Source organism: Gobius niger (genome assembly GCF_951799975.1).
Source record: "Gobius niger genome assembly, chromosome: 3".
NCBI lineage: Eukaryota > Metazoa > Chordata > Actinopteri > Gobiiformes > Gobiidae > Gobius > Gobius niger.
Genome location: NC_136854.1, coordinates 41,090,638 through 41,156,402, shown reverse-complemented (window position 1 = coordinate 41,156,402; position 65,765 = coordinate 41,090,638). Strand labels below are relative to the sequence as shown.

The 65,765-nt window shown below is 40.9% G+C and overlaps 2 protein-coding genes across 2 annotated transcripts; both read left to right on the top strand.

The window, feature by feature from the left end:
* Positions 1-15,670: 15,670 nt before the first annotated feature.
* On the top strand, positions 15,671-46,594 carry LOC306960798 (palmitoyltransferase ZDHHC5-A-like). Its single transcript, XM_079553354.1, has 11 exons — positions 15,671-16,006; positions 24,042-24,163; positions 24,240-24,397; positions 28,517-28,689; positions 31,011-31,113; positions 31,200-31,291; positions 32,730-32,856; positions 34,823-34,928; positions 36,781-36,890; positions 41,275-42,215; positions 46,364-46,594. Exons 1-11 carry the CDS (start codon positions 15,843-15,845, stop codon positions 46,590-46,592), a joined length of 2,325 nt encoding a protein of 774 aa, XP_079409480.1. The 5' UTR covers positions 15,671-15,842; the 3' UTR covers positions 46,593-46,594.
* Positions 46,595-52,997: 6,403 nt separating this feature from the next.
* LOC306960878 (thioredoxin-related transmembrane protein 2-B) lies at positions 52,998-61,589 on the top strand. The gene is made up of 8 exons (XM_079553479.1): positions 52,998-53,278; positions 57,019-57,079; positions 57,212-57,325; positions 58,600-58,676; positions 58,753-58,859; positions 58,931-58,996; positions 59,060-59,189; positions 61,009-61,589. The coding sequence occupies exons 1-8, from the start codon at positions 53,090-53,092 to the stop codon at positions 61,177-61,179; spliced, it is 915 nt and encodes a 304-aa protein (XP_079409605.1). The 5' UTR covers positions 52,998-53,089; the 3' UTR covers positions 61,180-61,589.
* The last annotated feature ends 4,176 nt before the right edge of the window (positions 61,590-65,765 follow it).

Below are 65,765 nucleotides of genomic sequence, written 5' to 3'. Positions count from 1 at the left end.
GGAAAGGCAACTTTTTTTTATAACGCGCATTTCGTACACAAGGCAACTCAATGTGCCTAGTCTGTGTACATAAATGTGTACATATAACCAAAGAAATTACAGAAATGCCTTGAGCTATTTGAGCCAGATCCTACAAATGTGCACTATTTGTTCACCAACGAATCCCGGATTCAATTTAAAATTGAATGTTCTATTCCCTCATTTTGTCCTTTTCATGGCATTTATATAATTTCTGTGGTTTCTTTATTATCAGCATCTTATAAGATGATGTTTAGTGGCCACTGGATGTACATCTGAATCCACAACAAGCAAAAATTTAACTGAATTTTTAGACGCTAATTTGTAGGGATGCACCAATAACGATACCAGTATCAGGTATCGAGCCGATACCACATGCTTGTTCTCATACTCGTACTCATTGATGATGTCCCGATACCAGAAACCGATTCCCACTTGACGTGTGGCCGACGCTCCTACAGGAGCAGCTCCACTGAGGAGATAAAATAGCAACAAACTGGAGGATTCTTTAGTGTAAATAAAATATTCCACATAGAGCTGACTTTATTACAGACGACACTCCCTAAATCAGAGTCTGTGCTGGATTTAACCAGAGCTAAATGTTGTTAGTGCTGCAGCGTGGAGTCTGCAGTGTTTACAACATACAGGCTAATGTCGCTAATGATGCTAACTCGCCGCTAACTCGCGCCGATTTTTATGCCGTTTTATGCGCAATGGTTTATTCATCTGAAAAACTAACCCAGTGAGAAAAAAGTCCTTAGAAAATCCAAAATAAAGAGATCCAGCATGTTTATATTGAGTGAAAATGAGCTGGATAAGTTGTTATAAACACACAGGAAAATCCACACGGAGCTGAAGTAAAGGCGAAAAGAGATCATTTAGCTGCAGTAATAAGTAACGTCTCAATACTATTGTTAAATAAAAATACATAAATGAAAAAAGCACAAGCATTGCAATAAAAATGTAAAATTATATTGAATCAAAAAATGGCATCTGTTAAATTCTGATATAACTTCTCTTAAAAGTGTCGCCTACTTTACTCAAGGAAATTTAAATGAGTAAATTAACTAATTACTAACCAATCTGCTGTGAAAAAGTAAGTCTGTTGAAGAAAAGTACTCGTATCAGTTTTAGAAAAAGTGGTATCGGTTCATCCCTACTAATTTGTATTCAAGTATAATCTAAAAGGTCTGTACATTCATTAATGATTTCTAACGAGGCTTTGACCTAAATGTGATGGTTGACAACAGCAGAAAACATCTGGATCGTTCATAATTTGCAATGTTTGGTGGCTAATGCTAACGGCTATAGGAAAAATACACTGAGCAGGCTAACAGACTCTAGCCGACTAGCTAACTGTCTGCATACGTTAGGGTCGAACACAGCTTCTCCTTTTTATTTCTATGCATATAAGGAGCAATGTTAACTGTAAAATCTAAACTTAGCTTCATGCTACATGCTACATGCTAAGGACTAGCTTTAAGTGTTGCTTTTTCAGTTCTAGTGGACAATCTGCTGTGTCAAAACCTTCATGAGGCCCCACTTTTGACAAGACTTTATTTGTATGCGCTATTTATGGTGATAGTCCTTAAAGGAATAGGCCACCGTTTTACATACTGAGATATGTTCTTACCTTAGCTTTGACGAGTTCTTTAGGACCTGTCTGATCTTCCCCCGTGCCTTCAGTCACGTAAACACAGCGCAGACGGCGTTAGCATTTAGCCTCTCCCTCTCTCCACTATAGCTCCAAAACAGGTCATGGTAGAAGCTACCAAGCTCTTCCACGTTTTCCCTATTTAAATATGGTTACGTGAAGTGTTCCACTACAAAGTATAATTACACAAAATTAAACAATGTGGATTTTCTAAGCGGATAAAAGGGGGAACTATAATGTAAGGCGTAATAATACCAGCTGTAGTTTGGCATCCGCACAGTAAAGTGAAGATTACTGCGCAGATTTCGAACTACTCCTGGTATTATTACGCCTTACAATATAGTTCCCCCTTTTATCCGCATAGAAAATCCACGTTGTTTAATTTTCTGTAATTATACTTTGTAGTGGAACACTTCACGTAACCATATTTAAATAGGGAAAACGTGGAAGAGCTTGGTAGCTTCTATCTTGACCTGTTTTGGAGCTATAGAGGAGAGAGGGAGAGGCTAAATGCTAACGCCGTCTGCGCTGTGTTTACGTGACTGAAGGCACGGGGGAAGATCAGACAGGTCCTAAAGAACTCGTCAAAGCTAACGTAAGAACATATCTCAGTATGGAAAAACAGTGGCCTATTCCTTTAAGAAAACATTAAAAAAAAAAATTAAAAAAAGTTACTTCCTTTTCCCTCCAGGCCTTTGTGATGCGTTGTCTGTATATAGATTCAAACAATGTTTTATGGTTTGTAAAATGGTCATTAGGTGATTCACCTGGAAGTCACTGGGTTAACATAGCAATGTCAAAATATATGTGCACAAAAGGGGGCAGCAGAGAGAGGGAAGGGGAGAGTTCAGCTCCCTGACAGCTGTCTTTGAGTCAGTTAACCCCTTGGCACAGTTCGAGACAGGAAAACTCTATTTCAGGTTTTAGTGAGTAGTAGCATAACTGCATGATGACCGTCACCTACGCCACCGAGCTAGAGTAAAGCGTGTTTTGTACTGTAAATATTTTGGTTTGTGGGAGAACTTTAAAGTTGCCGTCCGGGTCAGTGCTTTTCCTTGAGGATAGAAACGGGTTAAGTGAGACTGTGCAGGCGCAGACTAAGTTTATGAATGTAACACATCTTTACACACGGCAGACTCATGTTATGGGTTGTGTTCAGACAACTTCACAAACTTCGAACGACGGTCAAAATGTTGACGACTTTTAAAGGTGCATTATGCAACTTTTATGTGGAAAAAAACGTTGATATTTGTGTGTATTTGACCTGGTAGTGACCCAGCGGTGGCGTGAGTGGTCAGCATGGTGCCTTTACTTTCGATCACAGTGGTCTATACCATCAAACTCTGGCCCTCGAGGTGGTTTTGAGAAATATTATGACCCAAATCAGAGATCAAATGCCTGTCAAAGTACTCTAGGCAAGGCAAGGCAAGTTTATTTGTAGAGCACAATTCATACACAAGGCAATTCAAAGTGCTTCATAGTTGCATAAATATAAGAAAACAAATACAATCAATAAAAACATCAACATAGAATTAATCAATTACAGTAAGAGGCAAGAGTGTAGATAAAATACTTTCAGTTATATGCATTTTTAAGTCTTGTTTAGATTCGCTCTGTCTTGAGCACTATTTTTCTTGCTCGTTCACACAAAGTTACCTAACCTCTGTGTTGTCGCTCCTTCTCCTCTGGACATCAACATAAAATTAATCAATTACAATAAAAGGCAAGAGTGTAGATAAAATACATTCAGTCATGTGCACGGGCAAAAAGACTCTAGATATGTGAAAAATACTGTCAATTCCTTAAAATGTCTTAGCAGAGCACCTTTTAATCCATAATTCCAAAAGAATACTCATCTAAAGGAAGAAATGACTTAAATCTACTCGAATTAAGAGATTAAATCTAAAGTTTGAGTAGATATGGTCTGGCCTTAGAGGAGATATAATTCTTAATTCAGTTTATTTTGCATAATTAAAAAAAAAAAGGAAAAAAAAATAGTAAAAGTTAATTTGTTTGATTTCCAGTGGGATTTCTTTTTGTTCCACTGGCATTAGTGTATTTATCTGATCATTAGTTCAAACCGACTCAAATTTAACATGAAAAAAACCTTCATTCAAGCGATTTTAAGTAATTTATCTATTTTAAGATGGACATTTTTCCAGTGTATATGATGTACAACACTAGCATATGTAGAAAGTGATGCTTTACGTCAAGTGCTTCAGTTGGAGGGTCCGGCCCTTTGGTCTTTTGATGATGAAGAAAACCGGCCCTCCACCGAGCAAACTTGCCCATCCCTGGTCTATACGTTTGTTAATTGTGACGTCACGACTTCCGCTTCCGGGTACAAGCAGACCGGCAAATATGCGGGGGAAAAAAAACATTAAAAACTCTTAAAAACAACCATCAATATTTCTGAAACTCAACGGAGAGTTACTGAACCTACTTATTTCTCAGACTCATAAGCCAAAAATGCCGCACCTACTTCTTAAAAAGTAATATTTACTAAAGTCACTACTTCCGGGGTTAGCGTAGCTGCTGCGCCGTTAGCATTTATCTCCGCTAACCCGGATGTAGCGATTTTGGTAAATATTACTTTTATAGCAGTAGGTTCAGCATGTTTGGCTCATGGGCCTGATAAACAAGTATGTTCACTAACTCTCTGTTGAGTTTCAGAAATACTGATTGTGGTATTAAAGAGTTTTTTGTAGTTTCTCGCACATCTGCGGACCCGGAAGTAGAGCTGTGACGTCACCACTTAACAAAGGTGTAGGTTTTCTGGAGAGAGGCTCCGTCAGCAGTGAAAACCTTCCAAACAATTGATCCTGGAGCGTCATAGAGACCATTGTGATAGAAAGTAAAGGCGCCATGTTAACCACTCATGCAATGGGTCACTACAAGGTCAAATACACACAAATACAAACTTTTTTCCCACCTAAAAAGTTGCATGATGCACCTTTAAAAGCAACAGTCGTTGACCAAGGTGCTTCACAAAAGGTCTACAGTACAAAAATATTATAAACACAGACATGTCACGGGCATCTGTTTCGGATGCCTCCTGGTCGCCTCCCGCGGGAGGTGTTCCAGGCATGTCCTAGTGGGACAAGGCCTCGTGGAAGGCCCAGGACACGGTGGTGGGACTATGTCTCCGAGCTGGCCTGGTGTCGCCTCGGGGTCCCCCCAGAACAGCTGGAGGAGGTGTGTGTGGATCGGGAAGTTTGGGCATCTCTGCTGAGACTGCTGCCCCCGCGACCCGACCCCGGATAAAGCGGAAGAAAATGGATGGATGGATGGATGGAACACAGACAATACAGAATATACAAGCAGCAACGCACTAGCAGCTTAGATCTAGAAATACTGTTATTGTTTTATACGTAGAGAAGGGTCCAAACAGTCAGACTCAGGTAGAAGTTAAACTCAACCAAGTATAAACACAGTGTGCCTGCGGTGCTTTCACTGTTCACGCAAAAATAAAAAACATACATGATGATGATGTACGAGTGGAGACAGTCCTCACTCAGAGAACCGTGGTTACGACTGTAAATGTAATGTAACTGTAGTGTTTTACATGTTTAATTTAAGTTGCTGTAGATCAGGGGTAGGCCTTGTTTACTTGGCGGGACAATGTTTTTTACCTTTAAAGGGAGGGCCAAGCCTCCACAAGTCGGCCCAAAGTCAAGCACTCTAAACGGGGAAGCCTCACCAAGGAATATTTTGTGAAATTGACAATATTTTCTGTATTTTTTAAGTGTTTAGACCTCTGTTATGTGCATTCACATTTCACTAAATCATCGGGGGGGCCATAGGATTTATGTTTAGGTGCAGATTTGGACCGCGGGCCTGACGTTGCCTTCCCCTGTTGTAAATAAACGCTACAATTTAATGTAGCTTCGGACTTTTGCACTTTGAGCACAAAGCTTGAATTGTTTTATTCTTGTTATTTTACTGTAACACTGTGAACGATGCAAGTGCCTTGTAAATTAGTTTTGGAGGATTGCAAATAGAAATGGCTTATTGTGGCTGATAGTTGCACGAAAATTATGTTTTTGGAGTAATTTTACGTTCATGTACAACTTGGGCACTTGAACAGGAGTAGCGTTTATGTACAGTCTTTTGAAAACACAAAAATATATATTTTTGATGGCTGTGAAAATGTGTGTGATGGCTGAACTTTTAATTAAAACAAGAACTATGCTGTTATTAATGTGTTTATTTGGACGCAGCTGCTTCCCAAACCATTTTACGAACAAAGAGGCTGAACTGCTTTTGTCCATCCCCTTAATGTATTTGGGTCATCCATAAAATAATCTATTGTTGAGTCCAGATTGCCCCTCAGGTTTGGGATTTGTGCTCAGATGCCAACTGGCAGAGGGCACAGACTCTCCGATCCAATTGCTTTAGTTTACCCCACTGTACGTTATCCTGCTTTATTTGCAGGCCTGTTTTTCTTTGTGCCGCAGCGGATGAAGAGTTGATTGAGTGGCTTAACCCTATGACCGCTGAGCAGATTTGAATCTTTCCTTTGTGTGAGAGAGGCTGAAGAAAGTCTATCAAAGGGTAAACAGAGAGTCACCATCTAAAGTGACTTGCTAATGGTGTTTGTAGTAGCAGCAGCAATAGTATAGCAGACCAGTAATTAGTAAATCTAGTTATTGTTTTATTTTTGTATATTTGTTTATTTATTTGTTTGTAGGAACAGTGCATAATACTGTAATAAGCATCACCGTAACTCTGAGGAGGATGATCGTGTCTTGGATTTGGAGTAGACTGATTAATCAAGTCCTTGGCTCTTCCAACCCCTATACACTTTTTAAACAGGTTTTTAAATGATGTTAAGTAACCTTGTAGACAGACGTAGGAAGCAGCTGAATTCTGCTCACCTCTTCCTGTAGAAAATCTTGGCCACCGGCCCAACCTTTTGTAATACTCTCTAAAAAGGCACTCGTGTCCAAGTACAAACACAAAATGAATGTTGTGCTGATTATTTCCAACCTAAACATCCATCTATCCCTGATGTGAGCTGGTCCAGGGCCAGCATACGTTACTGTGTCAGTGTGTCGCATTAGGGATTAAAACCTCATGTCTGAAACGGCTTATGCTTAGCAACAATAAATTATATTACCATCAGGATTATCTTCTTAACACATCGGTCAACAAGTCACACACTATCTGCTGGTCCGAGCAACCATTTGGTGTGTAACTCACTTTATTAAGTAGATTAAAAGAAATACAGGCATAATAATTAAAATAATACTAAATTAAAATAATGAAAAAATATTTTTAAAAATAGTAATATTGCATTATATTTATGTAATAATATTTTTTATGTCAGTGTACCTACCATTTTTGGTCTTTTTATTTTTCTGAAATGATTATTACTATTTTATTACCGTAATATGTGTGCGGTATTAAACTGTTTTATACGAGTAAGTAAAAAATATTTTCGCGACAATAATAATGCACTTAATGTATTTTAGTGCGCGTTATAAGAAAGCGAAATGTACTTAAAATTACATTTAAAGAGTATTTTTTTACACTTCCTCATGAAAGGAGGGGCGTCGTTACTCCCAAACCAATCAGATCCACGCATATTTGGATTGACGTTCGCTTCGTCCAATCAGCGGCGCTGTCGTTGCCACAGCCGTGCCGTGCAACTTGAAGGCTTGTGCCACCGTGAGTTTTGTTAGTTTCGCCAGCAGCAAACATGACGGCCTCTGGAAACCTCCAAACCGCAGGACTCACGGACACGGAAAGCACCTAGATGTCACGGGATTTACACGCCTCTGCATCGGGAGATCACGGGAGTTTCAAACATTAAGGCACGGGGCATTTAAATGGCCGGGGTGAGCTAGCTAACCTGCCCCTTCATGTAAATTAGCTTTGACGCCGTGTAGCTTGAAGAGGATCCTCCTGGCACCGCTGCTGCTGCTGCTGCTGCTGCTTTGGGGGAGTGGATGGTTTCTGGATGCGAGGCGTTGTCCCTTCTTTCTTTCACCCGGAGGGAACCTACCTTTTTGCCCTTTTTTTTTAATTTATGGCCCGGGAGTCACGGAAATCAGGTGAGTTTGGTGTTAGCATTTAGCCGCTAACCAATGCTAAGACGCTGACCGTTGCAACTAACGGTAAAACACACACAGTAAATGAAACCTACAGACGCTCGCTTTTACCCGGCCACACATCCCCTCGGCATCTACACGTATTCCAACTTGCAAAAAAAACCTACTTATTTCACCCAACCGGTATCGTCTCGCGCTGTCGTTTCGTGCGTAATGACATCTATCCAAAAGAGACCTCTCATCTCCACCCTGTTCCCCCCCCCAACAAAACGTGAGCCGTTTGTCGCGATCTACAAAAGCTTGCAATTAAACCCCGATTAATTACAAAGCAATTGCAGACCTGGTTGGATTTCGCTTACACACCCACTTATTTGCCTTTCGCGTCCCCACCCCGCACATGCCCCGCGCATTGGCAGCGAGATACGCTCAATGCAGCGATAACATTTTTTTTGCTATATCTACTCTGGCACCCCTTTAGATGTTACTTTTCTGAGCCGAGAGCTTGTTTAGTTGAAGGGAGAATCACATGAGGCACATTACACGGTTCGTAATCATGCTTACAGAAAACTGGGAGGTTGCCACTGTTGCTCACCGAGCTGTCAACCCAGGGCGATTTAGCGTCATTCCGCTTTGCGCGTGTTCCACATCCATCTTCGTGTTTAGTTTATGGCCTTTTTTTTAAAGCTAACATTGCGCTCGAGCCGTGCGGATTAAGACGACAAATGTGCGTGTGTGTGTGTGGGGAAGGGAAAGCCCAGAAGGAGCCCCGGCTAATGCGCCTGCTTCACCCCGCGTTGGGAGGCACTGCAGCGGGCCATTACACACCCAGCGACAACCGGGGGAAGGTGCTATTGTGTCTGTCTAGGGGTTTTTGGGGAGCGTTTGGAGCGAGCCCTTCACTCCAGCAGGACAATGGGTGATGGGGGGGGATTTGGTATGGGATTGGTTACTTTAGGGGAGGTGCCTTGTGTACACGTTTTGCATGTTTGTGGTGTAAGTGTGTGATATCTCGTTGTAAAAGCAGGAAAGCTGAGGGAGGGGGGAAAAGGGGAACTAAGCTGTTTTGGACGGTGAGTTCTCAGGGCATTAAGTTCAAGCTCTGTTTCATCACTTGGCCGGGGTGGAAGAGAGTGATTCATCAGCGTTTTGCAATAGGCAAGAGTCAAAACTTGCCTAGGAAAAAATGCCTACAATGGTTTTGCCATGCCGTGTACTTGGGCGAGCAGTTTACTCACCATCAGCACTGGATATTTGGTTTACGATGCCGATACTTTCAGATTTTTCTCTTACTTAGGCCTGTACCGACTGTGTTTTCTCCAGTTCAGCTTTACCCAAATCTAAAAGCTTCTTGACTGGAGCTGGACAGACGATCTAAACTGATTCTTGCTTCGTTGGTGCCGTGTTGTCATCACTATTTTTCACGTTCTTTTTTATCTAATTTCTTGTTGTTCTTTTGTGGCTTTTTTATTGTGTTTTCATCACAAAGTTGTACCTGCTTTTGTTGCTCTTTTGTTGCTTGTTCTTTAGTGGGGTTTTTTTGTGCCAACTGGGGCTTTTTTATTGTGTTTTCATCCTCGGGTAACACTTTATTTTACTCTACCTGGATACGTTATACTGAATTTTGTTTAGTACAATGTAGTAACATAGATACAGACGGCATCTCGTCATAGAAGGGGGCGTGGCTTCGCCGAGGGGGAAAATAGAATCTTTAGAGAAACACAATTGTTCACTCTTTTTTGCCATTTTCTGGTGGAATATCAACTTATTTATCACACACATACAAATAAAGTCAAGTGTAAATTGGGTCCATATGGATATTTTCTCACAGCAGATTGTTCAGTAGAAGTGAAAAAAACGGCAGTTGTAGCAAGCGCTAGCTAACCGTTAGCATTAGCCCGATGCTAACATGTAGCATCAAGTTAGCATTCTCCGTTATTCATGTATTTATGTCTTTGTATCTTTATTTAGTAGAAACTATATTCATATTTCAGCATTTGTTAAAGTAGTTTTTGAGTAATTAGAGAAAATGTACATTTTTTCAAAATTGTTTTCCCCCTTAACTGTTTTCAAAAATGACCATATATGGGCGATTCCAGAGATGCTGTCTGTATCTATAGTAAGTGTGCTCTGTAACAATGTGTAATAACTTGTACCTACAGGTTAGATACACAATGGAATAATGTGTATTAGTACTTTGTATAATGTAATAAGACCTTTAGGGTTATTTCTTAAAGGAACAGGCCGCCGTTTTCCCATACTGAGATATGTTCTTACCTGAGCTTAGACAAGTTGATGTGTACCTGTCTGGGCTTTGTGTCCGTGGAAGAGTTTGGTCGCTTCTAGGGCTGATCGATATGGACAAAATTTCATATCTCGATATGATATAACTATGGGCAAGGTAAAAACCAAGCATTTTTCAGAAAAATGAAAACACAATAAGAGAAAGTGCAGTTTTATTGATGAAAATATAGCCTGTCTATAGCCTGTCCGTCCATGGGAGCGGATCTCTCCTTCTGTGGTTCTCCCCAAGGTTTCTCTTTTCTCCTGCCGGGTTTTTGAGTTTTTCCTTGCCGTCCTGGAGAGTCTAAGGACGGGGGACGCCCACGCCGCTCGTCGCTACCTCCTGTTGGACATTATATTTGCCATTATATTTACCTGAACTTTTAATTGTCATATTTATTGCTCTGTTTTATTGCCTTGATGTTTGGTGCAGCTGTGAGGCGACTTCTGTTGTGATATCGGGCTATACAAAACCATTAAACTTAAACTTAAATCTATATAGTTAATGTTTCTTTTTCGATATTAATACCTCAAATGTTCATATGTCGATATCAATACGATATATCTTTCAGCCCTCGTCGCTTCTAGCTTCACCCCCGTTTGGAGCTATAGGAATTTATTGGGAGAGGCCAAATGATGACAACATCTTTGGTCTTTTTGCATGACTTAGCGCACGCACAAAGACCAGACAGATACGCATCAACTCGTCTAAGCTCAGGTAAGAACATATCTCAGTATGAAAGAACGGTGGCCTGTTCCTTTACGGTTAGGGTTAGAGTTTTGTCTTATTCCATTATTCCATTGTGTATCTAACCTGTAGGTACATGTTACTACACATTGTTACAGAGCACAGTATGTTGTACTAAAAGTGGCAGGTACAATATATCAAGTGTAGTGTAAAATGAAGTGTTTCCCATCCCGTTTTCTTCTCGTTTTTGATGCTTTTTTCAAGAAGCTTTTAGATTTGGGTAAAGACGGACTGGAGAAGATGCAGTGGGTTAAGGCAGGAGGGGTAACGGGTTAATGGTACCCCGTCCCAGGCAGCACCCCCAACTTTTCCACTTTTTATCCACAATTTTTTTCCACTTTTTCACAATTTCTTTCACCTTTTGTTTTCACTTTATTTTCCCCATTTCACCCCCGATCCTCCACTCACTTTTTCATCAAGTTTTGATGACCAACAGCATCAACACTTGGATCTAAAGGTTTCATTTATTTATTATAGGGCTGAAACGACTAATCGATTAATCGACGACTAATCGATTATTGAAATAGTCGACAACTATTTTAGTAATCGATTAATCGTTTTCTGGTTCACACAGACTCAAATAGAGCCAAAAAGACATGAAAATGTAGTATTTTTGATGAAAACCTGTTTTTCATGTTTGGGTCTGTAGTGTTTTGTATATTGTAAATTTCATAAATATCCGTCTGTGTCTCATCCAATCAGAAGCAGAATTAGCGCCAAGAGCCTCCAACAAACATTCACTTTAAGTTTCTCCATCAACATGGAAACCATATGTTTATATATGCACGTACTGTCCATGTACAGGTGTATATAAATATAGCAATGATTGTTCTATATGGGGCAGCATCAGACGGCAGCAATAACCTGTCACCATTCCATTCCATATTTAAGAATGTACTATAAGACAGTATTCCAAACCTGATTCTGTACCAAAGACTATGTAAACTTATTTCCTATGTTTGATTATGGTTATGTATCTATAACCAAATCCATGTGTTGATTCTGGTTATGTATATCTTAATTGTACCATAATGAGCTGGTCTCAGAGAACAAACCGGAATGTAAAAGAACGGCAGTTGTAAAGTTTGTAAATACGTTTAAAGGGGTCGGCATAAATAAGCCTTGTTTGCTTCAGCCGACTCCCTTTTGGGCATTAATGTGTTTCTCTTCTTTTGTAACAACTTGGAACTTGAAATTGCTCAAATAAACTAAACTAAACAAAACATGTCCTCAAGTGGCGCCACTTTAGCTTTATGTGATCATTTTTTTGAAAAAAATCAAATTTTCCTACACCATTCACAGCCAAGCAATGAATCGATTAATCGTAAAAAATATTCGATAGATTAATCGATGACAAAATAATCGTTAGTTGCAGCCCTAATTTATTATTTCAATACCTAAACACTTTTTTCATCGTCAAAACCACAACAATGTCAGAGATTTTAAAATGCAAATGAACTTGTATCTTTCTGTCTTTATATCTTTACTTATGTCGAGTTATTTTGTGTGTGTTTTCGACCTCCGAGGCCCACAACATAGTAACAGTACTTCACTGTTGTACACGGTCTATAAAGCGAGAGTCACATGATACGTTCAGTGCATTTTGCCTCTTGGCCTCGTGATGTGCGACTGTTTCTCAACATTGGGAGTTCAATGTGTCAAAATAATGTGTTGCAATAATCGCTTCAGTCTATTATTGGATACATTTAAAGCAGAACTTCATGTCACAATGATACGTTTGTAACCGGCGCTGTGCATAATATTACGTTTTAGTAGTTTAATTTTATACAAGAATCAGAACATACTTTTTTCCGATACCTGAACTAAACTACTTCTCATCTAGAACCAGAAATGGAACAGTGTGGAAGATTTAAATGTACAATATCGGCATCATCTCCAATGTCAAGAAATGTGCGAAAAATGGGGAATAATTTGTGGAAAATTTGGAGGAAATTGTGGCAAAAAAAAAGGCAAAAAATGAGAATAATGGGGGGAAATAGGTATAATATTATCAATGGGAAAATAAGAAAAAAATGTGTGGGTGGGTGGGGGGAATCATTTATTTGAGCTGAAACGACACAGTCACTTTTTTAACCTCTTACCCCCCACCTTAACCGAGCTGTTCACCTCAAACTGCCTCTAAAATCCTGCACTGTCACTCAAAAAGTAGTTACTTCGGGTCCGAATTGCCGTCATGCACGAGCTTAATATAGAACCTGCAGTTACCCGTATGACCTGAGGTGGCAGTAGTGAGCATACAATGGCCAACTTGCATCTAGTCCCTTTTAAAGTTAGGGTCTGTAGTGTTTTGTACATGGAGGCACTAAGAGCCTCCAACAAGCATTCACTTAAAGTTTACTCCATCAACACGTCCTCAAGCGATGCCACTTTAGCTTTATGTGATTAAAAAAAGAATAAATAAATAAAATGTTCATACACCATTCACAGCCATGCGATTAATTGTAAGAATAAGTGGTAGATTAATCGATTAACAAAATAATCGTTAGCTGCAGCCCCACGTTTTCGTCTCTTTTTGTCATGTTTTCGTCATTGTTTTTTTGCTTATTCGTTGCTTTTTTTGTTGCTTTTATATCGTGTTTTTGTTGCTTTTCTAGCACGTCTTTGTCACATTTTGTGTCACGTTTCTGCTTTTTCGTCTCCTTTTCGACAATTTTTGCAAGAAGGTTTTAGATTTGGGTCAAGCCAAATTGGAGACAATGTGCTCGGTTTAGGTGGGGGTCAAGAGGTCAGCACTGTCTCTGGACCAACAGCATCAAAGCTTAGATCTAAGGCTTTTATTTTTCCGGTACCTGCTAGGGCTGCTCGATTATTGAAAAAATAATAATCCCGATTATTTTTGTCATAATTGAAATCACGATTATTAAAAAAAAAAGTCTTTGTTTTATTTATATATTTATTATTAAAAAAACTGAATATTTTCTGTTTTCTGAACAGTCATAAAAGTACAAATGATTTCAAGTTGGCCTCGATTAACCTCTTAACTCCCGCCTGAACCGAGAGGATCTATTTTCTCACGTCATCAGATTTTTTTCTCCATCATTTTTTTGTTGGGTGTTCAACTCATTTTTGTAGCTTTTTGTCACATTTTTGTCATTTTTTCGTCCATTTTTATCACCTTTTTTTTCATTTTTTTTTTTCATTTTTTGTCACATATTTGTATTTTTGTTGTTATATTTGGTCATTTTTTGGTCACATTTTGTCACATTTTTGTCGTTTTTTCGTCAATTTTTTGTCAATTTCTTGTCAATTTCTTGTGACATTTTTGCCACTTTTTCATCAATATTTCGTCACTTTTTTGTCACATTTCCATCATTGTTTTCGTCTCAGTTTTGTTGCTATTTTCACAGCTTTTTCCCAGAAGTTTTTGGACTGGGGTTAAAGCCAAACTGTAAAGTAAATGTGCTCGGTTCAGGTGGGAGTTAAGGGGTTATGGGAGAGGTCTCTGTTTCACACCTGCCCCCTGCTGGCCAGCCCTCACACCAGCGCGGCCTGATGACATCATCACACAGCGCCGTTTGTTTTTATGTCAGGCAAAAGCACGAGCCATGGCAGGTGAAAAGCGAAGGGAAAAAAAATCCCAGCGCCGTGAAATAACGCAAGAAAAAAAAAAACTTTAAATAAAAAAACAGAAATAAAAAAAAGAATTGGAGAAAAAATTGAAAGAAAAAAAAAACTTTAAAAAGAACTTATCGTTAAAATCGTTTAGTGTAATAATCGAACTCGTAATCGAATTTCGATTAATTGCACAGCCCTAGTACCTGCTTTTCATACTCTTCGCTGCTCTTTACATATTTCTTTTCTCTTTCCAGGTCTCTCTGTTTCGTTTAAAGTCTCGGACGACCTGCTGACTCTACATCTCCAGCTCCAAACCCTCCCGAGTCTGAAACCTTCAAAGCACGAGACATTTCCCCCTCACGTCGGTTGCTGTTTTTCCAAAGCATTAACAGTTTACAAATAACCCCTCGGAGAGCGCGGCTCCTGAGGGACGGCCGTGGCGAGGGTGTTACCCAAGCCCGGGCGCTCCTGCCTGGGGAAGGGATCCGCGGACGCTCCCCGGAGGCGACGATGGAGAGAAATCTAACGTGAATGTGAAACAACAACAGCTTTGAAAGAAGGCGACGTCGATCGAATCACTTTGATGGATTTTCCTGCGGATCGCGTCGGATCGGGAATGTTCGGGAACGCGCCGTTTTCCTCCCCGCTCGAAGCGATCGCTGCCTCTGTGGAGCGGAGAGGATCGGCGGTGGCGGTGTGAGCGAGGCGCCCCCCCCCCCCCCCCCGCGCAAAAAGTCCAGGCAATGCCTCAACACCGGAAAACCAGGCTGCTCCACTGGCCCGTCCAAAGACTGCGGTTTCTAATACACGTTCGGGACTGAGATTTGTGCTCCTGTTCGGAACTAAAAACTTTCAGAAACATCATTAGTTTTGCTTCTTCTTCTTGTTTTTTTTCCTTTTGTACCTTTGCTGCTTTTTCACTTCCTTAAAGGCTCGCATCACGTTAGGACCTTAAAGAGCCAAACCAGTGCTTTTTATTTTTGAATTTGCTCATCTGAAAGCACCTTTTTGATCAACCGCAAGTGTTACGATAAGCGACTGTTGAAGCCTCGTTCATATCAGTTCACCAGCCACACCCGGGAGCAAAAGTCACTGGACTCGTCAAACCGCTCGTCGAAGAAAGCTCCCTCGAAATCTCCCACACACATGAATCTTTTGTGCCGCCATTTTTGCACCGTCACTTACATTTTGTGCACCTTTTTATCCACTTCTTGCACATTCCCACCACAAACGATATCATTCGGAAGCCACTAGTCTGTCATTGCTTCTTTTTCTGGATTTAATTTTCGCTCATCCACCAGCAAAAACAACATATCCCTATTTTTTTTCACTTTGTTTTTGATCATTTCTCTTAACGCTGTTTAAACTTTGCGTCCTTGGACTTTTTCGAGCACGCCTCGGCGGCCGCCATGCCCGCCCTGCGCCCGCCCTGCTGTTGCGAATGACACACGGCCCGTCGCCGCCGCCGCCGCAGCAGCAGTAGCAGTCGCCTCGCAGCCCCTCTCAGGACGCCATGCCCGGGGGGAGCAGCAGCAAAGGGGGGCGCGGCACGTCGTCCTCGCCCCTCCCTCACACCGGGGTCCCGGCGCCCAGGCCGCTCCGGCCCTCGCGATACGTCCCGGTGTCCGCGGCCACGTTCTTCCTGGTCGGATCCACCACGCTGTTCTTCTGCTTCACGTGAGTTTGGTTTGAGGGCGGAGGGAGGGAGAGAAGGAGGGAGGGAGGGAGGGAGGAAGGGAGGGAGGTAAGGAAGGAGTGAAGGAAGGAGTGAAGGAAGGAGTGAAGGAAGGAGTGAAGGAAGGAGTGAAGGAAGGAGTGAAGGAGGGAGTGAAGGAAGGAGTGAAGGAAGGAGTGAAGGAAGGAGTGAAGGAGGGAGTGAAGGAAGGAGTGACGGAAGGGGGTGAAGGAAGGAAGGAAGGAGTGAAGGAAGGAAGGGAGCGACAAGGAAGGGAGTGAAGGAGGGAAGGAAGGATGGTATGAAAGGGAAGAAGTGAATGAGGGAATGAAGGAACTAGTGAAGGAAGGAGGGAGTGATGGAGGGAGTGAAGGAGTGAAGGAAGGAGTGAAGGAAGGAGTGAAGGAGGGAGTGAAGGAAGGAGTGAAGGAAGGAGTGACTGAAGGAGGGAAGGAAGGAGTGAAGGAAGGAGTGAAGGAGGGAGTGAAGGAGGGAGTGAAGGAAGGAAGGAAGGAGTGAAGGAAGGAGTGAAGGAGGGAGTGAAGGAAGGAAGGAAGGAGTGAAGGAAGGAGTGAAGGAGGGAGTGAAGGAAGGAAGGAAGGAGTGAAGGAAGGAGTGAAGGAAGGAGTGAAGGAAGGAGTGAAAGAAGGAGTGAAGGAAGGAAGGAAGGAGTGAAGGAAGGAGTGAAGGAAGGAGTGAAGGAAGGAAGGAAGGAGTGAAGGAAGGAGTGAAGGAAGGAGTGAAGGAGTGAAGGAAGGAGTGAAGGAGTGAAGGAAGGAGTGAAGGAGGGAGTGAAGGAAGGAGTGAAGGAAGGAGTGAAGGAGGGAGTGAAGGAGGGAGTGAAGGAAGGAGTGAAGGAGTGAAGGAAGGAGTGAAGGAAGGAAGGAGTGAAGGAAGGAGTGAAGGAAGGAAGGAAGGAGTGAAGGAAGGAGTGAAGGAGGGAGTGAAGGAAGGAAGGAAGGAGTGAAGGAAGGAGTGAAGGAAGGAGTGAAGGAGGGAGTGAAGGAGGGAGTGAAGGAGGGAGTGAAGGAGGGAGTGAAGGAAGGAGTGAAGGAAGGAGTGACTGAAGGAGGGAAGGAAGGAGTGAAGGAATGAGTGAAGGAGGGAGTGAAGGAGGGAGTGAAGGAGTGAAGGAAGGAGTGAAGGAAGGAAGGAAGGAAGGAAGGAAGGAAGGAGTGAAGGAAGGAGTGAAGGAGGGAGTGAAGGAAGGAAGGGAGTGAAGGAAGGAAGGGAGTGACTGATGGATGGTATGAAAAAGAAGAAGTGAATGAGGGAATGAAGGAAGGAGTGAAGGAAGGAAGGAAGGATGGAGTGAAGGAAGGAGTGAAGGAAGGAGTGAAGGAAGGGAGTAGTGAAGGAAGTAGTGAAGGAAGGAGTGAAGGAAGGAGTGAAGGAAGGAGTGAAGGAAGGAGTGAAGGATGGAGGGAGTGAAGGAAGGAAGTAGTGAAGGAAGTAGTGAAGGAAGGAGTGAAGGAAGGAGTGAAAGAGGGAAGGGAGTGAAGGAGGGAGTGAAGGAAGGAGTGAAGGAAGGAGTGAAGGAAGGAGTGAAGGAAGGAGTGAAGGAAGGAGTGAAGGAAGGAGGGAAGGAAGGAGTGAAAGAAGGAGGGAGTGAAGGAAGGAGTGAAGGAAGGAGTGACTGAAGGAGGGAAGGAAGGATGGTATGAAAAAGAAGAAGTGAATGAGGGAATGAAGGAAGGAAGGAAGGAAGGAAGTAGTGATGGAAGGAGTGAAGGACGGAGAGAAGGACAGAAGAAAGGAGTGAAGGACGGAGAGAAGGAACTAGTGAAGGAAGGAGTGAATGAAGGAGTGAATGAGGGAATGAAGGAAGGAGTGAAGGAACTAGTGAAGGAAGGAGTCAATGAAGGAGTGAAGGACAGAGAGAAGGAGGGAATGAAGGAAGGAGTGAATGAAGGAGTAAAGGAAGAAGTGAATGAGGGAATGAAGGAAGGAAGGAAGGAAGTAGTGAAGGAACTAGTGAAGGAAGGAGTGAAGGAAGGAGTGAAGGAAGGAGTGAAGGAAGGAGGGAAGGAAGGAGTGAAAGAAGGAGGGAGTGAAGGAAGGAGTGAAGGAAGGAGTGAAGGAAGGAGTGAAGGAAGGAGTGAAGGAAGGAGTGAAGGACGGAGAGAAGGAAGGAGTGAAGGAAGGAGTGAAAGAAGGAGGGAGTGAAGGAAGGAGTGAAAGAGGGAGTGAAGGAAGGAAGGAAGGAGTGAAGGAAGGAGTGAAAGAAGGAGTGAAGGAAGGAGGGAGTGAAGGAAGGAGTGAAAGAGGGAGTGAAGGAAGGAAGGAAGTAGTGAAGGAAGTAGTGAAGGAAGGAGTGAAGGAAGGAGTGAAAGAGTGAGTGAAGGAAGGAAGGAAGTAGTGAAGGAAGTAGTGAAGGAAGGAATGAAGGAAGGAGTGAAAGAGGGAGTGAAGGAAGGAAGGAAGTAGTGAAGGAAGGAGTGAAAGAAGGAGTGAAGGAAGGAGGGAGTGAAGGAAGGAGTGAAAGAGGGAGTGAAGGAAGGAAGGAAGTAGTGAAGGAAGTAGTGAAGGAAGTAGTGAAGGAAGGAGTGAAAGAAGGAGTGAAAGTAGTGAGTGAAGGAAGGAAGGGAGTGACTGAAGGAGGGAAGGAAGGAAGGTATGAAAGGGAAGAAGTGAATGAGGGACTAAAACTATGACTAAAATGTCCAGATATTTTAGTCGACTAAAATAAGACTAAATAAAAATGAAAAGGAGAGACTAAAATAATCCAAACTTGTATTAACCGTCTGAAAGAGCTTCATATCATGTAAATTCACTGCCAAATGATCAGCTCTGAGCTTTGTTCATGTGGAGCAGCTCCATGAAGCAGAGGACCACAATTAAATATGATTATTATGAATATTATAAATATAAGTCGACTAAATTAGTTTTAATTTTAGTCGACTAAAACTAGACTAAAATAGAAACTTTTTTTTGTTATAGTACTGCATAACGCTACTTCGGAATTCAAAATTGCAGCCGGAACTATGTGTGATGTCATCGGAAACGCATGCCAGTCACGAGTAACAATCCGATCCCGTGTGTACGAAGACCTAAAGCTGTAACTTTATTGCCCTCCAAACATGGCAGATTATTGATAAGCGAAGCCCTCTCAGCCGCGGTCCATCCGGCAGCGCTCGTTTCTCTGCGCTGACTTCAAACTGTCCAAACATTCAGCGAGTTTGTGATGAAGCCGCTCCATTGAGGCTCTGGTTTTGTTGTGGCGCTGTCAGCGGTGAGTCACTGTTGTATCAGGCTGTCATCTCTAATCTCACGGACACGTCGCCGAGGGGAAGCGAGGGAAGACGCAGAGAGGAGGAAGGAGACTGTGTTTACATGTGGAAACGCTCTTCGTTTTAGGTCTCATGAGGTTTCGGAGCCGCGAGTTGTGTTTTTGATGAGGATTTGCTTTAATCCACTACATTTCTAGAAAGGCTCCAACGTTAAACAGTGTGTTTGTCCATGTTTTTCATTTTAAAAGGCTAACAATGCACTCTACGTGAACAGTACGTGGTGTTTTACAAGATTTTTCCCACATGCCGCTCGAGGATGCACTGATGGAGTCAACTTAAAGTGATAGTCTGTAGGTTTGATAGAGATGGAGTGAAATTTAAAAGTATAACAATCAAATCCCTCCCCTCTTTAACCAGAAAGCCCTTCTTAGTTCGCAAAATGAGGAGAGCAGGAGCAGGATTTTCAAAAGTAAACGATCAAGCTCCTCCCCCTCCCTCCTGATTGGACCTCACAGGCTGGTTCACAGGAAGAGCTCGTTTCATAGATACAGACGGCATCTCTGGAATCGCCCATATATGGTCATTTTTGAAAACAGTTAAGGGGGAAAACAATTTTGAAAAAATCTAAACTTTCTCTAATTATTCAAAAACTACTTTAACAAATGCTGAATTATGAATATAGCTTCTACTAAATAAAGATACAAAGACATGGGGAGGAGCAAAGTGGTTCAACAGCCCATAAATACATGAATAACGGAGAATGCTAACTTGATCCTACATGTTAGCATCGGGCTCATGCTAACGGTTAGCTAGCGCTTGCTACAACTGCCGTTTTTTCACTTCTACTGAACAATCTGTTGCGACAAAATATCCATATGGGCCCGATTTACACTTGACTTTTTTTATGTGTGATAAATAAGTTCATATTCTACCAGAAAATGGATAAAAAGAACGAAAAATAGTGTTTCTCTAAAGATTCTATTTTCCCCCTCGGCGAAGCCACGCCCCCTTCTATGACGAGATGCCGTCTGTATCTATTGGTCAACGTGGGAGGATACTAGACTCTGATTAGTTGCTTAGATCCAGGAAGGAGGGACTTTACAAAAAATAAGAAATATTTATTATTACTTACTTTACATCAAAGACCAGGTGGTTAATTTTGCACATTTTATAACATTTGTACATTTGTAAACTTCTTCTTAAACACTTTAAAGCAGTACTAAGTAACTTATTTGCCTTAATAAATCCTTTCCGTAGTCCCTGTGGGGGTAATACAAGTGTTTATGGGATGATTGGAGGGTCTTTCATCTCCCCCTGGTGTCTCTGGCCAGAAAACCATGTTTGCAACTTGACTGCCCCCGGTGCGGAGTAAGCAATACACACTAATGTAATCACGAAGAAGAAGCTAACATGCTAACGGGCAAAGCTAACTGTGGGCTAACGTCACTTTAAACAGTATTTACAGCCAAGTTTGAGTGAAAAAAAATATTTCCGTTGTATAATTGGATGCACAGTAACCCTCTCTCCCTTCGCCTTTCAGCGTAGTATTTACTCTCCAAGGCAATTAATAAATCAAAAAATCGTAACTTGCTACTACACCTGCAGTTGCGCTTATGGCCTCTAGGGGGAAGAGTTACTTAGTACTGCTTTAAAGGGACTATACGGTGTTTAAAAATGTTAAAATTATGTATTTTCCTCCCCCGACATGAGACCTCAGACCAGTTCACCACAGCTACGTCTAAAATCCTGCACTGTCACTCAAAAAGTTGTTGCTTCATATAGAAGGTGCAGTTACACATAAGACCTGAGGTGGCAGTAGTGAGCATAAAATGACTAACTTGCATCTAATCCTTTTAAAGTGTATGTTTGTTAGAGGCTCTTGCTTTAAAAACGTCTCTACAGCTGAGCTTGGTTTGCTCAAAGCTGCACATGAACACACGCACAAGTTTTGTTTGAACATTTGAAAGCTAAGAACACGGAGGCTGGCACTGACGGGGAGTTTATCGAGGACAGGAGCATTTATTTACATTTTTCATCACATTTTTCTAATATACTACTTTAATTCTGACCCTAAGTATATTGTATGTTTTTGTACTTCTTGTTCATTGTGGGATATTTAAGTACTTTTCAAACAAAGCTTCTGTCGTTTTTAAGCTTTTTTTGTTTCTGTGGCATCGAAAGGTCTTCAATGATATCGTTTATCGCGATATTTTCGGGGCTCAATATATCAAACCTCTGTTACTGTGACAGGCCTAATAAGTATTTTCCCTTGCAAATACTTCAATACTTAAGTTGTGATTTGACTGAGTGATTTTGAGTAATATTTGACCAGTAGCCTCTGTACTTTTAGGACTGAAATCAGCCGCTGTGGTTTTGGTTTTCGCTCAGATGTGAACGTGGCGACTCCTCATGTTCATCTTACTCTGTGATCCGCGACGCCTCGCTCGCCTCGCTCGCCTCGCTCGCCGCGGCCTCGTCCACGCTCGATAAACGTGGTGTTTGGTGCATATGTGCGTCGTGTAATCAGCTTGTGCGGTCGGTCCCAGTCGTGGGCAGGGCAGGATTAGAGCAGAGAAAATAGGCCACATCTGTCACTCTCCGACGCCCCCTCCTGTCACTGGCCCTGTGTGTATGTGTGTGTGTGTGTGTGTGTGTATACTGTATATATGTGTGTGTGTGTGTGTGTGTGCTGTTGGCTGTGGGGCGTGTAGATAGACGCACGATGTCATCACGTTGTGAAGGTTGAAGTTTAAATCTGAGGTTGGGAAACGGTCAAGTCCAGGGGTCGACCTCGGGCTGGATTTATTTGACTCCAAAAAAAATCGAATAACATTTTTTTTTTTTCTTTTTACTCAGTATGGACGATTATGATGTTGGTTGACTTTATCGGAAGAAACTTAAAAGGTTCTGCTGATCTTTCATATGAAGAAAACTCTGAGTTTGTAAAGCAGCACAGATGGTCAGAAAGTCTCTGGGTTCTCCACTGGTTCCTCTGGTTCCCCTGGTGTTACTAAATTGAACACACGTGAGGTGGACGTGGAGCTGGGCAAAAATCTGCTTGAATTCAAAATGGAGTTGATAAGTCAAAGCTATTAATATTTTCTGAAAATCTATCTATATCTATCTCTGTCTATATTGTGTGGAGTTTCATGTTCTCCCCGTGTCTGCGTAGATTAGTGGTAAAAACATGTGCAATAGGTGAATCCTCCAGCCAGATGTTTCTAACCACCAGCCTGGCTCCACATCTGGAGATGAGTCCCAGAGCGCCGGCCCACGCTGGCAGCTCACATGCGACATTGAGGATGGATCAACTGCAGAGATTCTCTACAGAGAAGCTTATTTTAGATGGAAAGAGTCTGTAGATTGTAAACATAAATATATTATTTTTGTGGGAAGTAGAATGATTTGTACATTGTAAATTTCCTAAAGATGATGTGTCTGTGTCTCAGGACAATTATCCAATCAGAAAGCAGAGGGAGCGCCACTGTTATAAAGTATAACTTGTATCTATTTTTTTATGTGAGCAATAAAAACATACATATAATTAAAATATATTTACACTATTTAACAGTTATTTTGTTTTTAAAAGGGCGGAAATAAATAAAAAATTGAATTTAAATTAAATCGAGTTTTTTATAAAATGTAAGAAAATGCAAGGTATTTTTTTTACTTTTTAAAAAAAAATTATTTATTTATTTATTTAAGTAGGGACAGTACATATTAATGAACATATAAAATATGTAAATATGTCAGATTTTAGCCATAGGCTAATTTCCATCTGTTGTCCCTAGACAGGCTGATGTGATTTCTGGATGCACTGTACGCCATTTTTTTTTAATTAATTGTATTCATCTCCCAGCCCTATGTGGAACATCTGGTTACCTGATGATTCAGTACAACACCAGTGGTCTCCAGCAGTGTTCATTTTGACATGTTTTAATTTAGTTTTAGTCGAGATTTAGTCCCCCAAAAAAAATCAATTTTAGTCGTTTAGATATCTGGACATTTTAGTCATAGTTTTAGTCTCATGAAAAACTTTTAATTTAGTTTTAGTCCAGATTTAGTCGTCAAAAATATCACTTTGACTAAAATTAGGACTAAATATTTTAGTCGACAAAATGAACACTGGACCGGTACCAGAGCTGAAGTGTGTGGGGGATTCTGTTTATGTTAAAGAGGGGGTATTATGCTTTTTTCAATCACATAGCACCAGTCTATATCACACTACAATGATGACCAAACCTTCTGTTGGTCTGTAAATGCAGTAAATTAGAATAACTGCCTTGTATAAAGTTGTTCTCTCAAAATGGCTGTAGTGAATGTCTTGAAATAGGCCTCTGTCTCTTTAAGAACCTCTGAGCCTTTCCGACACGCCCCCTCCACACGCTGTCTGTGGCATCAGTGGGGAGGGGGTTCTGCTGAGGAGCAGTGGTTGGTTACTCGGCTGGTGACGAAAGCTCGGAGGCGTCTCCAGGAGGTGGGGGCGTTCCTAGGAGGACTCAGGCAAACCTATCCCTAAAATGGCCGCCATCAGAGTTTTTACAGATTACTCAAAAATACGTGAATGTGCCAAGGCAACACTTCAGGCATGTTTTTAATGAGGGAATGACAGAATGACATGATGTAAAGCTTGAAAAAGTCCATTTTGCAAAATGCCCCCCTTTAAGGTTTCACAGCTTGTTATTCTGTACAATATTATTAGTAGAAAGCTCCTCGAAGACACACACTGACTTCCTGTTCTTTATATAAATGACCTTTAACTTCCTCATGTTGCTTTATTTGATCTGGATGAACTCCGTGTGTGCAGGTGCCCGTGGCTGTCGGAGCGATTCTCCGTCGCCGTCCCCATCTACAATGGCGTCATCTTCCTGTTCGTCCTGGCGAACTTCTGCATGGCCACGTTCATGGACCCCGGCATCTTCCCCCGAGGTCAGAGCTCGGTCCGCTCGCGTCGTTCACCTCTAAATGAACCTGTTGTGACTCCACCGACTCTTTCTCTCTGCAGCCGAGGAGGACGAGGACAAAGAGGACGACTTCCGCGCTCCTCTGTATAAAACGGTGGAGATCAGGGGGATCCAGGTGCGGATGAAGTGGTGCTCCACCTGCAGGTTCTACAGGCCGCCGCGCTGCTCGCACTGCTCCGTCTGCGACAACTGTGTGGAGGTAAAGGCTGGACTTGTTTCAGATTTATTTTCGATTATCATGTCATAGCTTCAGTCGGAGCAGGAGCCGATACAACTCAATGGGAGAGACACAGTTTTGGAAAGAAATGTCCAAACAGAAAATATGTAAACGATTTCCCTAATCTGAGGGACAGGATGAGACAGGATTATATTTTTTTAGTTTTAATGCTGGAGTGTGTTTGTGTGGGGGGCCCTGCCCACTGAGCCCCCTCCTCTGATCCGCCCCTGGCCTGTGCGCTCAGTGCCTGCAGCTCGGTCCTGACTGGACTGTGCAGAGAACGCACTCGAGGCTGCACAAAGTTCATAAACTTTAACCAGGAGCCTCTGGACGTCTGAGAGTCTGTTTTATGTTGCATTTGTTACAGTTACAGTCACATGTAAAGAAAAGTCAATGACATTTCCTATTTTTTATCTTTTGATGAGGCCAAATTTTATCAAATAAACCTGAGAAGCACAGAAGCTGATCCCAGTGCCACGTTCTGCCTGACTCTTGTTTAAGGCACGGGCAGCTTTTTCACGCCGCCTCGAAAAGGAGAGAGATACGGACTCTCATTCATGCGTGTAGAGATGGAAACAGGGTCTGTAGGACTATGGTTGGATTTTTGGTCAAGATTCTTAAAGGCTCTTTCCGTTGATGGGAAATATGTTATTTTGCAAAGAGCCGCATTGACATATCCAGTCATGCAAAGAGCCGCACTCTGATTGGCCGAGAGCCGCGTGTTCGCCACCCCTGGTTAAGGCGATTAACTTTGTGACAGTTTTTGTTTCATGTAGATAAGCCCAGCCGTTTGAGAGATATTAACCACGAACCAAGTCGCAAATTCAGCATTTTGATGGTTACCATAGTGACTAAAGCTGGCTATTCTTATAAAAAGCTCAATTTACCTGATTTACTGTAAATATGTTCTAAATATTGTTTTTAATGAACCTCTTAACCCCCGCCTTAACTGAGCCCATTTTCTCCAGTTTGGAGAAAAAAGTGTCTTTGAAAAAAAATCAGCCATTCCCAAAGTACGGGACGTCGCGGACCCCTTATCGATCCGAAAATCTCTCGGGGGCCCACCAATAATAATATATTTACAGTATTCTTTTTATTTTACAGGTAGAATAACATATAAAGCAACATTTAGCCATGACTGTAGGCTGCATACTGGTTTAAAGTAGTACTATAATGTAGCCTCTGAGGCCCCCCAGGGGGCCCCGGACCCCACTTTGGGAACCACTGGACTAAGTGATAAAAAACCCAACAAAAGAGCAACAAAAAAGTGTCAAAAATGCACCTCAAGTGACAACAACACGGCAACAACGCAAGGAAAAGGACCCGATTAAATCAGCTTTGTTGGTCTTAGCTTTCAAATGAGGGGTTACACTGACCTATAGGTTTATCCATCTATCCATTATCCATCTATGTTCAGGGGCGGACTGGCCATATGTCCATTCTGTAAGAGCACAGAAGGGCCACTGGCTCCAGGGCCACCGGCCTCAACCGAGCTTTACCCAAATCTAAAAGCTAAAAAGAAAAGCATCAAAATAGCGAGAAAAAGAGGATGAAAACATGAGAAAAACACGGACAAAAAAACACAACAAAAAATGATAGAAAAAATAATTTAAAAAAACAACAAAAATATGACAAAAATGTGGCGACGTGACGAAAACTTTCCATCACTTTTGTAGGTCTTAGCTTTCAAATGAGGCGTTACATTGTTGCTCTCCAGTCGAGAAGCTTTTAGATTTGGGTAAAGCCCAGTATAAAAAAACGGAATTCCGTGGAGTATGGTGTGCCACAAGGTTCAATTTTGGGACCATTATTATTTATTATTTAAATTAATGATTTTGCTTCTGTTTCTATGACCACCTTTCCCGTTCTTTTTGCTGATGACACCAATCAAAAAAATAATAATAAAAAGCCGAACTGGGGAAAATGCACTCGTTTTTGTTAAGGCGGGGGGTAAGAGGTTAAAATATGTATTTGTGGAAGTGCACAATTACGCTAATTTGGGCCAGGCTGGTCAGAGTCCAGGGCTGTTTTTCAGTCTCGGTCCGCCCCTGTCTATGTTTAAATTGGTGCTCCTGTTTGTCTAAAAGCACAAAGTATATCTGTAACCTTGTCTTAAAGGGGGTTCTCCCACTTCCCACCCGCGGTATTGTTGTCATTTTTTATATCGCTGTGGACACGATATCATTTATAAGAAAAACAAAAAACCAAGGCACTCCTCCGCATTATAATTCTCTTTTTACATTTAAAAAGCCTTTATTTTGCCGTGCTGACGAGTACACCAGCATCACACAAACTATTATTACAAAATTTCAGACTTGATTCTCGAAACCGATTTCGATACCACGGCACAAAACAAATCCGCTTTAACCTCCAAACCCCTGCCTAAACCGAGCGCATTTTCTCCAGTTCGGCTTTACCCAAACCTAAAAACTTTGTTGAACAGTGTAATGCCTCATTTGAAAGCTTAGACCTACAAAACTGCTCCAACCTTTTTTGTTCTGTTATCGCCGTGTTCTTGTCACGAGTGTTGCTGATTTCTGGATGTATATATTTTTTGCAGGCTAGCTGATACCATAGAAATGCGCTAGCCTTGCACTAGCCTAGCGCCACGAAACTCTTCAAATATAAGAACAGCATGAATTACCAAACAAAAAAAAATCCCTTTAAAGGGGCTATATCATGCTATTTTAGCCATACCAAAGTTAAGTATAGGCATTTATATGATATATTGTACCTCTACCATTATGGAGCACTCATTTTTGTGATAAATATAAGTGTTTTCTGGAGGTATTTTTCAAACCCGGAAGACACAACGCTTCGATTCAGTTAACTCCGCCCCCTCTCTCCGCACATACAACTTTACCGTAATATAAATAAACAGCAATAAGTGAAGTCACTTCACGATGCAGTTATACGGAGTTGACATCTGCAACACAGCTTCATAAATGGCTAACACACAAGCTAATATGCTAACACACAAGCTAATATGCTAACCCGCGTTTGGATTGACTCACCGCTCTGGTCCATCGCTGTTTACATTGTGGGACTCGCGTTGGTTATAAAAGTTAATCCACTTTGGTTCTGGCGAAGGTTCCCCAAACATCCATCAGTGACAGTCACAGAAAAACAATATTTTGGTGATAGTCGCTGAATCCCGGAGAAAAAAACAGCTGAGTGGTCTCTTCCTGAAAAGGGTTGAATATAAACTCCTCGTCCTCGTAGCCAAACGCGCTTCTTTTTCTCCGTCCGTGACATTATCGTTAGTTAAGAATAAATAACAGCTGTGTCCAGAGTAGGTAACGAGCTCCATCTTCACAGCTGCAGCGCAAACATGACTGATCTGTTCAGACGCGATGTGTTTGTTTTGGCCACAGCTGACCTGGAAGCACCTCGGGCACATCCTTTTTTCTTTTTCTTTTTTTCTTTTTTTTTTTTTTTTTTTTCTTTTTTTACTCTTTGTTTCTCTCTTATGACAGAAATAATGAAAACGCTGTTTTACAAATTAAAATCAGGCCGTAAGCATAGAATTAAGACATTGCATTACAGACGTTGAGCACTTCCGTTCCGTTGTTACGACACAACTGAACACTCAGTCGTTCACGAGGAGAGGGAGGAGCAGCTGCTCAGAGAGCAGGATTCAGGAGGATTACTGAGAGCTGCGTGAATGAAGCCACAAACCACTCTGGGGGTGTTTTTAATAAGGAAATAGCATAACAACATGGCTAAAAGCTCCAAAAAGTCGATTTTGCATGATATAGGACCTTTAACAGTATATTGGTGTAACTCACAAAGTGTAAGATGGAGATAAAGACCTGCTTGACAATATTACAAAATACCTGCAAAAAGAACAACACCCCCTCTTTAAAACGCTAATAGATTATACTGTTATATTATTATCTAGCACAGGCCAAGGCAAGATATTCTGCATTTCTCTCAGAGTCAGAGCTATATGTGGGCGGCCTTGTTTTGGACGAGCTGGAGCCTTGACAAGGAAAACAATGCTGTGAAAATATATACAGTTCTAATGGTTTAGTTTGCCTCTATGTTGGGATGGCCCTTTGTCCCGTTTCTAATCTCCTCTGTTGCCTTTCCCCCCCACAGGAGTTCGACCACCACTGCCCCTGGGTGAACAACTGCATCGGCCGCAGGAACTACAGATACTTCTTCCTGTTCCTGCTGTCGCTCACGGCTCACATCATGGCCGTGTTCGGGTTCGGGCTCCTCTTCATCCTCTACCACAGACAGAACATCGACCGCCTGCAGGCCATCGTCACGTATCCTTCTGAGATTTAGTGCCGTAATAATAAGCGAGAGTTTGTTTACTGAGGCGGACGCTGCAGGAGAACCGGGGGAAAATATCATTTAGAGATATTGATTCGGAACTTTTGCTGAAGATTACTGACATAAATATGAGGAAAAAATGTGCTACAAGTTTTTGAATAGCAAATATTTATGGATAGAGCCACAATTAAATGTATGGTTTACTTTTGCTTTCATTTTAGTTCACTTTAGTTTACTTTGGATATCTTGTTCGTTATTAGAAAAAAAGGTCTAGTTTTTGGGCTTTGAAACTATCAGACTAGGAAGTGTATACAGTTGTCCCTCGTTTATCGCGGGGGTTATGTTCTAAAACTAACCCGCATGAGATGAAATCCGTGAAGTCAGCTGTATTTACAAAGATTATATATGTTTAAAAAGAGGGGGTATTATGCTTTTTTCAATCACATAGCACCAGTCTATATCGCACTACAATGATGACAAACCTTCTGTTGGTCTGTAAATGCAGTAAATTAGAATAACTGCCTTGTATAAAATTGCTCTCTCAAAATGGCTGCAGTGAATGTCTTGAAATAGGCCTCTGTCTCTTTAAGAACCTCTGACCCTTTCCGACACGCCCCCTCCACACGCTGTCTGTGGCATCAGTGGGGAGGGGGTTCTGCTGAGGAGCAGTGGTTGGTTACTCGGCTGGTGACGAAAGCTCGGAGGCGTCTCCAGGAGGTGGGGGCGTTCCTAGGAGGACTCGGGCAAACCTGTCCCTAAAATGGCCGCCATCAGAGTTTTTACAGATTACTCAAAAATACGTGAATGTGCCACGGCGACACTTCAGGCATGTTTTTAATGAGGGAATGACATAATAACATGATGTAAAGCTTGAAAAAGTCGATTTGGTATAATACCCCCTCTTTAAGGCTGTAAAACCCCTCCCCACACACTTTATACACTTTCCTCACGAGTTCACACGGGTTCTCCTTATGCCTGGTGTCACGGTGTGATTTGTAGATTCTCATCACAGACGTGGGGATGGAAACATCGTGAGCTCCTCTCGTCTCCGCTGTGCGATTGTTCAAACTGAGAGACAATCGTAGCTACGACCAAAGTTTTATCGTAGCAGTTTCAGCTTCAGAAGGCGAGTGTTCAGCTGAGGCGAGAGATCCTCTCTGCAGCGAGAGGAGGCTCACTCTGCGACTAGCCAATCAGGATGCAGAACATAATGCGTGCATGGCATTCATACGCTGTAAAAAAGCATGAAAGCATGTACTGAAAGTAAATCTGCGTAACAGCGAGGCCGCGAATAGTGAACTGCGTTATAGCGAGGGACCACTGTACTGAAAAATCCCTCAAGACTAACTTTTATAATATTGTACAAGACTGGAAAGTTTGATTTCTGGTGTTAGAGTATCATCTGCTGTTCCCACTTAATTTTTCATATTTTTTTATAAACTAGTGTAAATTGCACTTTTATGATCGGAATCAGAATAGTTTTTATTGCTATTGTTTGTAAACAGGTTCACAAACTAGGAATCTTTCTTGGTGACACGTGCAACATTAAACATAAAAAAACATATAACACAGAGTTTAGATAAAAATAAGCTATAAACTTTAAACTATAAAGTTTATAGCTTGGCTATTGCCCGACAAAATCACCAATTCATTTTCTGGCAGGAGAGGTTTGGTTTATGATTGTCCATAGCCGTTTTTTATTGGGCTAATTGTCTATCATGCGTCTGCTCGTAGACATCGTATCAGACGTATGACATACTCGCTGAAAACTTTCGAACTAAACTATTTATAACACGGTCTAAAGCTTGATCAAACGTTTGAGTCACTGCTGTCATGTTGGATCTGTAAATAAACTACAAGCTTCCGTATGTCGAATAGCTCGTCATCGTCTTGCCGTCCCTCCTCGTTCTGTGATTGGTCCCAGATCCATGCGAAAATTTCGGACATGGTCCCCAGGCTGTTGTGCAGTTTGAAATGATTCCCAGGCTACTTATATAAGCCAAAACCATCTAAAACCGTGTGTGTACTGCCCCCTAATGGCTAAAAAGTATCTGAAGTTGTGTTAAATGTAGAACTCCACGCCATGAGCTCACAGCGATCTGGTCAGCGGATTATTCCCCGATCACGCCGGGTGAAGGAGGAAGCGCCGTGTCGTTAGCACTTGACACAGCTCGGAGATCAGCCATTCCGCCGCGTGGTGTGAGAATTTACGTGTTTATTTGATGCTGTTGTGTTTTCACCCGTCGTCTGGCCTTAAATGCTCTAATCCCCTTCATGCCTGACTCCAGCGTTGGCCTTGACCGCGTGTGCTCAGACTGGCTGTGATGTGCGTGGCCGGGCTGTTCTTTATCCCTGTAGCAGGTCTCACCGGGTTCCACATCGTCCTCGTGGCCAGAGGGAGGACCACGAACGAGCAGGTACGAGTCTGGAGCCGCTCCTGAGGCTCATCACTGTTGACTCGGTGTGAGACGTTTGGATGTGACTGTTTTCCCTCTCGCTTTAGGTGACGGGGAAGTTCAGAGGAGGAGTCAACCCCTTCACAAACGGCTGCATGAACAACGTGTCCCATGTGCTCTGCAGCTCGCAAGCTCCCAGGTACTTTCAGTTTTCAACCATTCATGGGTATGTGCACCTCCTCTGGGCCGATGTTAATGGGTTTCAGTAACGTAAACAAAGGGAAGTCATCTGGTCTCTGTAGTTAAAATGATGGACGATTCGCCTGCCATACAAGAAGCTTCGTCAGCAACACTACTGAACTGACAGCACACCAGAGGTTACATTAACCCAAAATTCTCCGACATTTACGGAATATTTTCACACCGTCTTGGATGAACTATGACAAGTTGTATCACTGCCTAGTTCCCTAGCTAGCTTTCTGGGCGCTAAAAACAACACAGGGAAGAAAACCACGATGCAAATGCGGTTAAGTAAGGATTAAACAAGGAGTCGTGCGTTAGACGGTTATAATGCACGACGTGGAGTCAAGAACACCACGACGCGGAGCATTATAACCGTCTAATACACGCCTCCGAGGTGTTTAATCCGCTCATACCATGGTCCCACAAACGTAGCATTTTATAGCAAATGTTGTATTCATTTATAATAAAATCGCTAAATATGCCAAACTACAGGGACTATTTTATGTGGGCTTATACTGTCTGAACGCTCGTCAGAGTGAGCCTCTCGCTGCTGCAAGGATCTCCGTCAGGCTCAACGGAACAACATCAGCACACGCTGCATCGCCAGAATCACAACATAGCAGGACTAATCTTGCTTTTTCCGTGGAAGCCGATATGCGGCACTCCTGGGCAGGAGTTATTTCACTTTTACGCTGTTGAACCTAAAGCTAGCTAGCTAGCTAACAACCTGTAGGCGTATTGAGTTGCCTTGTGTACGAAATGCGCGGTATAAATAAAGTTGCCTTGCCTTGCCTAGCTCAACGAGCTCAACTGTTTATGGAAACAGCTGCAGTGGAGTGGCTTATACCTGGGCCCCACGAACTGAAGCCAATCAGAATCGAGTATTCACCCAGACCATGGTATAAAGGCTAACTTTAACTCACGTAAGTCTCAGGACGAGCTCATCTATTTCTCCTCCTCTCTCTTTCCCTCTGTGTGTTTCTGAGGCTGTGCGTAGTGCCGTGATGCAAACTGGTAAATATTGTCCCATCCGCCCACTGTTTCTTAAACATTGACGTTAAAAGGGAGAAAATGCAAATAATAAGCTCCACTTTACATTTGTATTAGTGTAATATCAGCTCTGATGTTGATGAGCTGATGATGCTCTAAATAAGTCGTCCTCCTCTGAGACTTTTAAAGGCCTTATACTTGTATTACGACCCATCTTTGTTCTAAAAACTGCTCTCAACTTGTGCTAAGACAAACCTTTACTGTTTCTCGAGTTTCAGCTCATTAAACATCTTGGTTTGAGAGATGAAACGTCCAACATCTAAACTACAAACTGCAGTCAACGCCTCAAGAGTCTTTGTTTTTACTACAAACGTTGATCGAATGCAAATGGTCTCTGCCTGCAGGTATCTGGGGAGGAAAAAGGCAGTGCAGAGCATGTGCGTGCAGCCGCCGTTCCTGCGCCCGCAGCTCACGGAGGCGCAGCTCGCAGCCAAGATCCTGGACAACGGCATCCAGGGGGAGCTGCACAGGGTGAGGGCATTAGAAACACCAGCGCTTTGATAAACAAATGATTTTAATGGACTTTTGTCGCCCGCATTCAAATCCGCTCCGGCTGAATTTGCGTAAGGGCCGGAGCAGGTGTCAAAAGCAGTCGCCGTCTCTCAGCTCAAAGATACATTCAGCGGTGACCTTTCTGTGGGGACGGACTCAGATTTAGGCACAGATTAAAGAGCGGGTTTTAGGCTTTTTACAGGTATCGGGTGATAATCTCAAACGCATCAGTGTTACTGTCTTACACTGTTGGAAAAACGCAATATTGATCCAAAACAGCTGAAACTAAATATCCAGTAGCTTCACTTCCTGGTTTTCCTCACTCTAAGCTCCTCCCACCCGGAAAAAAGAAGGAAAAATAGAGTGTAATAGGGCCAGAGCGATCTGAATTTTTGGGTACCGATACCGATATGAAGAGGGTTATAGGGCAATAACCGATATATACGTCGATAGTTTAAGTAATTTCTATTGATGTCTTTTTTTTAATCTCTCAAATAGGCTATAGTAGGCTCATTATAGTAAAGGTTTCTATCATAGAAATATATCTAATAGAGGTCAAATGTGTCAGTGTTAAACAGTGACAGCAGGGGGCGCTGTATTAGAGGCATAGGGCTGATTTATTCAGGACATTCATGTTAAGTATGCACTTCAGAGGGAGCTTGTTTGAAAGACAAAAATCAGTAGATTCCAAAACGAAGGGACGACTGCTTCTTATGTTTCTGAAATTTTAAACAAAAGTCTACAGCAGGGTTTGGCAAGTTTGTGTGGTGGAGGGCCGATTTTCATCATCACCAAATCACCGAGGGCCGAACCACTGAAGCCAATTTTCTTCAATTGCCAATGTTTTACATTATATGGGATGTTTTTCCTGGATTTTTTTTTTTTTTTTACCTCCAGTTCGGCTTTACCCAAGTCTAAAAGCTGCAAAGCAACAGTGTTGTGCCTCATTTGAAAGCTAAGGCCTGCAAAACTAATTGTAGCTTCTTGTTGTTGCGTTGTTGCCGCTCTTTTGTCAAATTTTTGAAGCGTCTTTGAAGTTGTTATTGTGGGTTTTTAAGTAAGTTTAAGTCAGTATTTTTGCCCTTTTTTCTCATCACTTTTTTCTCGCTCTTTAGTCACTTTTTTGTTGTATTATTGTTGCTTTTCTGGCATGTTTTAGTCATTCTTTTGTTGTGTTTATGTCGCTTTTTTGTCACTTCGTTGTGTTTCGATGCCATTTTGATGCTTTCTTTTCAAGAGGCTTTTAGGTTTGGGTAAAGCCAAACGGGGAAATGTGCTTAGTTCAGGTGGGAGTTAAGAGGTTCAAAAACATATGTAAACAGTAACATTTTGTATTTATATTATACTGTTTTTACACAATAACCACCAAAGCAAAAAGTGGCTCATCTTCCCCCAACTTTGGCAGGTATGTGAGCAAATTCATCTTGGGGGCCAGAGGGTCTGTGCAGGAGTGCCGGATTTGGCCCCACGTTGCCTACCTCTGGTCTACAGCATAAAAGTACATGAAATAGGTGTAAAAATGTGTGACCAATGTTTCTCCGCCCCCCTGAGGCCTAGGACGTCTCTATCAACTTTGGTAATATCGGCCTATGTATTGGGCCGATTCATCAGTCGTGTCCTAGGCATTAAAGTAGAGGTCGATTGATGTATCAGGCCGATTTCTCCGGAAGTGAAAGTGATGGCGATTGCCCCTTTTTTTTTTTTTGCATTGAAAAGAGCTCATTCACTGCCTTAAAATGGCTGCCTAGGCCTCAGAAGAGCTGAGGAATGTCGCGGTGAAAATTGGCCATTGTTTGTTTTGGAATCTGCTGATTTACTATACTGTCACAGTTCAACTCAACCATTTATGTTTTCCAAAAATATTCAAAGCTGCGCAAATGAACCAAAACACAACTGCAGGTCTGTTTTTGAAATTGTAGCACTTTGCTTTGTGTCTGTGTTTCAGTCCAAGTCGAGTCTGGAGATGATGGAGAGTCAGTCGTGCGACGCTGAGCCGCCGCCTCCACCCAAACCCGAGCTGAGATACCCGGGCATCAGCCGAGGGAACGAGGGTACGGCTACTAGGTTCTCAATGCCATGGATCGTTTAGTTTGTGGCTCCGCCCGAGTGAGAGCTTAATATTACAGGGTTTCTGTGGGGTATTTTAAAGTATTACAAGTCATTAAATGATGGCTGGAACATGTAGAGGGAAATACTTAGTTTTAACATTTTTTTAAACTCCGTATAGTCCCTGAATTGTGCCAAAAACTAAAGCAATGAATGTCGCTAAAAAGCATTAAATTGGATTCAGGCGGGCATTAGATCAAACATTTTTTGGAAAGTATTGACATTACCCAACTCACAACAAACGTCAGTCTGTGATTTGCAACTGACAGTAAAAGTCACTGACAGTTTTTTCTGCTTTAGTCCCGTTAAGTCTGAAGAATAAACTCTCCTCTTCGACTCTTCTGTACAACATAAATCCACGAATCCCTTTCAATTTCACTGTTTACATTCCACAAAAGTTTACTGCGCATGCGTTATCTACATCTTGTTCTGTGTCACAGCGCCTCACACAGGCCTGGTGGATGAATCGCAGCGGTTTTACACACATGACTGGCTTCACGTGAAGGCACACATTTACTGAGCCGGCTCCGTGTTTACAGAGAAAGTTGGATATAGTCTAAAAGTTTAGTACAGTACAAGTCTCAAATTCAAGAATCCAAATTTAAGGCCTTGAAAAGTCTAAAATTTGGCCTATTTGGTCTTAAATCCACGGTAAACTGGTCTTAAAAATGAACGTTCAACGGCCCAATTATTTGCGCACAATTTAGTTTTACAAGTCGACAAATAAAGTCACAGAAGCAGCGATGAGGAGCCGCCCGGTGCCGCTCATGGTCCGAGAGGGCGAAGCGACACTGACGCTCTGGCCGCCGCCACAAACAACGTAAACTCAGCGATAGTCGAGCGAGGCAGAAGGACTCTCCTTCAGAGCTTTATCCACCCAAAAAACGACTGAAGTCAGCAGAGTTTAGGAATCCAAAACATGACCGAGGTGTCGCTGATGGATCCGTAATGCTGCTGTCGGTGGAAAGATACGTCTAATATGAAACAACGCAGAGATAATCCTTCACTGTAAATATCCAACTCAAGGTAATGAACGGCATCATTCACAATAAAGTTTGTCCAAATGTTGGGAAACACAAAGCGAACGCTCCTCTGCTCAGGGACAGAAGGAAAGAGAAAGTCCTGTTACTTTAGAAACATGTTTCTCACTTTGTTCATCAAAACATCTGACAAACAAGTTTAGAAAACATAAAACCTAGACTAGATTCTGGCCTAATAATAATATCATTAAAATAATTCTGATATTGAATGAGTTGTAAAGTTGACAGTGTTTTGTTTTGTGTTCTCTGCAAACGAGTGGAAAAGCTGCTTTTATTTTTAGAAACAGTGAATGTTTACCAGCTCAAGTATTACAAAGCATTTTAAATACAAAAACTAAATATCTGTTGTTTTCTTTCATTCAGTCGATAATTGTGAGTAATTATTCAATCTCAATATTCTTATTATGGGACAAGGTTGTTAAAACTTGAATGGTTGTTAAAATGTGAAAAATGAAGTTCTTACGTTTGTACATCCCACTGTGAAATCAGAAACAACAGTTTGACACTTGGATTTTTGTGGCAGTGATTTTCTTTACAGTCCATTTATATATTGCGCGTTCAAAAACAGCTCTTATTTTTGAGATTTTGTGCTCTTAAAAAGGTCTTAAAAAGGTCTTAAATTTGACTCGTCCAACTCTGCAGATGCCCTGTTAGTATTTGGGCATTAAAATGTCACGACAGAGCATTAAATCTGACTTGATGCTTCCTGTGCAAACCCTGTATTACCTGTAATGTGCTTTCTTGTGCCCCTTTGCAGAGTGCAGCCTCCTGAACAAAGCCCCTCCCACTCCCACCATGTACAAATACAGGCCAACGTACAGCCCCGGGAAGAACCACACGGCGCTGACGCACGCCTACGCCAACCAGGTAACGCCTCACGACCAGGAACAAGCGGGACTACGGTACTACTAATACTGTATTATCGATTACCTCGAAAAGCAAGAGCCCTCATGGTGAAGATATTGCAGCGTAACATTATGATCATTCGGCGATATATCGGGATTCCTAGGAAGAAATTGACATTGTGCTGCTATTTTTGCCGCATACGTTTGTTTACAGCACAAAAAAAGTAGTTTTGGCTGGGTACAGTTAAATTAAACCAGTATGGTATAGAAAAAATGAAAGTATTGAAAGTAAAAAATGTATTTAGATCCAGGTTTTGATGCTGTTGGTCCAGGGACAGAATTAAAGGAAATGACTTTATTGTTTCAGCTCAAATAAATTATTTTTTTCCTCATTTTACCCATTTTCTTTTTCCCTATTTTTTTTTTTTTTTTCAAATTTTTCCCCTCATTCTTGCGCAATTGTTATTCCTAAAATTTCCCTTATTTCCCCTCATTTTTGTCCCATTCCTTACCCGTTTTATTCCCAATTTTTGTATCTATTTCCCCCCATTTTTGCCACAATATTTCCTTATTTTTGCCACAATTTCTCCCTAAATAATTTCCCATATTTCACATACATTTCTTGACATTGGAGATGAACATGATATTGTAAATTGGCAGATCTTCCTCACATTATTGTTCTGTTTTCTGGTTCTAGATGACAAATATTTTAGAATACAGTGAGTACTCGGGAAAAGTATGTTCAGGTATAGGTATCGTTAAAGTACTGGTAGAGAAAAAGATTTAACAGTACCCAGCCCGATCATTACACAAAATTTTTTGCTCATAACTTGTCCCTTTATCCTCATTTTACAAATCTTAAGAAATTACATACGCACTGATTGTTGTATGTGGGTGTGGCATTAACCTCTTAACTCCCGCCTGAACCGAGAGCATCTTTTTCCTCATGTCATCAGATTTTTTTCCATCATTTTTTTGTTGGGTGTTCAACTCATTTTTGTCATTTTTTTGTCATTTTTTTGTCACATTTTTGTCACATTTTTGTCATTTTATCGTCTTTTTTTTTATCACATTTAAAAAAAAAAAATTGTCACATTTTTGTCATTTTTTGGTCACATTTTTGTCATTTTTTTGTCACATTTTTGTCATTTTTTTGTCACATTTTTGTCATTTTTTTGTCACATTTTTGTCATTTTATCGTTAATTTTTTATCAAATTTTTGTCATTTTTTGGTCACATTTTTGTCATTTTTTTGTCACATTTTTGTCATTTTTTTGTCACATTTTTCTCATTTTATCGTCAATTTTTTATCACATTTTTTAAACATTTTTTGTCACATTTTGTCACATTTTTGTAATTTTTTTGTCACATTTTTGTAATGTTTTTGTCACATTTTTATCACATTTTTGTCATTTTTTGTCACATTTTGTCACATTTTTGTAATTTTTTTATCACATTTTTGTCATTTTTTGTCACATTTTTGTCATTTTTTGTCAATTTTGTTTTCACATTTTTGTCACATTTTTTGAATTTTTTTGTCACATTTCTGTCATTTTTTGTCATTTTTTTTGTCATTTTTTCTTCAATTTTTTGTCAATTTCTTGTCACATTTTTGTCACATTTTTGCCACTTTTCCATCAATTATTCGTCACTTTTTTGTCAATGTTTTCTCACTTTTTTGTCACATTTCCATCATTGTTTTCGTCTCAGTTTTGTTGCTATTTTCACAGCTTTTTTCCAGGAGCTTTTGGACTGGGGGTAAAGCCAAACTGGAGAAAATGTGCTCGGTTCAGGTGGGAGGTAAGGGGTTAAAAAAATACAGTATTACAGTATCAAAAAGTGTTAAATTTGACTTGACACTCCCTGTATAAACTCCATAAAAGGTTTTTTTCTTGTAGCTTTTTCTCATCTCGACGTACTGGCACAATATAATCCGATATTATTACATAAATGCGATTACTCCGGGCTTCTTTCGCCGCTACGTGTCTCGACCGTCTGTGTTTCCATTTGCTTTGACGCATCACTGTCTTTTATTGCATTCATTTCGAATCTAATGCGTCTCATGCTTTTTTTTTTTTTTTTTCCTTTTGATTTCCTGTCGGCCATCTTGGTTTCTCAGTGGCTTTCTGTTGATCCGTATCAGTAAGTGGCTGCTCTCAAACCTACTTTTCGTTGCACCCTTTTAGTTTTCTCCTCACTGCTGTGTGTGTTTGTGTTTTTGTGACCGTAGTCGTAGCTGCGTTTTTCACCTTCTAACCTGTGAAATAATCCCGATAGAACAACTCACTCCCAACACCCACCCAGTCGTAGAAACTGTATTTGTTTTTTTTTTGTGGTTTGCGTGGTTTAAAACTTAATCTGGGCACTCTTGCTGTGAAAAACGACACTTTTTGGTACACTTTTAATGGGAAATGTTTGGAAAATAACACATAGGAAAACTGTCTTCAATCCCAAGAGCTCAGGGACTGATTTCTGGAGGTTCTTGGCTTTCAAACAGTGATATCTTAAAATCCCTATTGCACAGGATGCTCAGGTGAAGAGTAAAACAATGTTGTTCCCGTGCAGGGCAGAAATTCCCATAGAAATCATAGAAATGCCTTAAGCCACAGTCTCTGAGCCGGTTCCTGCAAAGGAATGGGGAAGCCAGGCGCAATACTAAAGTATGGCGAGGTATGTTTTGCCCTTTTCATGTAATTTATATCATTTCTGTGGTTTCTTTACCTTTAAAGGAATAGGCCACCGTTTTTACATACTGAGATATGTTCTTACCTTAGCTTTGACGAGTTCTTTAGGACCTGTCTGGTCTTCCCCCGTGTCTTCAGTCACGTAAACACAGCGCAGACGGCGTTAGCATTTAGCCTCTCCCTCTCTCCACTATAGCTCCAAAACAGGTCAAGATGGAAGCTACCAAGCTCTTCCACGTTTTCCCTATTTAAATATGGTTACGTGAAGTGTTCAACTACAAAGTATAATTACACAAAATTAAACAATGTGGATTTTCTAAGCGGATAAAAGGGGGAACTATATTGTAAGGCGTAATAATACCAGGAGTAGTTTGGCATCCGCACAGTAAAGTGAAGATTACTGCGCGGATTTCGAACCTCAGTCAATATAGGCATGTACTATGACATTAGTATTTATGTTTTTACAGGAATGTAGACCGGACATTTGGAAAAATCGACCAAAGCCCCCTAAAAAAAACCTTAGAAAAACCTGTATCGGTCGACCTCTCATCTGAGCCACAAAAAGCAGAAACTTCACATTTAAGTCAGAGACACTCTTAGACGCCAATTTGTATCTAAAGTAAAATCTCCGAAGGTCTGTACATTTATTAATTATTTCTAACCAGGCTTTGACCTTGACGTGGTGGATGGGTTGACCACAGCTGAAGGATTGATGGATAATGCTAACAGCGGTGGGAAAAAAAACATTGAGCAGACTCTGACTACTCGCAGACTTCCTGTTCGAATACGGTAAATTCTCTAATACTGGCCTGTGTTCCATTAGCGGCCGGGCTCTGACAGAGGCCGGGTTCACGGCTGGTGGAGGCAAATTAAAGCCGGTCTCTAAAACAGGCCGGGGCTTTTATTAGAAACTATAGCGGTAGAAATATTCCCCATGTTAGGAGTTTGTCTCATACTGGTGTAAATGAAAACTCACGTGCAGGAAGTAACAAACGGGAACCCGGGCCGAAGGGGACGCTGCGGAGGAGCTGATCTGAGCGTAACTTTGACACAGATTTAGCCACTTTTCAAACCTCCTGTGACGATATTTGGAAACAGGGCAAACAGCAAATGTCGTGTGACCCTCCAGGGTTTTAATAAAGTCTCCATCGCGTCTTCAAAGCACGTCCAGCTGCTCCGTGTGCAGGTCAGTCCCACGCCTCAAAATAACTCCTCCCATCAGCGTGAGCGTCTCGTCTTCTCTCGGGCCAGTCTCATGATCGATCACAAACACAAACGCTCCGTCTAAACTCGCCTTTTACACAAGATAATAACAAATAATCCGGTCCGCGGTAAAAACGAAACAGAAACCTGCAGTGACATTGATGTCAAAGCTCCGCTAACAGCAACGAAACACTTCCTAGATGCCCTTGAGTAAATAAAGGCCCCGGCCTATATTAGAGCATTTACGGTATGTCCTCAGGTGATTCTAGTCTTGTGCAAATCGACATGAAACTTTTTAACTTTTGTAATGAAGTCTAAAAGTGGCCCCGTGTCAGAGTTAACACTACCTTCGAGTGTGGAGTGAATGAGTAATGTCGCCGTTTGAGAAGTTTTATTCCTTTTGCTTTTGGGGTTTTCACACTGACTCTGGATTAACACGTCTGGGCTCGAGGGCTGTGTCTGTCACTGTGTCTCAGTCTCCCCCCCTCTCTCCCCCCTCCCTCCCTCACTGTCCCGCAGTTGAGTCGCGGCGAGAGCGTCGGCAGCGCCCGGGACTCCTCCTCCTCCACCTCCTCCCTGCTCCAGTCCAGTCAGCAGCCGGGCTTCCGCTCCCAGCCGAGCCTCGACCACCTGCCGCCGGACCGTCCCGGGGCCAATAACTCCGGGGGCGAGAGGCGCGGCGGGGAATCGGGCGGGAGAGACTCTGGAGGCGGCGGGATGCCTGGCTACACGTTGGGCGGGCGCTCCTACCCGTCATTCTCAGACGCCACCGTCCTCTCCGCCGTGGCCAGCTCGCGGTCGTCCTCTTCGGCCGCAAAGACCCTCGCCAATCAGACCCCGCCCCCTCACCAGGCGTCCCGCAACGGAAGCCTCTCCTTCGACAACCTGCTCGCGGAGGATTTGGAAAAGCCGGCGGCGGGCTCGGCATCGACGGCGGCGGCGGACGCCCTCTCCACCTCGTCGGGCCGCCCCTCGCCTTTCCTGACGTCCCAGCAAGCGGCGGAGATGCAGACGCCGCACCACGTCCACCACTCGCACCACCACCACCACGCGCCCTACCTCCACCGCTCCTCCTCCACGTCGTCGTCCCCGCAAACCGCCCCGGATCGAGACGGCCCGATCAACCCGCCCCCTCCGCCCCCCGCGTCCGCCCCGCCTCACCACCACCACCACCACCACCACCACCATCACCACCACTCCGCCAGCAAGCCGCCCCGCTACGCCGCCCCGCCCCACCACGCCTACCCCTACCGCACCCGCTCCACGGACGCCCCGCCCACCTCCGCGCACCCGCCCCGCTCGCCCCACGCCCCGCCCCTGGGGAAGTCCCTGTCCTACTCCAGCGCAGCGGCCGCCGAGATGCAGTACCGGCTGGTGCGGAAGGCGTCGGCGTCGGCCAGCGCCAACGCGGCCAACGCAGGGGGCGCGGGGGGGATGGGAGGAGGAGGACAAGCGCCCAAGTGAGTATGAAAGTCCCCCCATCCTGTTACGGGACGCTTTTCTGCTGCTAAAAATCTTACAAATACTTAAACTCCCGCCTGATCCTGACTGAGCTCCTCTTCCTCCTGCTCCTCTCTCCTGACAGCTTTCCTGTGAGTGCCTCTCTCTCCCTTTTTGCCCGTAGTTTGTCCCGTTTTGGCATGTTTGACTTTTGTATTTTTGTATTTGTGACTCTGAGTTTGTAAAAACCTTCAGTTTCCTTTATACGGTCTTGCAGCACATCATGTTCATTATATGGATTATTATCAGCCTGGTTTGTTAAGTGTCACATCTCACCTGATGAACAAGCTACTTCCAGGTCCGAACTGTACAAACACAGGAAAACAACTTCATCTGAAAATCCTTGTGAAGCACTAATTGTAATATTTCTGTGCGAGCAGATGTTAACCTCTTAACTCCCGCCTGAACCGAGAGGATCTTTTTACTCACGTCATCAGATTTCATAATTTTTTTGTTGGGTGTTCAACTCATTTTTGTTACTTTTTTGTCATATCATTTTTTGTAATTTTTTTGTAATTTTTTTGTCACATTTTTGTCCATTTTTTGTCATTTTCTGACACATTTTTGTCATTTTTTCATCCATTTTTTGTCGTTTTTTTTGTAATTTTTTTGTAGTTTTTTCAATTTTTTGTCACATTTTTGTCACATTTTTGTCATTTTTTCAGCATTTTTTTGTAATTTTTTTGTATATTTTTCAATTTTTTGTCACATTTTTGTCACATTTTTGTCATTTTTTCATCCATTTTTTGTCAATTTTTTGGATTTTTTTTGTCACATTTTTATAATTTTTTTGTCATTTTTTTTCCACATTTTTGTCAATTTTTTGTCATTTTTTGACACATTTGTCATTTTTTCATCAATTTTTTGTAGTTTTTTTGTAATTTTTTTGTCCAATTTTTGTCACATTTTTGTCAATTTTTTGTCACATTTTTGTCACATTTTGTCACATTTTTGTCATTTTTTGTTGTCATTTTTTGTAATTTTTTCATCAAATTTTCACCAATTTTTTTGTGATTTTTGTGTCAATTTTTTGTCACATTTTGTCAATTTTTTGTCACATTTTTGCCAGTTTTTCATCAATTCTTCGTCACTTTTTGTCAATGTTTTCTCGCTTTTTTGTCACATTTCCATCATTGTTTTCGTCTCAGTTTTGTCGCCATTTTCTCACCTTTTTTTTCCAGAAGCTTTTGGCCTGGGGTAAAGCCAAACTGTGCTCGGTTCAGGTGGGAGTTAAGGGGTTAAACAAGAGCATTGTATTCAAGGCTAAGGTTAAAAATCAGCAAAATCCCATTATAGTGAAAAGGACTAAAAGAGCAACTCCAGACCAACGTTTTTTCTGCTGATAAACTGTACGATCGATGATATTAGAGAATTGTCTGATGTTCCCACTTATTTTTAAGTATATTTTGCACTTACAGAAGCTTGTCATATAATTAGAATATTATGAAAAAGTGCATTTTACTTTTGTTATTCAATTTAAACTGTGAAACTAATAAATGATAGAGTAAAGTAAAGTGAGACATGTAAAGCCTTTATTTGTTATAATTGTGATTATTATGGCTCAGTTTGTAAAAACCCCAAATTAAAAATCTCAGAAAATTAGAATATTTTATAAATGGACTGTAAGACATATAATCATCAACAACAAAGGCTTGATATATCTCACTTTGCCTGTAATGAGTCTGTATCATATATTAGTTTCACATTTTAAAGCAGTACTAAGTAACGTGTTTACCTTAATAAATCCTTCCCGTAGTCCCTGTGGGGGTAATACAAGTGTTTATGGGATGATTGGAGGGTCTTTCATCTCCCCCTGGTGTCTCTGGCCAGAAAACCAGGTTTGCAACTTGACTGCCACCGGTCCAGAGAAAGCAATACACACTAATGGAATCACGAAGAAGAAGCTAACATGCTAACGGGCAAAGCTAACTGCGGGGTAGCGCCACTTTAAACAGTATTTACAGCCAAGTTTGAGTAAAAAAAATATTTCCATTGTATAATTGGATGCACAGTAACCCTCTCTCCCTTCGCCTTTACTGTCAGCGTAGTATTTACTCTCCAAGACAATTAATATGTTAAAAAATCGTAACTTGCTACGACACCTGCAGTTGCGCTTATGGCCTGTAGGGGCAAGAGTTACTTAGTACTGCTTTAAGTTGAATTACAGAAGTAAATGCACTTTTTCATGATATTCTAATTATATGACGAGCACCTGTATAAAGGCTAAAAACATTTAAAACCCCCTCGTGGCTAAAAAGTTTATGGAATTTTGATCTTGTGAACCTCAGGAGAACACGGAGATCATTTCCCCGATCAGAGGAGGGGGAAGTGCAGGTTTTTTATTACATCCACAAAGCATCAGGTGTGAGGCCGGACAGACACTCCTTTCTGTTCAGAAGAAGAAGAACAATCATTTCACGACTTTACCTTAGTTGCTCTTTAAGTTCTATTGGACCAGGAAGTAGAGTGAGGACATCATCACTTACGAGGATGGGCTTTGTGCGCAGAATGTTTATACAAGGCAAGATGCTAACTGTTTCCTGTCTGTTTATTTCAGAATCATTTATTAATTAATTAATCCACATGGGAAATTCATCGGTTGCTGCTGCTCCAATAAATATCAAAAACATTAAAACACAGCATCAGGAAGTGCCTTTGAGGTTGAAATGTCATTTACAGGCGAGTCCTGAGATTCATTTAATTTAAACATAAATCTGGATTAAAAGTCCAGAGATGCACAGAACATGTTAAACTGGCAATTATGAGAATCAGAAACGATAGAAAACACAGAACTTTTAAATTCATTCAAGTTATATCTAAAGTAATGAAATATGGCAGAAAACAAGCAACAGTGGGATAATTACATGTTAAAAATACTTCCCTGGAGGAAAAACGTGAATTTAACCTCTTAACTCCCACCTGAACATGTTTTCTCTTGTTCTCCAAATTCTCCAAATCTAAAAGCTTTTTCAAAATAGCGACAAAAAACGAGAAGAAAACGCGGATGTAAATTGACAAAAAATGGCAAAAATCCAGCAAAAAAGTGACGACAATCCAGCAAAAAAAATGGCTAAAATCCAGCAAAAAATGACAGAAATCCAGCAAAAAAAAAAAAAATCCAGCAAAAAAGTGACAAAAATCCAGCAAAAAAAATAACAAAAATCCAGCAAAAAATGACAAAAATCCAGCAAAAAATGACAAAAATCCAGCAAAAAAGTGACAAAAATCCAGCAAAAAATTGGGGTAAAATCCAGCAAAAAATTGACAAAAATCCAGCAAAAAAATATCAAAAATCAAGCAAAAAATAACAAAAATCAAGCAAAAAAATGACAAAAATCCAGCAAAAAAAATAACAAAAATCCAGCAAAAAATGACAAAAATCCAGCAAAAAATGACAAAAATCCAGCAAAAAATGACAAAAATCCAGCAAAAAATTGGGGTAAAATCCAGCAAAAAATTGACCAGAATCCAGCAAAAAAGTGACAAAAATCCAGCAAAAAATTGACAAAAATCCAGCAAAAAAGTGACAAAAATCCAGCAAAAAAGTGACAAAAATCCAGCAAAAAAAGTGACAAAAATCCAGCAAAAAAGTGACAAAAATCCAGCAAAAAATGACAAAAATTCAACAACAAAATTGGCAAAAATCCAGCAAAAAATTGGCAAAAATCCAGCAAAAAATGACAAAAATCCAGCAAAAAATGACAAAAATTCAACAAAAAAATTTGTTAAAAATCCAGCAAAAAATGACAAAAATTCAACAAAAAAATTGGCAAAAATCCAGCAAAAAAGTGACAAAAATCCAGCTTAAAATGACAAAAATCCAAAAAAGTAACAAAAGTGCCATAAAAAAGTGACGACAATGGCAAAGAGGAGAGAATGCATTTGGTTTTGGCGGGTGGTAAGAGCTTAACAAATGGTAAAATCACAACACAATCTGAACCCATTTTATTTAAATTCAAATGTGGACAGGAAGTAGCGTTGATATGACACAGGACAGCAGGAAGTTCATCCCCAAACGTTCCGCGCACAGAGCTGCATCACTAAAGTAACCGTTTGTAATCTGCCCCGCCTTTGTCCCGCCTCTCGCTGACGTTCTCCGTCCACACAGGGATGAGCCGATCCCGATGAAGCCCCTGGGTTCGTGGACCAACGGCGGCCAGGCGCTGTCCTCCGCCTCCGCCCCCTCCTCCCCCTCTCACCCGATCAGCGTCTCCGCCCGACCCGGAGTGGCCTATCCCGGCTCGGCGCTGGCCCAGAGCCCCGCCCACAGGCCTCAGCCCGGGACGGTGAAGAAGGTCACGGGCATCGGAGGCACCACTTACGAGATTTCTGTGTAGGATTTTTAAACGGATTTTTAAAAAAAACGTCAAGCGAGCCTGCGACCGATTGTGACCTTAATTTTTTCTTTTCGGGAAGGTTTTTTCTTTTCTCGAGAACCGCGTCGCTCTAACGTGCATGGTTTTCAGTCATATCACAGATTCCTTTACTCCACTGCCAGAGCAAGGAGCTTTTTCCGAATCCCCCCGAAACTACCTTTAAGCGACTTCTTTACTCAACACCGATGCACTACAGGAATCCTTTCGTCTGATGAAACATTCAAGGGCTTCTCGTAAAGACTTGAGAGTTGAGAAAACTGTTTTTTTTTTTGCATGGACTTGTGGTTAATGCCGCCCTCGATGTTTGTTTTGATGAGGTCCAAAACACGCTGCTGTCTCTCCCCTTGAAAAAAGACTCTGAAAATGCACAAAAGCGTGGATCGCGTTCGCCGACGGGACTTTTTTTTTTTAAAGGCTCTCGTCGCTGAAAACGCGGGAGGAAAAATGAGACTGTGGGCGAAATTTCCGACCCCCCGTGTGACGTTCCTACATGTGAATACGTTTGTACAGCATCATGTAATTTCTAAATGTCCGAATTTAAGAAAAATCGGTGGCATTTGTGACGAACTGCCAGCATGCGTTTACTCGCGACTTTAACCGCCACTAGAGGTCGCTGTTTCCGGACGCACTTATTTGAACAAACAGGATTTCAATGACGTTTTTGTTTTGTTTTTCCCGCTGTTGTTGTTGTTTGGGTCCAAATGACGAGGCATTTCTTTTGTAGAAAATGTTCCGAAAATTTCCTTGATCAATTGCCTTGAAAAATGACAAATGTCTTCTTTTTTTATTTCACTTATTTAATTTGTTTTATATGAATTTTTATTGAAATATATGACGTAGGTGGAGAGATTTGAGGCTGATGTGAGCAGCAGGAATGACCACTTCTAAAAAACAAAAACACAAAAAAAGATGCCGCCCTGTATGTGTATCTGACCTAAATCAAAGTGTTTTAAAGGTTTGTACAATGCACACAACTGTATCACAAATAGGAATAAATATAACCCTAAAGAAAGTTAAAGCCACACTGTGTAACATTATACCATGGAAGAAGAATCAGGGGAGAAAGGCCCAAAAATGGCTCAAATGATTCATCAAACTGTGAGCCCTGGGGAAAGTACCATGAAGGATTTATACATCTTATATATTATAAAAGCATTATAGATACAGACGGCATCTCTGGAATCGCCCATATATGGTCATGTTTGAAAACAGTTAAGGGGGAAAACAATTAATCTTTCTCTAATTATTCAAAAACTACTTCAACAAATGCAGAATTATGAATATAGTTTTCTACTAAATAAAGATACAAAGACATGGGGAGGAGCAAAGTGGTTCAACAGCCCATAAATACATAAATAACAGAGAATGCTAACTTGATGCTACATGTTAGCATCGGGCTAATGCTACTGGTTAGCTAGCGCTAGCTACAACTGCCGTTTTTTCACTTCTACTGAACAATCTGCTGTGAGAAAATATCCATATGGGATATCGATTTACACTTGACTTTATTTGTGTGATAAATAAGTTGATATTCCACCAGAAAATGGCTAAAAAAGAGGGAAAAATGTGTTTCCCAAAAGATTCTATTTTCCCCCTCGGCGAGGCCACGCCCCCTTCTATGACGAGATGCCGTCTGTATCTATATTTGTTTCCAACAGGCATTAGATCTCAATTCCCTTCACGATAATGACATGGTTCACTCTGTCTTTATAGAAAATGTGATCCAAGCGCGCTCGACTGCAGTTTTTGCCGACATTTTCCTCTTTTTGCTCTCACGTGCAATGAACTCTGATGACGTCTTTAGCAGTGTTAATTTTGACAACATATTTTAATTTAATTTTAGTGGAGATTTAGTCAAAAAAAAGCTTTTCAATTTTAGTCTAGTTTTAGTCGACTAAAATTGCATGTCAGTTTAGTCGATTAAATTTAAGACTAATTTAGTCGACTTTGCATGTAAGATATTCATTATAATCATGTTTAATCAAGGTTCTCGACTTCATGGAGCTGCTCCACATGAACAAAGCTCAGAGCTGATCCTTTAACAGAGAATTTACATGATCTGAGGCTCTTTCAGACGGTCAATAGAAGTTTGGATGATTTTAGTCTCTCCTTTTCATTTTTATTTAGTCTTATTTTAGTCGACTAAAATATCTGGACATTTTAGTCACAGTTTTAGTCTCATGAGAAACTTTTAATTTAGTTTTAGTCCAATTTTAGTCGTCAAAAATATCACTTTGACTAAAATTAAGACTAAATATTATATTTGACGAAATTAACGCTGGATAAATGACTCAAAATTGCTTGAATTAAAGTTCTTCTATGTTGAATTTGAGTCAGTTTGAACTAATCCAAGACACAAATGCTATAGCGCCAAAGGAACAAGAATAAAACACACTTGAAATCAGACAAATTATTGTTTTTCACGTGAAATGACACAAATTATCTGAATTAAGAGAATAACAGAGGTTTTATCTCGTCTAAAATCAGAACAAATCTACTCAAACCAGTGTTAATTTTGACAACATATTTTGATTTAGTTTTAGTCTTTTGACAAAAATGTAATTTAATTTTAGTCTAGGTTTAGTCAAAAAAATCTTTTCAATTTTAGTCTAGTTTTAGTCGACTAAATTTAAGACTAATTTAGTCGACTCTGCATTGATGATATTCATTATAATCATATTTAATCTTGTTCCTCTGCTTCATGGAGCTGCTCCACATGAACAAAGCTCAGAGCTGATCCTTTGGCAGAGACTTTACATGATCTGAGGCTCTTTCAGACGCTCAATACAAGTTTGGATGATTTTAGTCTCTCCTTTTCATTTTTATTTAGTCTTATTTTAGTCGACTAAAATATCTGGACATTTTAGTCATAGTTTTAGTCTCATGAAAAACTTTTCATTTAGTTTTAGTCCAATTTTAGTCGTCAAAAATATCACTTTGACTAAAATTAAGACTAAATATTTTAGTCGACGAAATTAACACTGGTCATAACGAACTTTACCAAAATGAATTGAATAAGAAAGCACAGTTCGACTTTGACTTCGACTGGAGAGCAACAGCGCCTCTTTTGAAAGCTAAGACCTACAAAAGTGATGTAACTTTTTGTCACGTCGTCGCCGCGTTTCGGTCACGTTTTTGTTGCTTTTTCATCACTTTTTTGTCGTATTGCGATAGATTTCAAAACAATATTTTGTCCCAGCCCGAGGTGTTATTGACCAGAACAACTTTACCGCAAAGATAAGATTCATTTGCGAAGCATCTATAAAGAAATCAGCGCCAAAGTCGAAAGTACAGATAATGTAATGAAGTAAATGAAAAAAATACTTAAATAAATGTACCAAAATCTTGCATGTTGTTCTATTTACCGGGTGAAATGTTGCGCAGTGTGGCTTTAACGCGACATCACCAGGTCACCCTTATTTGGACTTTGCAAAAACAATAAAATCCTGTTGTTTTTGAAGACGCTTTGAATCGACGGAGAAGCACATTTTGACGGTGGACGTGTTGAAAACAGGTGAAATGTCGCCGTATTGTACAGCCGTATGTGTGTGGAGTGTTCGTGAGTTTCATGTGGTGACGGGAGGAGCGTGGGAAATAAAAACAACGCAAACTGAACAGGAGCGTGAGTCGTTATTTAACAGGAAGATCTCTGGCGCCGCCTGGTGGACATTATTATTATTGTTTTTTCCGCTTTTCAGGGTCAGTGGGGGCGTAACACTTGAGGTTTTGGCTACGCTACGCTCGAGCAGTAGAGATGGGAATAAAAAATAAAAGCAAAAACGTAAGATTGCGGTTTATGAAGGTTTTTTTTCCACAGCAAATTGTTCTACTCAGTAACTCGGTACTGGTCTTTACTTTTAATTATATTGTTGTTTGGGTCAGTACTTTTTACATCTAGGCCTACTTAACCCCTTAACTCCCACCTGAACCGAGCACATTTTCTCCAGCTTTACCCCAATCCAAAAGCTTCTGGGGAAAAAAGGTGTGAAAATAGCAACAAAACTGAGACAAAAACAAGGAGGAAAATGTGAAAAAAGTGAGAAAACATTGACAAAAAAGTGATGAAAAATGTATGAAAAAGTGGCAAAAATGTCACAAGAAATTGACAAAAATTGACGAAAAAATGACAAAAAATTGACAAAAAAATTACAAAAATGGGACAAAAATGTGATAACAATTTGACAAAAAAATGACAAAAAATTTACAAAAAATGTTTAAAAAAACAGACAAAAATTTGACGAAAAAGTGACAAAAAAGTCACGAAAATTTGACAAAAATGAAACGACTGCCCAACAAAGAAAGTGATGGAAAAAAATCTGATGACGTGAGGAAAAAGATCAATTTAGTTTTGTAGGTCTTTCAAATGAGGTTGTTACACTGGGCCTACAGGATTTGGGTAAAGCTGAACTGGAGAAAATGCTCTCGGTTCAGGCGGGAGTTAAGAGGTTAAAGGAACAGGCCACCGTTTTGAGATATGCTCTTTACCTGAGTCTTTGTGCGTGCGCTCAGTCATGCACAACGACCAAAGATGTTGTTAGCATTTGACCTCTTCCAATGTATTCCTATGGCTCCAAACGGGGGTGAAGTTGGAAGTGACCGAGCTCTTCCACAGGCACGTCTAAGCTCAGGTAAGAACATATCTCAAAACGGTGGCCTGTTCCTTTAAAGCAGTGGTTCTCAACCTCTTGGAGCCGCAACCCCATTATAAGAGGTAAAGGGGTTTGTGACCTCCCGCCCAGGTCACACCGGGAAAAATAGGAACATTAGCCGACATAATTCTTAAAAAACAAAGAAAAAATGGCTGAAATAAAATTCATCAAACTACAATCAAAATCCGGCCCGCGGGATGATTTAATCCGGCCTCCGACTTGTAGAGCAGTATGTCAAAAAAAAAGAGTAAGTCTCTAGCCCATTCCTGTGCGGAGTTAGGATATTTTAACTAAATAACCAGTTTACTCATTCCAGCCACTAGGGGGCAATTTAAATAAATAAACAAATATTTCCACAGGTGTCCAGCAGTGGGCACTTACATAAGAGATCAGAATATAAACACATTATAGCCACGTGGTAAATGAAGCTTAACCACAGAGTGTGGAGAAAATGAATAATGACGACGGTACTTTGAGAAGCTTGTGACACAGGCTTGCAAAGCACGTCACATTACATAATGATGTTTTATTTGAAAATAAAAAATAAATGGAAATTAAAACAAAGTGTGAAGACTTGATTACTATTTTTGCAAACCACTACAGTGAAAAAAATATGTGCCTGAATCAAGTGTTGATCTTGTGGATATAGTCGTGGGGACGACTGTGCAGGCGAGTCATCTCTACTTCACTATGAGACATTTTGGTCTGAGTCAGACAATTATATGTAATAACCTGGTCCGGCCCCCCCATCACAGTCAGGAACAATAATGGGGCCCCAGAGAAAAAAGTCTGAGGACCACTGCTCTATAGAGTTCGGGAAAATCCACAGTTACCATGGAGATCCGCCATCTTTGCAGCTGTTAGCATACATTTTCCATTGACTAACATTGGATAAAAACAGTATAAAAAGTGGAGAAAAAAGCCGTGGAACAGCTCCGTTTGCTGCTGAGTTACTACTGGTAAATACATCTAACTCACTGTGGTGTCCAAGTGTTTAAATGTGAACAATAACTCCAGTGTTTTAACTTTAAAAATCTCCATTAGTTTACAATTGCTGCTAATCCCATAATGCTCAGCGATATAACATCACATTCCCGAACTCTATTACTTGACTGCTCATCTTCCTGTCTATTATATTATGCACCCCCTGAGTGCTCTTGAGAGCTGATGTAACAAGTGAATTTCTCCATTGTGAGATCAATAAAGTCCCTGTTTATCTCTCTAATCTCATCTGATGGGTGGATTAAACTAAATTACAAATAACAAATACAAGAATGTGCTACTAATGCTCATAGATTAACTCGTTTACTGTCTGGTTTTGAATTAAAACTGCACCATGTATAAATAAAAGGTGTGGCATCTTGAGCCCCCGAATGACCTCTACGCCTCCCTCAAACAAAGAGTTTACTTTTTTATTGAGGGCGAGTACTAGGTCAGAGAATGACCGCAGTCAAGCTAGCAATGCTAATACGTTTATGTTAACGTTTGCGGGCGCCTTCACAGTAAGAGTTTGTTTACAGTATACATTTGGACCGTTGTAGCCCAATTACGCATATGTTTAGACTTAAAAGTACTAAATCATGATTATTTTTTGTTTTATGAAAGAAAACCCCGATAAAATGCCCCAACAATATAGAATTACGCATAAAAAATGACAGCGGTGCTTTTATTTGCGTAAACCGTCACCGGAACTTGTGCGTCATCCACTTCCGGTTTCACCTCGCAGGTTGTCATTCATACAAAGACGGCTCATCCGCGGGTTTACGGGCATTGTCGCTCGTTTGGCTGCAGTATTGTGAGCGAAACAGGATGGCCCTGCTAACGCCGCTCTTCGCGTTCCTGTACCATTTGCCGCAGGTGTACAAATGGCTGCTGAAGCCGTATTACGTCGCGTCGCTGTTCATGTCGATAGCATTTTTAGCTATTCGCAAGACCCCTGGCGTCTGCGACCATCTGTCCACACAGCGAGAAGACGGCAACCCCTGCGACTTCGACTGGGTTCGTGCTCAACATGATAATATACTCGGTTAAATGCATGAATGTTTGCGTGTTGTGTGGCCAGATTTGGTGGTTTGTTGCAGGTTCGAGAGTGACCGGTGGTGGTGGATTCCGGGGGAGGCTAGGTGTAGCATCTTTGCTTTGGGGCAGCTGATGTCCTTGGTTTTAAATGGGGGAGTGGACAATATTACATTCATTTGGTCGTGGTAACGTGGCAGAGTGGTTTGTGTTGTGAAATGTGTTTTGTCCCTGTTTGGAGCCAGGATTTCATTGTTTTTATGTGACCGTGGTTTTCAAACTTTTTCACAACAAGCACCACTTCATGATATATTTGACCTTCCCATTCCCACCTGGGTTAGATCAGGGAATATCAGAGCAGGAATATATCAGGGTATATATATTGCGTATTTTAGACTAATTACTTTCCAAACTAAATAGGGCTGGAAGATATATCGTTATCGTATCGAGATATGAACATTCGAGATATCGATATCGCAAAAGAAAAATATATCGTGATCATATTTATATAAGGTCTGGGCGATACGGACCAAAAGTCATATCCCGATTTATTTTAAATATGTATATATATATACTATATCCCGATATTTTATGAAATGTTAAGTCAAAGTCAAATACGAGTAGTTTTATTGAAATCTCACTATTAAATGTAAACTTATAGACTGTATAATAGGGCTGCAACTAACCACTCAGACTCCACTTTCGGACCTGTGTTCTGGACAGGTGACGCGGAAGGCTCTGAGGATTCTGGCTAATGATGCTCATCCTCTTCATGGTGAATTCTGTTACTTGCCTTCTGGTTCGAGGCTTAGGGCTCCATTGGTGGGGAAAAACAGATACAAATATTCCTTCATGCCTGTAGCCATCTCCACTCTAAACGCTGAGTATAAAAGGAGTAAACAGGCACCGAATTCAGTGTGAGGGGAAAAAAAGTTGTTGTATTCTCTTGTTCTGTTGTAAAGGTTTTGCACTTCGGCATCTTGTTTGAACTGGTGAATGAATGCATTTTTACTATTCTTGTCTGTATTTATGTATCTATTTTTATGTATCTTGTGCTGCAAAACTAATTGCCCCATCGGGGACATGAAATAAAGTGAAGTGAAGTGAAGATTATGTTGGTAATCGATTAATATACCGATTATTATTTCGATTAATCGCTTGGCTGTGAATGGTGTATGAAAATTGTATTTTTTCATTTATTTTCAATCACATAAAGCTAAAGTGGCCTCTCTTGAGGACATGTTGATGGAGTAAACTTAAACTGTGTTGTAAAGTGTTTCTGTAGTGCCAGTTCTGCTTTATTAATTGGATGAGACACAGACCGATATCTATGAAATTTTCAATGTACAAAACTCTACAGACCCTAACTTGAAAAACAAAGTAGGTTTTCATCAAAAATACTACATTTTCATGTCAGTTTTGCTCTATTTGAGTCTGTGTGAACCAGAAAACGATTAATCGATTACTAAAATAGTTGTCGACTATTTCAATAATCGATTAGTTGTTTCAGCCCTACTGTGTAACAAAGCTCAGTAAGGTGCACATTTAAATAAAACTAAAAATCTTACTTATTTATTTGTTCAGGTCATGCCGTTACACAATATTTTGTTTTCCATCCATAAATGAACAAAAAGGAACAGAGGGAAGATTAATCTGATATTATCTGTTATCATTAGCAACTTTACAACAAAATGAAAGCCGTTAGATTCCCCATCATTCTACCCCAAATCTTAAACAAAAATAGCCTAGAAAATAAAATAAGGCAGCATTTGTATATAAAGAGAAAACAAAATAAAGTGCTCAGTTTAACTTTAAGATGATAAGATAAACTTAAAAAAAAAATCAGCCTGAGAGTTTCTTTTTGTTAACTTAATAGTTAATCTCAATTTGAAATATCCCGATATATGCGATATGGTCCCATTCCATATCTCATTTAAAAATCGATATATCTTGAATATCGATATATCGCCCTAATTTATATCGAGATATGAACATTCAAAATATTAAAATTAGGGCTGCAACTAACGATTATTTTGTCATCGATTAATCTATCGAATATTTTTACGATTAATCGATTAATCGCTTGGCTGTGAAAGGTGTAGGAAAATTGGATAAAAAAAAAAATCACATAAAGCTAAAGTGGCGCCGCTTGAGGACGTGTTGATGGAGGAAACTTAAGGCGAGACACTGCAGGTGAATAGGGAAAAAATGTATATTTACAGATATCAATTTGAAACCTTTGCTGTCGATCACTGGCATAAATGTGAGAAAAAAATACATGGCAAGTTTTCTGTCATTTTATTTTTTCATATAAGAACAAGGTGTTTTATGCCTAAAAATGCCCCAAATTTCCCATCTTTTCGGCGACGAAATCTGAATAATGGATAGAGCTACATTCAAACTTATGGTTTCATTTTATTGATAAATGAGTTGCCAGGACTTTTTCAGAGCGGATTTAGGATTTCTTGTTTAGTTTTAAAATAAGCTGTTTTTTAGTGGAAAAATTTGTAAATTCGCCTTATTTTTTGACATTCAAAACTCAATAAATGGGGTTTAGGGATTAAATAATAAAAAAATCCCTCTGAAAAAATCTTCCAAATCTTGTTCAGTCCAAGGCTGGAAAATGTGAAGTCTTTAGGTCCGACTGACGTGGACATAGTGTCGCCACAATGACAGAAAAATGTGTTTTGAGAAAAAGGCCTTTGAAATTGCATTGTCCCATATAAGTCTATGGGGGAACATTGAATCAGCGCAATATTTAAACATGTTATTGTGAAGATTCGGTATATTTTCTGTTTCCGGGTGAAAGCTTGTATGTTCAGAGACCAATTTGGCCCAAAACCTGAAAACTGATCAAATTGAGTTTTGCCTGTAGTGTCTCCCCTTAAAGGGACTATAAGGAGTTTAAAAATGTTAAAATTAAGTATTTTCCTCCCCCCACATGTTCCAGCCATGTCCTAATGGGTAGAATGAGCTCAGACCTGTTCACCACAACCGCCTCTAAAATCCTGTACGGTCACTCAAAAAGCTGTCACTTCGGCCCGAATTGCCGTCATGCACGAGCTTAATATAGAAGGTGCAGTTACATATATGGCCTGAGGTGGCAGTAGTGAGTATAAAATGGCGAACTTGCTTCCAGCCCCTTTAAAGTAAATGTTTGTTGGAGGCTCTTGGCGCTAATTCTGCTTCTGATTGGACGAGACACAGACGGATATTTATGAAATTTACAATATACAAAACACTACAGACCCGAACTATGAAAAACAAAGTAGGTTTTCATCAAAAATACTACATTTTCATGTCAGTTTTGCTCCATTTGAGTCTGTGTGAACCAGAAAACGATTAATCGGTTACTAAAATAGTTGTCGACTATTTCAATAATCGATTAGTCGTCGATTAATCGAGTAGTCGTTTCAGCCCTAATTAAAATTGAAAAAGCAAGATATAAACTATATAGATTTTCATCAATTGAACTGCACTCTTTTGTATTATGATTTATTTTTTCTGAAAAATGCTTAGTTTTCACCTAACCCATAGTTATATCGTATCAATATCGAGATATCTGGCATGAATATCGAGAAGTTTTGTCCATATCGTTCAGCCCTAAAACTAAGTCTAAGGATTTATTTCTTATTTTGTAGATGACCCTGACAAACGAGGCCCATTAACATCTCACAATACTGTTTGACGACTAAAGTGCATCTTGTTTTGTTGTTTCTTAGAGGGAAGTTGAAATCCTGATGTTCTTAAGTGCAATTGTCATGATGAAGAATCGACGAGCGAGTGAGTACAACACTGTCATCACATGTGTTCGTTTCTTTCTCTTGTTTGTCTTGCATCACGGTCAAGCTACAAAAGTCCCATTCAGAAACGTGCAGCGTGACGGATAATAACGTTTTGTTCTCGTCTTCTAAGTCACGGTGGAGCAGCACCTCGGGAACATCATCCTCTTCAGTAAAGTGGCCAATGTGATCCTGTTCTTCAGACTGGACCTGCGGATGGGCCTCCTCTATCTCACTCTCTGCATCGGTCAGTCTTTACAACGTCACAAAGAAATAGCATTGGTGTTCTTTTCCGGCTTCTCTCAAACGTTTATGCTCCTGAACGTGTTTAAAATCTGCTTTCTTCAAACATAAACAGGGCTAGACTGCGACCAAAATGCTAAACGTTTTGTCCGGGCAAGTGCCCCGACAGCAACAGAAGCCACGTGTCCCAACATGAAATAACCTTCTATTACTTTCTGCCAATACGCACTTTCCCACAGTTTATTCCCCAAAGAAGTATTTATTTTCTAATTCTAATCTGTCACATGCATGAAAAAAAACAAAAAAATAGATATAGAAAGAGGGAGAGAAAGAGTTTGGGAACGGAATCTCCAAATGTTTCCCCTGCTCATTATTTGGAAGTGAGAAGATTCTGAGCTTTGTGACAGTTTTTGTTTCATGTGCCGTTACAAACATATTTTAACCCCTTAACTCCCACCTGAACCGAGCACATTTTCTCCAGTTTGGCTTTACCCCAGTCCAAAAGCTTCTGGAAAAAAGCAACAAAACTGAGACGAAAACAATGATGGAAATGTGACAATAAAAGTGAGAAACATTGACAAAAAAGTGACGAAAAATTAATGAAAAATTACGAAAAAATTCCGAAAAAAAGACAAAAATGTGACAAAAAAATGACAAAAAACGATGAAAAATTACGGAAAAAATGACAAAAAATGCGACAAAAATATGACCAAAACTTGATGAAAAAATGACAAAACAAATTGATGAAATAATGACGAAAAAATTACAAAAATGTGACAAAAAATGACGAAAAAATGACAAAAAAATGACAAAAATGTGACAAAAAATGCGACAAAAATATGACAAAAACTTGATGAAAAAATGACCAAAAAAAATGATGAAAAAATTACGAAAAAATGACAAAAATGTCACAAAAAATGATGAAAAAATTACGAAAAAAATTACAAAAATGTGACAAAAAATTACAAAAATATGACAAAAACTTGATGAAAAAATGACCAAAAAAAATTATGAAAAAATTACGAAAAAATGACAAAAATGTGATAAAAAATTGACGAAAAAATTACAAACATGTGACAAAAAATGACAAAAAAATGTGACAAAAATGAGTTGAATACCCCCCCCCCAAAAAAATGATGGAAAAAAAATCTGATGACATGAGGAAAAAGATCCTCTCGGTTCAGGCGGGAGTTCAGAGGTTAACCATAAACCACCACAACAGTTACCGCAACCTATCCTAGTCTGTGTGTTCATGTGTTGATCCTGTATCTGTTTTAGTTTGCATGATGACCTGTAAGCCGCCTCTGTACATGGGCCCGGAGTACATCAAGTACTTCAGCGACAAAACCATTGACGTACGTAAGCAAAATCTCAAAGCTGCTTCTATATATCTATAACATTAATAATATAAAGAATCGTGTTTGTGTTTAGGACGAGCTGGAGAAAGACGGGCGCGTCACTTGGATCGTGGAGTTTTTTGCTAATTGGTCTCCGGAGTGCCAGTCGTTTGCTTCAGTCTACGCCGATCTGTCTCTCAAGTATGTGTTTGACTCGCACAATGAAGTCATTTCGGTTATTTTGTGGCTAATGCTGCTTAACGTGTCTGAAGGTATAACTGCGCTGGACTCAAGTTTGGAAAAGTGGACATTGGCCGATACGGGGAAGTCTCGAAAAGGTAATGAGTGTAATGTTACTGGTTTAGGAGCTGATTATTTATTCATTTATTCTATTGTTGCAGATACAAAGTGTCCACATCCCCCCTGTCCAAGCAGCTGCCCTCTCTGGTGCTGTTTCAGGGCGGGAAGGAGGTCATGCGGCGCCCCCAAGTGGACAAGAAGGGACGAGCCGTGTCCTGGACCTTCACTGATGTGAGACTTCCCTTTTTCTTTCATTTTTCACGCAGTGGTCGAGAATAAAGACAAAACTCACCCTGTACATGCTGATTTTACGACGCTTTATCATGAGCGAGGCCGAGATAACCCGGACTTGATATCGAGCTGCATGTTTCATTCACAAATATTGTCATGTTTTATATCCACGTGTCCTGTGAAGGGTCCCCGAGATGAGGCACACTTTAGGGCTGATTTTCTCAAAATAAGGGTTTTGTTCCACTCCTGCATTGAAATAGTCACTATAATCGCTCCTACAGACTTAACAATATTTAGATTTTTTTTTTTTCAGAGGAATTTTAAAGGGATGTTTTGGGATTTTTGACATAGGGCCTCATTTCTTTCTCAGTTATCCAGAGTGTTGTTGATTTTCTGGAGAGATTTTTTTTCTTTTAATTCATGCAGTCCTTTTATATTTGAAGAGTTTAGTGGTGCTAGGCTAGTGCATGTCTATGGTAACTAGTAGCCTGCATTAAAAACCTCTTCAGAATCATGGGGTCGTCCTCCAAACGTTGCCATATCTGATTTGTAGAAATCTCCTTTGTGAATTCCACGTGTAGTAACTTCGGCCACAGGTAAACAAACTACTGTAGATCCGGTAACTTAGCAGATCACTATATCCTGCTATTTTAGCCATCCCAAAGTTAAGTATAGGCATTTATATGATATATTGTACCTCTACCACTATGGAGCACTCATTTTTGTGATAAATGTATTTTCTGGAGGTATTTTTCAAACCCGGAAGACACAACGCTTTGATTCAGTTAACTCCGCCCCCTCTCTCCGCACATACTTTACCGTAATATAAATAAACAACAATAAGTGAAGTTACTTCACGTACTTCACATCTGCAACACAGCTTCATAAATGGCTAACACACAAGCTAATATGCTAACACACAAGCTAACACGCGTTTGGATAAACTCACCACTCTGGTCCATCGCTGTTTACATTATGGGACTTGCGTTGGTTATAAAAGTTAATCCACTTTGATTCTGGCGAAGGTTCACCAAACATCCATCAGTGACAGTCACAGAAAAACAATATTTTGGTGATAGTCGCTGAATCCCGGAGAAAAAAACAACTTCTGTCCTCGTAGCCAAACGTGCTTCTTTTTCTCCGTGACATTATCGTTAGGTAAGAATAAAGAACAGGTGTGTCCAGAGTAGGTAACGAGCTCCATCTTCACAGCTGCAGCGCAAACATGACGTCTGTTTAGACGCTCAGGGGTGCGTTTGTTTTGGCGATAGCTGTCCTGAAAGCACATCGGGCACGTTCTTTTTTTCCCCCTTTATTTCTTTCTTAGAACAGAAATAATGAAAACGCTGTTTACAAATTAAAATCAGGCCGTAAGCAGAGAATTAAGACATTGCTTTACAGACGCCGAGCACTTCCGTTCCGCTGTGACGACAAAACTGAGCAGGTCAGTCGTTCACCAGGAGAGGGCGGAGCCTCAGAGAGCAGGAGGGCGGAGCCTCAGAGAGCAGGATTCAGGAGGATTACTGAGAGCTGCGTGAATGAAGCCACAAACCACTCTGGGGGTGTTTTTGATAAGGAAATAGCATAACAACATGGGTAAAAGCTAAAAAAAAGTCGATTTTGCATGATATAGGACCTTTAAATGCAAAATGGTTGCACTTACAACATTATTCAGTCAACACAGACATTTATATGGTTAGTCTGGTGTTATAAGTGATTTGCCTCAGGTGCACTGTACTAGTTACCATAGACATGCACTAGCCTAGCACTAGCCTGGCGCCACTAAACTCTTCTTAACAATTTCCCTGTCTTCCTTCAGGAGAACATCATCAGAGAATTCAACCTGAACGAGCTGTACCAAAAGTCCAAGAAGCTCAACAAAAAAGGCGAAAAGGCGAACCAGTCCCAGTTCGAGCCCGTCCCGGAGGAGGACGAGTCCCAGGCCACGGACGCCCAAGAAGAGGAGCCCGAGTCCAAAAAGGACAAGTAATTTCAAGCGCCCGCCTCCGTTTTCCTGCAGAAATGCGGCGAACGTTACGCACTCCAGACCGGCTCTTTCGATTTATGTAACATTTTGACACCTGAAGAGGCGAAGAAGGGGCCATGTTTTTGGTGGGAAAGTTCCATCGAGCCTGGGACGCGATCGACGGCACTGTCTGCCCAAGTGACTGCTAACGAAATGATAGAGATTTACTAATTGTCAAGGGAGGCAGAGGAATGCTGCTACTTTTGGTCTGTTTTTTTTTTTCATTATTTTATCTAATAATTTAATTCAATGTAGATGTAGAATGTGAACATATGAATTAACTGCTGAGTACTGATGTGAATATTTGGGGTTTTGAACAAACATTCGTCGTATAATACTTTGATGCTCATGTCGCCTTCAAGTGGTTCTTCGGGAGACTGTTCCAAATGCTTCTATTTTCTAATGTACGTTTTGCATCAGAAAGAGCTTTAAAATGAGCTCTCACACAACGTCCTCGGCCTCAGGGGAGCGGAGTCACGAGTTTGTCCACCTATTTTATGTTGTAGACTTGTGCTTATAATTTTCGGAACTATAAGAGATAGTTTTGGCCGTTCTTGTTTTGGAATCTACGGATTTTTTGTCTTTCAAACAAGCTCCATCTGAAGTACCTACTAGACATGAATATACAGACCAACACTGACACATTTAGAAGCTTATAGACGAAGGATTATAGACGATATTTGAACTAGGGCTGTGCAATTAATCAAAATTCGATTACGATTTCGATTATTACACTAAACGATTACAAAATTAGCATAATCAATTTTTTTTCTCCATTTTTTCCCATTTTTTTTTTCTTTTTCTTTTTTTTCTGGCAAAGCAGACTTGCATTATTTCACGGCGCTGGGATTATTTTCCCTTCGCTTTTCACCTGCCATGGCTCATGCTTTTGCCTGACATAAAAACAAACGGCGCGGTGTGATGACGTCATCAGACCGCGCTGCTCAGTTTGCTTGCGCAGGTGTGAGGGCTGGCCAGCAGGGGGCAGGTGTGAAGCAGAGACCTCTCCTTAATCGAGGCAAACCTGAAATCATTTGTACTTTTATGACTCTTCAGAAAACAGAAAATATTCAGCATAGTTTTTTTTTAAATTAATAACTATATAAATAAAATAAAGACTCTTTTTTTCAAAGGCAACAAATAATCGTTTGAATAATCGTGATTTCAATTATTTTTTCAATAATCGAGCAGCCCTAATTTGAACAATTATATATCGTTTGTGCACATCGGCATCGGTCTTAGAAAAAAAAAACGTATCGGTCGACCTCTCGATTGCTGGGTTGCAGGTTCTAGAATGTGATGTCACTGGACCCAGTGGGCGGTCCTATTAAAGCAGTACTAAGTAACTTGTTTACCTTAATAAATACTTTCCTAGTCCCTCTGAGGGTAATACAAGTGTTAATGGGATGACTGGAGGGACTTTTATCTCCCCCTGGTGTCTCTGGCCAGAAAACCACACTTGCAACTTGACTGCCACCGGACCAGAGCCACCAATACACACTAATAGCATCACGGAGAAGCAGCTAACAGGCTAACGGGCAAAGCTAACTGCGAGCTAGTCCCACTTAAAACACTATTTACAGCCAAGTTTGAATCGCAACTTGCTACGACACCTGCAGATGCGCTTATGGCCTCTAGGGGCATGAGTTACTTAGTACTGCTTTAATTGCACAACACTTTCACAAGTCATATCTAAAAAGAACATTTATGAATTACAAAAATTATTAATATCAGTCACTGGGTCCATGATCTCTCTGTACAAGACCAAAAATGTCCTCAAAGACCACATCATTTTACCTCTATATAACATTATGGGCCTTTAGAATCCTATGTCACCTGCAAACCAGCAATTGGGTATATTTCTATGATTAAAACCTTAACTGTAATAATAATGGTTGAAGAGACTAGATGCAAGTTGGTCATTTTCTGCTCACTGCTGCCCTCTCAGGTCTTAAGCGTAACTGCAGTCTCTATATTAAGCTCGTGCATGACGGCACTTTGGACCCGAGGCAACAGGTCTGAGCTCATTCTACACATTAGGACATTGTTGGAACATGTAACGGGAGGAAAATACATAATTTTAACATTTTTAAACTCCGTATAGTCCCTTTTAAATAAGTAGCTTCATCAGACAAGCCTCTTTGATGCATAAGTAGCTCTCTGTCACTTTTGTTACATGAAAAGGTTGGAGACCCCTGGCTTACAATATGCAGTTGATACTCGTCTTTCACTTCATGTGCGTGCTCTGATGTGCAGTCATTTTTCGATTAATTGTGATTTGGTGTAGCTTTGACAGCCCTAGCATTTAAAGAGGGGGTATTATGCTTTTTTCAATCACATAGCACCAGTCTATATCACACTACAATGATGACCAAACCTTCTGTTGGTCTGTAAATGCAGTAAATTAGAATAACTGCCTTGTATAAAATGTCTCTCTCAAAATGGCTGTAGTGAATGTCTTGAAATAGGCCTCTGTCTCTTTAAGAACCTCTGACCCTTTCCGACACATCTCCAGGAGGTGGGGGTCGTTCCTAGGAGGACTCAGGCAAACCTATCCCTAAAATGGCCGCCATCAGAGTTTTTACAGATTACTCAAAAATACGTGAATGAGCCAAGGCAACACTTCAGGCATGTTTTTAATGAGGGAATGACATAATAACATGATGTAAAGCTTGAAAAAGTCGATTTTGCATAATACCCCCCCTTTAATGATTAGTTTGTACAGGCGGGGTCCTGGATTGTTTGACTTTTGGGAACCCTTATTTTAGACTGAACTTGTACTCGCTTTTGACCTGAGGATACAAACCATTTTCACTGACTGAGCCTTAATTTTCTTTTAACATTTTTGGAGGGGCACTGTTCAGGGTGAAGAGACATTCAGCAAATTGTTAGAACCGGAGCAGTGTCCTGTGTGTGTGTGTGTGAGGCCTGAACAATGAAGCCACTAAAAACCTTCAAGCTTTGACACCGATTCAAACAAATTCCCAGTTTCCGTGGACCACTTGAATGCAGCATCTGTGCATTTGCTTTTATCAGTCGTTCCATTTCTTCTTCTAATTTTTGGCTGAATTGTCACTAATGTTTTGCCTTTTGGTTCAGCGTGACCTTTTCCTGTAATCATTCCTCAGACGTATGTGGTCAGTATTTGTTTTTTTTATGTCACTGGACCAATTTCATTAATATTTTTGTTTCATATTTTTTGTTAGATTTTGATGTTTTTAATCATTTGTGGTTTTAACCGTTCTAGCTGAATGTGTTTTTTTACTTACAGGGAACCTCTAGTGTTATTACTTCCTCACACCATTTGGCCTGAATATTTTAGCAGGAACGGATTTAAAGCGAGCATAGAAAAGGTAAACGTGTCCGTGCTTTTTTCCACAACAATAAATGATTTGATTCTGTCTTTGCACATTTGTTTTTTGTTTCTGACATGGATCTTTTTGTTGTATTGAAATGTGTCCGTGTAAAACTCTTTGGAGACGTTCAAGCACTGCTGTAAAAAAAAAAAAAAACCTCTTGTTTGCTGATTTTTCCTCTTGCAATATTATTAAATTAAATCACTTATGCAACCTAAGAGTTCCCTTTTGTCAATCGTTTGCGAGTCATGTGACACAAACACCACCCGCCGCCATATTGGTCCATAAGAAACAGAGGCTGCGTCTGAAACCATCAAATTGTCGCCTCTAAGCTCTAACACGAGCAACTAACTCCTTAACCTTTCATGGGTCGACTGTTAGACCTCTTTGCAGTTAGTGAACTAGAGCTTCAGCAGCATTTTGCACAATCTGTCCGTCCTTAAACAGGGGAAAGGGAAGTGACATCACCAACAGCTGCTTTTCTTCTTCTTTAAAGTTATTGGTGGAGTGCAGGCCAAACAAAAGTGCATGTCGCCCCCTAGTGTCCAACAACAACACAGTGTCCAAACAAAGACATTTAAAGGGCTACTAACCCCTCCTTCCAGAGCCTCAGTATCAGAGCCTCAGATTTGAAAATCTCAACAGAAAGGGGGCGTTGCCTGGAGGACTAAGGGGCACGCGGGAGGGGTGAGGGGTGGGAGGGGCTTGAGGCTTCTGACTTCGACGCTGCACCTGCAGCGCTCCTCGTAAACAAAGTCCGAGCATGGGAGCATGGAGTTCCAGCGAGCTAACTTATTTAGCAACTTGTTCCACTGGGACAGCTCGACAGCTCTCTCTACACAGGGGGGGCATCGTGGCAGACAGCGGCCTTGTACCTGAGGCGCTGGCTCATTTATTCCTCTGTCATTTACAAAGCTAGCGGCTTAGCATTGAGCTCGATCGACGTTAGCATCGCAGCTAAGGGACGTAACTGTCCTGGCTGCTTCAGAATTTACCGATCTATTTTAGATGTAGACTTTTGCTGTGGTCTACGTTAACATGGGAGATGTATCTCAGTGTCCTCAGCAGAGTGTGTGATATAGAGACGTGGCTATTTGTGTTACAAAGATTTTTATTATTTTTCTTACAGCAAAGTGCACAAAACATATCAAATAAATATATGTAGGCCTGTATTATAGAGCAGGAACACTGTCT

What these genes read in the sequence shown, in the direction of transcription:
- LOC306960798 (XM_079553354.1), top strand. Translation starts at nt 15,843, where the DNA reads ATGCCCGGGGGGAGCAGCAGCAAAGGGGGGCGCGGCACGTCGTCCTCG. An exon ending in CGCCTGCAGGCCATCGTCAC is followed by an intron (nt 28,690 to 31,010) that starts GTATCCTTCTGA and finishes GCGTGTGCTCAG; the next exon opens with ACTGGCTGTGATGTGCGTGG. An exon ending in GGAGGACCACGAACGAGCAG is followed by an intron (nt 31,114 to 31,199) that starts GTACGAGTCTGG and finishes CTCTCGCTTTAG; the next exon opens with GTGACGGGGAAGTTCAGAGG.
- LOC306960878 (XM_079553479.1), top strand. Translation starts at nt 53,090, where the DNA reads ATGGCCCTGCTAACGCCGCTCTTCGCGTTCCTGTACCATTTGCCGCAG. An exon ending in GATGAAGAATCGACGAGCGA is followed by an intron (nt 57,080 to 57,211) that starts GTGAGTACAACA and finishes TCGTCTTCTAAG; the next exon opens with TCACGGTGGAGCAGCACCTC. An exon ending in TCAGCGACAAAACCATTGAC is followed by an intron (nt 58,677 to 58,752) that starts GTACGTAAGCAA and finishes GTTTGTGTTTAG; the next exon opens with GACGAGCTGGAGAAAGACGG.